At 46.6% G+C, this 70752-nt stretch overlaps 3 protein-coding genes across 7 annotated transcripts; 1 reads left to right on the top strand and 2 right to left on the bottom strand.

Moving 5' to 3' along the window:
- Window positions 1-11606: 11606 nt before the first annotated feature.
- On the top strand, window positions 11607-23597 carry HPCA (hippocalcin; the record flags this gene model as incomplete). Its single annotated transcript, XM_081334954.1, has 3 exons — window positions 11607-11984; window positions 18241-18346; window positions 23500-23597. 3 exons carry the CDS (start codon window positions 11607-11609, stop codon window positions 23595-23597), a joined length of 582 nt encoding a protein of 193 aa, XP_081191080.1.
- Window positions 23598-25978: 2381 nt separating this feature from the next.
- TMEM54 (transmembrane protein 54) lies at window positions 25979-34812 on the bottom strand. Of its 4 annotated transcripts, none has more exons than XM_081334757.1 (6): window positions 34675-34812; window positions 31309-31502; window positions 30633-30692; window positions 28045-28233; window positions 27519-27653; window positions 25979-27040 (listed from the first exon to the last, which is right to left on the bottom strand). In XM_081334757.1, exons 2-6 carry the CDS (start codon window positions 31498-31500, stop codon window positions 26948-26950), a joined length of 669 nt encoding a protein of 222 aa, XP_081190883.1. In that variant the 5' UTR covers window positions 31501-31502; window positions 34675-34812; the 3' UTR covers window positions 25979-26947. The 4 variants fall into 4 exon arrangements, with proteins under 4 accessions (XP_081190883.1, XP_081190881.1, XP_081190882.1 ...); XM_081334755.1 differs by having other exon boundaries at window positions 34270-34803; XM_081334756.1 differs by having other exon boundaries at window positions 34518-34803.
- Window positions 34813-37751: 2939 nt separating this feature from the next.
- On the bottom strand, window positions 37752-67851 carry RNF19B (ring finger protein 19B; the record flags this gene model as incomplete). Of its 2 annotated transcripts, XM_081334810.1 has the most annotated exons (9): window positions 37752-38469; window positions 39612-39743; window positions 40380-40587; window positions 41051-41191; window positions 46548-46662; window positions 47044-47206; window positions 47529-47673; window positions 51233-51438; window positions 67163-67851. In XM_081334810.1, 9 exons carry the CDS (start codon window positions 67849-67851, stop codon window positions 38007-38009), a joined length of 2262 nt encoding a protein of 753 aa, XP_081190936.1. In that variant the 3' UTR covers window positions 37752-38006. The 2 variants fall into 2 exon arrangements, with proteins under 2 accessions (XP_081190936.1, XP_081190937.1); XM_081334811.1 differs by lacking the exon at window positions 39612-39743.
- Between the last annotated feature and the right edge of the window lie 2901 nt (window positions 67852-70752).

The following is a 70752-nucleotide window of genomic DNA, read 5'->3' as shown; positions in this document are numbered from 1 at the left end:
GGGGCATGCGCTTTAGCCCCTGCCTTCAGCTGACATTTCAGGTGAGAGTTCTCCCTGTCTTGTTCTCCTCGCTGCTGTTTTGCGTCCTTGGCCATCAGGGCTCCCATCTGCCGCCTGTGCGAGCGGGGAGCTGCTGCCCTTTGCTAGAGCACGATTTTGCAGTGGGAGACAGTCTGAAGGGAGATGCTGGTGAAATTCTTCCTGAGGAAGAGGCCAGAGAAGCCACTTTTTATTCTGGATAGATTGGCTTGAGCCATCTTTGCTTTGCCTCCAATAAGAAACTTTGCCTGAGCTCCCAACCTCTGAACTTTAATAGAGTTTCCAGAATCGGGGGACCTTTGCCAGCTTCTGCCATTCTCCCTTCTCATCACTTCGTTGGGTTGCCTCCAGGATGATCTGCAAGGTATGATTTTAAAAAAGGGAAAATGGTGGGTATGATACTGCGATGCAGACTAAGCCCTGGGTATTTTTTTAATGTGTGTTGCATATCTTTTTTGCCCATACCTGTGGATGTCCCTCTTCACTGTCCCACGGAGGGATTCTTGCAACAGAAAGAGCAGCAAAGGGCAGCTCCCACAATCCCAAGGAAGGATCCTTTCCCTGCAGGTGCCATATTGGTGCCTGCACATGTTCCATGTCTCCTCTTTGATTCAATGATTCCTTTTGCCCTTTGAATCCAGATCTCTACACAGTCCTTTGAGATATACATCTAAAGGAGAGAGAACGGCAAGGCCCTGACCCCAGGGATTGTGCAAGAGGGAGGGCGAAACGGGTTAATTTCCTTAGAAATCTTTGTGTGGGAGATTCTTTGTAACTCCCTCACAAATGATCTGGGCTGGGAGATGAGCAATACTCTCCGTTACATTGGTCTGAGGATACCAATTATTTGGGGTGATAATAGCAAAAGCAACAACAAAAATGCTGCTTGTCCTTGACTAAGGACCTTAATGGAGCCTGCCCATTTGTAATAGTTATAAAATAGGTCAATCACCTGAATGACCTAATTTTATGTCCTTTTTTGCAATGAATGCCATGGCTGTAAAGCAAGCACCACGGTTGTTAAGAAAACCAATGGGCATGGTTTTCTTGAAAACCCGAAGTCTGGTTTTCAGCAAAACTGTTATAAAATGTGGTTATATGACTGTGGGATGTGGCCAATGGCCCTCAATGCATTGTGTTGCTAAGTGCCCAAAGTTCGGACATGTGGTGGTGAGAGAGCCCCCCCATGGGATCTTTGAACCTAAATGCCCCTTTTCAGGTTAGTCACAACTTCAGTTACTAAGCAGTGAAGATTAGTGTAAACTAGGCAAATAGTTTACAAACTATCCAATGCAGATGATTGTGAGGTTAATTGTCCTCACTGTCAGGAAGTTTCTTCTTAATTCCAGGTTGCTTCTCTCTTTGGTCAGTTTCCAACCGTTGTTTCTCGTCCTTCCCTCTTGTGCTTTGTGAACAACCTGGCCCTCTCTGCCTTGCGGCAGGCCTTCAAATACTGGAATACTGCTATCGTTTCTCCGCTATTTCTTCTTTTCTTCAGACTAGCCAGACCCAAGTCCTGCAGCTGTTCTTCATATGTTTTAGTCTCCAGGCCTTGGGTCATCTTAGTTGGTCTTCTCTGAATTTTTTCCAAACTCTCAACATCTTTTTTGTGACATGGTGACCAAACTTTGAACTTCTAGGTTGGACCTCTCTTTATCAAGCTTCCACCCATTATTTCTTGTCCTGTCCTCACTTCTTGTGACAGTCCCACAAGTACCAAAAGACAGTTATCGTGCCCACCCCCCATCCTTCTCTTTGATAGGCTAAGTGTAATTAGCTCCCTCAATTGTTCATCATGCGACTTAGCCTCCAGCCTTTATCATCTTTGTTGTTCTTTCCTGCAGTCTCTTTAGGGTTGTATCGTGGTGACCAGAATGGTACAGAATATTCAGGTATGGTCTCTTCATTGCAGTGTAAAGCAGTGCTATCGCTTGATTCTATCCCTCTGCTGATGCAGCCCAGGATTGCATTGGCTTTTTTGGCAGCTGCAGCACCCGGCTGGCTCATGAACAGAACAGAACAGAACAGAATAACAGAGTTGGAAGGACCTTGTAGGTTATCTAGTCCAGCCCACACCCTAGCAATGATTGTCTATTAGGACTCTAGATCCTGTGTGTGTGTGTGTGTGTGTGTGTGTGTGTGTGTGTGTGTGTGTGTGTGTGAAAGAGACAGAGAGAGAAGGAAATGGGAACAACCTCACCATTTGCCTGCTGATAAGTAGGTATCTATAATTGACTTGACAGCCATTTTGTGAAAATGTTTACCTGTCTGCTTCAGTTTTCTGCCCCTTTCCAATGATGTTGCCTTTCTTGGCTAAGGTTGTCCAAGGGGTGATAGAAGGTAAAAACTCGAGATCCCTGCTATGAATGTGCAATTGAGGCTCTCCTGCTTTTTATGTATGTTGTATGCACAATACAGAAAAAAGGGGCAGATTGCAGCCTTCATCGTTGATCACCCCTGCTTCCTCCCACCACTGGGCAAAACTGTCCTTCGCTGTTCCAGGATTCAGTCTGGGTGTTCACCCTTACACAGATGTGATCCAAGGACGGAGGGAGGGGCAACTGCATTCGGCCTTGTTCCCATTCTCTTGGAGGGGAAAAGGCATTAAAGGCCAGGCTAGGAGCATCACCGGGGCTACAGGCCAGTCTTTCCCACCCACTTCGCAGGGTTGTTGTGGGGAAAATGGAAGGGGGAAGAGGATTAGATAACTGCCTTGAGTTATTTATAAAGTAATAAAGCTTGAGTAAAAATCTAATAAATAAATGACCAGGAATAAATGTAAATAATGTTAGGTATTTTTGCTGCCTCAAGCTTATCTATAAAGATAATAAAAATGGGATAAAAATGAATAATCTAGTATACGTCTAACATTAATGGTACATCGTAATCACGTTTCTAAATGCTTTGCACTCCATGGTCAGAAAGCCAGAAGCTGGCAGAGGTGCCAAGTGGTACAAAATGTCCCCTGTCTTCTTATCTCCACGGACAGGAGGCTAATTTCTGAAATACCATAAATCCAGAGCAGATTTCCAATCAGTCCATGACCTCCTTTTGGAAAGCTGAGCCACCAGCAGCAAAATGTTCTTTCCAGTCAGTTCTGCTTCCAGCCTCGCTGGAGGCAAGTAGGAGCTGAGCATTGTGGGTCTCCTGTACACATATTTCCCAGAATCCCCCACTCTAGTGACTGCTCTAAAGGGAAGTTCTGGGATGGGAAAGTGAGTGCTGGGCAGTTATCTGTGATTGGCACTGTTGCCCATTTCCCATTTCTGTTCTGGATGGGTAACCCCCCCCCCACACACAAACACCTTACCATAATTAAAGGCATGTTTTGCTTTTAAAAAGCCCTTTGGTTGAGGAGATCAGTGTTTGGGAATTGGCATGTGGAGCTAGCCATGCTGGACTAACACAAGGCAGCTTTTGTGGAATACACTGTGTTATGTATTGAGTTAAGTTGCTTGTAAAACGTTGTGCAATGGTTAACAGCCATTACGGTTAAACTCCAGACAGCTTGTCTCTGGAGTTGTTATTTTGCATCTTAAGGCGGGAAGTTACCGTTTAATCTCATTGGCTGCCAACTTGGGGCAGACTGGATAAATAGAAGCTGAGCAGCGATTGGGGCTGCTTCTGTTGTTACTGAATAAACGTGTTGCTGTTTCACCCTTCTGCCTCGTCAATGTCTCACCGAACCGAGAACTTAACAGTGGCGACGAAGGTGGGATGTGCTGCTTAAGAAGTCACTAGGGGGCGAGACCAGCACCTGAGCCTGGCAGCAACTACATTCCACCCCTTCGGTCTGCCAGCAAGTCACGCTGGAGACCACCACGCCCTGAGGATCCATCCTAGGGTCAGCACAGCAGCACAAGGCATTGTGAGGACAAAGAACAACTTACCATGGCCAAGGTCGGCAAATTGGTGGAATTCGACGTGAGGTTGGCCCTGAGGAAGGCCTGGAATTCTGACGCAGTGAACTGGGCTCCGTTGTCAGATACTATGATGTCCGGAAGCCCATGTGTTGCAAACAGTGGCCGCAACACCTGGATGGTCCTAGCAGTAGTCATATTGGGAATTGGAACCACCTCCAACCATTTAGAGTGGCTATCGTTGTTGTTGTTGTTAGTTGCGAAGTCGTGTCCGACCCATCGCGACCCTATGGACAATGTTCCTCCAGGCTTTCCTGTCCTCTACCATCTTCTGGAGTCCATTTAAACTCACGCCTACTGCTTCAGTGACTCCATCCAGCCACCTCATTCTCTGTCGTCCCCTTCTTCTATTGCCCTCCATCTTTCCCAGCATTAGGCTCTTCTCCAGTGAGTCCTTCCTTCTCATTAGGTGGCCAAAGTATTTGAGTTTTAGCTTTAGGATCTGGCCTTCTAAAGAGCAGTCAGGGTTGATCTCCTCTAGGACTGACCGGTTTGATCGCCTTGCAGTCCAAGGGATTCGCAGGAGCCTTCTCCAGCACCAGAGTTCAAAGGCCTCAATTCTTTTGCGCTCAGCCTTTCTTATGGTCCAACTTTCACTGCCATACATTGCAACTGGGAAGACCATAGCCTTGACTATACGCACTTTTGTTGACAGGGTGATGTCTCTGCTTTTTATTGTGCTGTCTAGATTTGCCATGGCTTTCCTCCCGAGGAGCAAGCGTCTTTTAATTTCTTGACTACAGTCCCCATCTGAAGTGATCTTGGAGCCCAGGAAAATAAAATCTGTCACTACCTCCATTTCTTCCCCATCTATTTGCCAGGAATTGAGAGGGCCGGATGCCATGATCTTGGTTTTCTTAATGTTTAGTTTCAACCCAACTTTTGCACTCTCCTTCTTCACTCGCAACAAGAGACTCTTCAGTTCCTCTTCACTTTCTGCCATTAGAGTGGTATCATCTGCATATCTTAGGTTGTTGATATTTCTTCCAGCAATCTTAATTCCAACTTTTGATTCATCTAGCCCTGCCTTTCTCATGATGTGCTCTGCATATAAGTTAAATAGGCAAGGCGACAGTATACAGCCTTGCCGGACTCCTTTCCCAATTTTGAACCAATCAGTGGTTCCGTGTCCAGTTCTCACTGTTGCTTCTTGGCCCGCATATAGGTTTCTCAAGAGACAAATAAGATGGTCTGGTACTCCCATCTCTTTAAGAACTTGCCACAGTTTGTTATGATCCACACAATCAAAGGCTTTAGCATAGTCAATGAAGCAGAAGTAGATGTTTTTCTGGAACTCTCTAGCTTTCTCCATGATCCAGCGTATGTTGGCAATTTGATCTCTAGTTCCTCTGCCTCTTCGAAATCCTGCCTGCACTTCTGGTAGTTCTCGATCCACATACTGCTGGAGTCTAGCTTGTAGGATTTTAAGCATAACTTTACTAGCATGAGAAATGAGTGCAATGGTGCGATAGTTTGAACATTCTTTGGCACTGCCTTTCTTTGGAATTGGAATGTAAACTGATCTTTTCCAATCCTGTGGCCACTGTTGAGTTTTCCAAATTTGCTGGCAAATTGAGTGTAGCACTTTTACTGCATCGTCTTTTAAAATTTTGAATAGCTCAGCTGGAATACTGTCACCTCCACTAGCTTTGTTGTTGCTCAGCTTTTCTAAGGCCCACTTCACTTCGCATTCTAGGATGTCTGGCTCGAGGTCAGTGACCACCTCATTGTGATTATCAGGGACGTTAAGCTCATTCTTGTATAGTTCTTCTGTGTAATTTTGCCATCTCTTTTTAATCTCTTCTGCCTCTGTTAGGTCCCTGCCATTTTGGTCCTTTATCATGCCCATTTTTGCATTGAACGTTCCCTTCATCTCTCCAATTTTCTTGAAAAGATCTCTGGTCCTCCCTATTCTATTGTTTTCTTCTATTTCTTTGCACTGTTCATTTAAGAAGGCATTCTTATCTCTTCTAGCTATTCTCTGGAATTCTGCATTCAATTGGGCATATCTTTCTTTTTCTCCCTTGCCTTTTGCTTCCCTCCTTTCCTCAGCTATTTGCAAAGCTTCCTCAGACAGCCATTTTGCTTTCTTGCATTTCTTTTTCTTTGGGATGGTTTTGGTTGCTACCTCTTGTACAATGTTGCGAACCTCTGTCCATACTTCTTCAGGCACTCTGTCTATCAGATCTAATTCCTTAAATCTATTTGTCACCTCTACTGTATATTCAACAGGGATATGATTTAATTCATACCTGACTGGCCTAGTGCTTTTCCCTACTTTCTTCAGTTTAAGCCTAAACTTTGCAACAAGAAGCTCATGGTCTGAGCCACAGTCAGCTCCTGGTCTTGTTTTTACTGACTGTATAGAGCTTCTCCATCTTTGGCTGCAGAGCATATAGTCAATCTGATTTCTGTGTTGACCGTCTGGTGATGTCCATGTGTAGAGCCGTCTCTTGGGTTGTTGGAAAAGAGTGTTTGCTATGACCATCGTATTCTCTTGACAAAATTCTATCAGCCTGTGCCCTGCTTCATTTTGTACTCCAAGGCCAAACTTGCCTGTTATTCCGGATATCTTTTGGCTTCCTACTTTAGCATTCCAATCCCCCATGATGATAAGGACATCATTTTTTGGTGTTAGTTCTATAAGGTGCTGTAGGGCTTCATAGAACCGGTCAATTTCATCCTCTTCAGCACCGGTGGTTGGGGCATAGACTTGGACTACTGTGATATTGAATGGTTTGCCTTGGATTCGAACTGAGATCATTCTGTCATTTTGAGGATTGTATCCCAGTATTGCTTTTCCTACTCTTTTATTGACTATGAAGGCTACTCCATTTCTTCTGAGGGATTCTTGCCCGCAGTAGTATACCTGAAGGTCATCTGAATTAAATTCACCCATTCCTGTCCATTTTAGTTCGCTGATACCTAAGATGTCGATGTTCAGTCTTGTCATCTCTTGTTTGACCACGTCCAGCTTGCCTTGATTCATGGATCTTACATTCCAGGTTCCTATGGAGAAAAAATCTTTACAGCATCGGACTTTCCTTTCACCACCAGACATATCCACAGCTGAGCGTCCTTTCAGCTTTGGCCCAGTCGCTTCATTCTTTCTGGCGTTACTAGTACTAGCCCTCTGCTCTTCCCCAGTAGCATATTGGACGCCTTCCGACCTGAGGGGCTCATCTTCCAGCGTCATATCGTTTTGCCTTTTGGTACTGTCCATAGGGTTTTCATGGCAAAGATACTGGAGTGGGTTGCCATTTCCTTCTCCAGTGGATCACGTTTTGTCAGAACTCTCTGCTATGACCTGTCCGTCTTGGGTGGCCCTGCACGGCATAGCTCATAGCTTCATTGAATTACGCAAGCCCCTTCGCCACGACAAGGCAGTAATCCATGAAGGGGAGAGTGGCTATCAACCACTATTAAAAACCGCTGTCCCTGAAAGGGCCCGGCAAAATCTATGTGGATTCTTGACCACAGTGTGTGCGTTTCCTCCCATCAGTGGAGAGGGGCCTGTGGCATCTCTGGTCTGGATTGTTGACATGTGTAACATCTGTGTACTTGGGCCTCAATAGCTTTATCTAGCCCTGGCCACCAGAGGTAACTCCTCGCCAGTGCCTTCATCCAAACGATACCCGGATGGCCTTCATGTAGAGACTGGAGAACCCTGACTGAGCTGGGGACTACAACCCTACTGCCCCAAAGAATACACCCCTTATGAGTTGACACCTCATTTTTCCTAATAAAAAACCCTTGGAACTCAGGCCCCAGGCTATTTTCCAGCCAACCTGTGTGAATCCATGCCAACATGTGACTTAGGGTTTTGTCGGCTGCTGTCTCTGCAGCAATATCTCCTGCATGTAGGAGGAACGCTGGCAAATCCTGTATGGCTAAAATGCATGCAGCCAGAGCCAAATCTGGCTCCACGTGCGGCAAGGGCAATCTGCTAAGGCCGTCTGTGTGGCCCATTTCTTTGCCAGATTTGTGGATCAGCCTGAAACTGTAGGCCAAAAGGAATATGGACCACCTCAACATTCTTGGTGACAGAATTTGAGGTGACTGTTCATTGTGAACAATCCTAGCAAGGGCTTGTGGTCAGTAAAGACCGTGAACTGGCATCCATACAAATAGTCATAGAACTTTTTAACCCTGACCATGATGGCCAAGGACTCTTTGTCAATTTGTGCGTAATTGTGCTCCGTGGAGGACAAGGTCCTCGAGTAATACGTGATGGGGGACTGTTTTCCGTTGGCCGACAAATGGCTCAGCACAGCCCCAACCTGATATGGGGACACATCACAGACGATGTAAACTGGCAGTTTTTCATTAAAGTGTGTGCTGTTATTCGAGGATAACAGTGCTTTGACTGCCTGGAAACTCCTTTCGTGGATCTTCGTCCACTGCCACTGAGTGTTTTTGTCTAAGAGCCAGTGTAACGGCTCTGCCACTGCAGCCTTATTTGGGAGGAATGCATGACAAAAGTTTAGTAGGCCCAAGAAGGCTTGAAGCTCCCCCTTGGACCTAGGGCTTGGTGCCAGCTGAATCGCTTTCAGCTTTGACTCTGCAGGATGGATGCCCTCAGCATCAATTCGAAACCCAAACAATTATGTGGACTGAACCCCAATCTTGCACTTGTCTTTCTTTAAGTCCCGCAGTGTGGAACCACTGAAGGATAGCTCTAAGCCGCTCAGCCAGAACTTCTGTGGACTCCCCGGCGATGAGTACATCATCGAAGTAGGGGCAGACCCCTGGAATACCCTTGAGCGTACGCTCCATGATTCCTTGAAAAATCCCTGTGGCTACACTCACCCTGAATTGAAGATGCTTGACCTTGAAGGCACCCCTGTGTGTAACAATCATTTGGGCGGCTGCTGTGGCCTTGTCCACCGGCAGCTGCTGATAGGCCTGCGCTAAATCTAATTTAGCAAACACGCGGCCTCCTTGCAACGATGCCAGAATATGGCTGACAACTGGGACAGGGTACGCGTGCTGTTGTAGTTCCCGGTTAATGCTGCACTTGTAGTCGGCACATATTTGTACCTCTCCATTGGCTTTGAGTGGTGTTAGAATGGGGGTTTCCCACTCCCCATTGTCTACGGGCTGCAAAACCCCCTGACTCACAAGCTTGTCCAGCTCTGCATCAATGTTATGCTTTAATGCAAATGGCACATGACGAGGCTTAACCCGGATTGGCGCTACCAGGGGATCAAGTTTAAAAGCTATCGGAGGGCCCTTGTACTCTCCCAAACTTGGGCCGAAAACATCTGCAAATTTCTTGCAGATGGAAGACAAGTCTGTCGTTTGTGTCTGGTGAATGCCGGTTATTTGGATGCCCAATGCATCGAACCAATCGAGCCCTATGAGGCTCGTACGTTGGCCATCTACCACAATAACATCTAGTGGGCCTGAAAACCCCTTGAATTTCACTGCAAGTGTGGCTTCACCCTTGACTGTCACTCTGGAGTTCTGGAAGTCGGTGAGTAAAATGTTAAATTGTTGAAGCTTGACCCATCTATTGCTATGGCTGCAAACGTGCCAAAAGGTTCCGATTGAGATGATGGACACAGCTGAGCCTGTGTCCAGTTCCATTTTACATGGAACTCCCTGAAGTTTGACCTGCAGTCGCAACTTCTGCTTAAGAGGTCGGTGGGCACCAATGCGGAACACGCTTCTACGACTGGAGAAGAACCCTATTCAGTGTTGCCCCAGTAGCTCTCCTGAATGGCTCGTCCGGCTGGCAGTCCCTCTGGCGACCTCAACAGATGGCAATGTGGCCTGGTTTCCCACACGCCTGGCACATGGCTGTTCTGAAACGGCAATCCAATTTCACACACCCCCAAGCGGCATTATTACAAAGTCAGCTTAATTGCCCCCAACAATCTGGGTCCTCATTTTACCTACCTCGGAAGGATGGAAGGCTGAGTCAACCTTGAGCCTGGTGGGATGTGAACCTGCACTAATTGCAGGCAGCTGGTGTTACTTAAGGAGGCATTAGCCCACTGCTCCACCAAGGCTCCACCAAGGCTCCTGGTGCCTCTGTATCTTGTCGACTTCTTGGTCGGATTTGGTGTCTTCCAACCATTCGGCGTCCTCGTGGTGGACTGTTTCTGTGTTTGGCATGCTTTTGGAGGGCCGCAGTGTCTTCACGGCTCCTCCATCGACTTCGTCCACCATGACCTCCTTTAAGGCCTCTTGAAGTAAGAGAGTCTCCTTAGCGAAGAGTTTTTGTTGGAGCTCTCTGTTCTTGAGTCCACAGACTAAGCAGTCTCTTACTCTCTCTTCTAAGTCGGTGAAATTGCAGAGTCACGATGCTTGATGAAGTGCTGCAATGAATTCCATCACTGACTAGCCAAGTTGTTGTTCGCGTTGCTCAAAGGTGTGCCTCCATGCTATCACGGATAACTTAGGCTTGAAGTGGTTGAGGAGTTTTTTCTTTAAATCAGCATACATGACGGTCTCCAGTAATGCTGGGGCGACCAAGTTCGAAGGTGGCTGGGCCCCACACGCAGAGGAGAATTGCGGCCTTCAGCCCACCTTCACTGACTTGATTAGCGCGGAGGTAGTTTTCCATGCGGGAAATGTACGATCGTCTCTCCGGGTGCGTCACATCGAACTCTTCGAGCTTTCCAACCTTTGCCATGGTTAGTAGTCTTCATGGCTTGAGTCTCACGTTGCCTTGTGCTGCTGGTTTCTGCGTAGGCCCTAGGATGGATCCTTAGGGCAGGGTGGTCTCCAGCGTGGCTTGCTAGGCTGACCAAGGGGGGGAACATACTGTAGTTCCTGCCAGGTTCTATGCTGGCCTCACCCCATAATGACTTCAGGTTCTTATGATGAAGCAGCACATCCCATCCTCGTCGCCAGTGTCATGTATTTGGTTCTTGCAGGATTGAGCAAGATGGAGGGTTCAAACAGCAACAGGCTTTATTGAGAGTCAGAACATAATAGAAGCAATCTAATAGCTGCTGCGCAGCTATATATATGGTAGGCCTCTAGGCGGCGACCAATAGATTTAAAGCAGCAGTTTCCCGCGCAAAAACCTACTTAACCGGCTGGAGACACCCAGTCTAGTTCGGCCCAGCAAACACATGCAAGTGAATTCAGCCGTTAGCAAACAGTTTAAACATAAGCAAGTAATTACAGCATGTAAGGCCAGTACATTACATGCCCTTTTGGCATCTGTGGGTTAATCCAGTTATGTCCTGTCTTAGAGTTTGGGTGGGCTATGTAGATTTTAGGTGTCTTTGTCTTCCTAGGCTTCTAGCTGGGGGCCTCCAACCTTCCTGAATGGATTACCACATCTGCATTTCTACAGAGCTGGTTTCTGCTTGGTGGAGGGAGACTTGGGGCTATTAAGAAAAAACTGTGCATGCTTTTCTGCCTCTTTAAGATCCTTTGAGGAAATATAATATTCTGCCCTTTTAATATTTCCTTCTTGGGGGTGGGGAGGGCTGACTTCCCACAGAGCTGAATATCCAAATTACATTTTAAAACCCAGAAGCAAGTTTCTAGCACTCAGGGTTGTATGCAGAAGTCCATATAAGCAAGCGTGCAATGGAGAGACAGGCAGGGAAAGGGCCAGGCTTGGGGGCGTAGTCCATGCCAAGCTTCTCTTTGTGCGTGTGTTTCAGCTTGCCTCCCGCTTCAGCCATGGGAAAGCAGAACAGCAAACTGCGTCCAGAGATGCTCCAAGACCTGCGGGAGAACACCCAGTTCTCCGATCTGGAGCTCCAGGAGTGGTACAAGGGCTTCCTGAAGGACTGCCCCACTGGCATCCTCAACGTGGAGGAGTTCAAGAAAATCTATGCCAACTTCTTCCCTTATGGGGACGCCTCCAAGTTCGCCGAGCACGTCTTCCGCACCTTCGACACCAATGGCGACGGCACCATCGACTTCCGAGAGTTCATCATTGCGCTGAGCGTCACCTCCCGGGGGAAGCTGGAGCAGAAGCTGATGTGGGCCTTCAGCATGTACGACCTGGATGGCAATGGCTACATCAGCAGGGAAGAGATGCTGGAGATTGTCCAGGTGAGCCCCCCCCCATTTTCCCCCCCCCAGCAAAGTCCTGACACCTCCCAAGAGAAACCTTTGTTGATCTTTGTGCCACCCACAATAGCTGACTCTTCATGGGTGGCTAGAGCTGAACTCAGGCCCAGCCCCGTGAGCCAGCCAGGGAGGTGTCTTTCAACAGCCTGCCCACTTTAGCCTAAGGGTCACGGCGAGATGGAAGCACCCGCAGCATGCCAGCCCCCAGGGGATTGCTAGCCTGAGATACGGTGGTGTGGGGGTTTTGCTAGTTTTTAAAAGAGGCTTAGTAAAAATTGGCACGTTAGGTGAACTCACCACAGGGCATGAAGGTTCGGTGAACTGGCGGTCATGAAATCATAAACTACATCATAGAGCTCCCTCCCTCCCTCCCTTCCTTCCCCCAAGCTCTGGGCAGCTGCCCCAACAACAGGCTCTTCTGCGGTCAGATGAAATGGGGAAGGATGAATGGTGGGAAGAACTGAGGAATTCACAGCCCTTTTGTGCCTAATTTCCAGCTCTTGTCCTTTTAAAACAGCATCTTCCTGACTTCTGGGAACTCCAATATTCTAAATATATAAATGTCCTTAATCCAACTAAGAAGCCAAAGCAGCTAAAACAGACATCATAAGTGAATGGGCCCTGAAGTTGCCTTTCCTGGCTCTAAAATTGTCCTCCCACCCCCAAAGATCTTCCCCTCCCCAATTAATCAACTAAAGCCATGGGTTAATATGCTGAGTGAAGTGATTAAAACAGGGGACCCTAATTACTGAGTGGGAAAATCCAGTCTGCAAAGGGTAACTAATCTTAAGTGTGCTGTTAATCTAGCAATTAAACTGATTAAAGCTTTTAGCTTTCAGATTGAGCCAGAGCCGGTCAGAACAGGGCTTGAAGGCTGCAGAGGGAGAACAGAGCTTTCCACCAATTTTTCTCTCGTTTTGTTATCCCTGTCAGCTGTTTTGCATCTGGATGCTTTCACTGCAGAGGTCCTAGCACCATCGGCTGGGGGAGAAGTGCCTCTTCTGCCTTTCGTTCCTTCATGACTTCTGGAGAATGAAAGGAAAAGCAGAAGCTGCGTGGGAGAACAGGATGCTCAGTGTGGGAGGCAGCAGAGCCATCTAGAAATTCCCTGGAAAAAAATGTCTTTGGATGCCCCTGATACTTTCTTCATTGGCTCAGCACAAAACCCCCACCCCACCCCTTCGCCTCTGCTGGCTGTAAATGCAGGTTGCATTGGGTGGGGGTGGAGATAGAATTGCATGCAGAGGACAGATTAGAGTAAGGAAATTGTGAGATGGTAAAGGTTGCTTGTGTTCTTGCTTTCCTACAGTTCTCTTCTGCTCCCTCTAAATGTGTTTTTGTAAACCTGAGAGATTCATTTTATGGACATGTAGAATGGATTAGACCTGCAAAATGGTCCAAGGTTATATTTCTGGGCATTGGCAGCTTCCAGAACTGATTCCCAGGTAGGAACAGGGATGATAGACAAATCACATTAAGCCATATTTTTTTTAGGTGTGGTTTATTGAATAAAGCACAGTTAGGCTCACAGTGTACACAGTGCCAAAGCGCAGCTTAATACGTTCTGTGAACAATGTTGCATGAATGAACCTTCACTTGGTGATATTTTCCAGAAGAAAAACATGTTTATTGTTTTCTAAAAACAGCACCTTCTGCGAATATTCCCCCACCTGCCCAGAAGATGAGGAGGAATGCTTTAAAAGTCAAATTCAATTTGTGGATTCCTTTTTATTCCACACTGAGATACAATTTGTTGATTTTGATCACCTCCAAGCTAAGGCAGCTACTTGTAGGTTTCTGGGGAATGCCAGAAAAAAATCCAGATTTCTGCAAGACGGCTGTGAATCTTTTGGACTGTGGGTTGTAACTGAATTTTAATAAGGATGAAGTTTCTGAGGAAGAAAAAAAGAACATTGCTGAGAGAATGCCTTCTTCATGCAGGTAGATGGAAACTGAGGACCCTTCTCTATCAGATTCCTGTTTTAGAGGTCTAAAGCATTTGAACGCCAAGACAGGTGCAGAGACCTCTGGGTCCTCCAGAAACCTAGGACCAGCTTCCAGTTGATAAAATGCCAGCATGTGTTTTGCACAAGATCATGTCAGCCCTGTGAAATAAGCCAGATCAGGAATCGGGAGCAGCAGGGATTCCATGAATCTCCATATTGGTGGTGGTGTTTACAGATTCTTTAAAGCCTGTTGGCATTTCTCTTTGCCCCATCTTATAGCACACAAAATCAAGATGGAGTTGCTTGGGTGTCTTTTTGTGCTTTGTGCTTAATCAAGCCTGATGAAGGGATCTCTCCTTCCAAAATGGTTTGTTGCTCTTTCTTCTTTCCCAAGACCACATCCACACTCTTGCACAGTCCTAATAACAACTATGCAGAGTGTAGAGAAGAGGGATTCAGCCTCTTTCCCATACAGTGCATCTCAGCCTCATCCCAATGAGGACAAAGGCGGGGTCTCAGGAGCAAGGAAAGGAAGATATTTCTCCATGTCTTCTAGCAGAAACAGGGGGAAAGGAGTTAAGGTGCTTGAAAAGTGAAGTGGCAAACCAGTTCACAAAGGAGAAGGCTGATCAGGGCTCTGGACGATCTGCAGGAAAGGAAGGGCTCAGAGAAGCTCGGGACCTGCTCCAAGGCACCTGGAAAACTGCAGGCGAGGGGGGAGAAAGGGCTGATGGGTGTCAGCAGAATATGTTGGAAAAGTCAAGGTGGCAGCCACAACAGTGCGTACAAAGCTCGGCCATTGCCGTATTGACTTTTTTCACCATACCTTACAGGTGCCCCCAGCTGGCGGCTTCCCATTTTTGGGGAGGGGCACCTCTTTACATCCATGTGAAGTTGAAAAGGGGGAGGTTTTTTGTGCGGAGAAGTTTGATGCATTGGTGGGAAACTTGGAAGCCTGTAGTTGGAGGTCCCGTGTCCTTCCCATAATGGCTGCCCAAACTGTTTGTGAAGCATGGCTTTGAGAGGTCTTCCTGACTGCCACCCTCCCTGCTTCCCTTTGCCCTTTATCTGGGCACATGGGCACAGCTCCAGAGAAAAGTAGAGGCAAGGCTAGCCCACCCTTTCCATTTTCTAAGAAAGCCGGTGAGTCTCAGTTGGGCGTTCCTGGACATGGAGGCCTCCTGGAAAAGAGTGTTGTTGTTTTGCAGATGGCTTTCCAATTCGGACAAGTCCCAAGCCTGGATTATGATTTTGGGCCAGCCAAGGACGAACACTGAATGACCAAGAGAATTGTTCAGTGGCTGCGTTAACCTGGGAGTTGAATGAAGTGGTCTGAATTTCCAGAATGCATCAAACAATAAGCAAATCAAACATGCTGGATTCAGACCGCACTGAAGGTATCTCTAGCATGTTGTGTGGCTGCATCTGCTGGATCTCTGCCTGACTAAATACATTTGTGGGTGTGGTTAATAAGTTTGCTCAGTTCATAATCAGGGCATTGAATGTATTGCCACGGAGTAACACAGATGCCCCCTGGCCATTAAAAAGCAGCTGGTAGACAAACTGGCCACTTTCCTTTCAGCATCCAGCAAAGAAGTTCTGGGTTGAGTTCCAGAAGACCAGCCCAAAAGGTCTTCCTCCCCATTTCCTCCTTACCTTCTTACTCCTGCCCTTATATGTAGTGCCCTCTGCTGTCAGTTGATCAACACTGCAAGCCCATTGTTAGTTACAAAGTTGTGTCCGACCCATCGCGACCCCATGGACAATGTTCCTCCAGGCCTTCCTGTCCTCTACCATCTTCTGGAGTCCATTTAAGCTCACACCTACTGCTTCAGTGACTCCATCCAGCCACCTCATTCTCTGTCGTCCCCTTCTTCTATTGCCCTCCATCTTTCCCAGCATTAGGCTCTTCTCCAGTGAGTCCTTCCTTCTCATTAGGTGGCCAAAGTATTTGAGTTTTAGCTTTAGGATCTGGCCTTCTAAAGAGCAGTCAGGGTTGATCTCCTCTAGGACTGACCGGTTTGATCGCCTTGCAGTCCAAGGAACTCGCAGGAGTCTTCTCCAGCACCATAGTTCAAAGGCCTCACTTCTTTTGCGCTCAGCCTTTTTTATGGTCCAACTTTCACAGCCATACATTGCAACTGGGAAGACCATCGCCTTGACTATACGCACTTTTGTTGACAGGGTGATGTCTCTGCTTTTTAGTGTGCTGTCTAGATTTGCCATGGCTTTCCTCCCCAGAAGCAAACGTCTTTTAATTTCTTGGCTGCAGTCCCCATCTGCAGTGATCTTGGAGCCCAGGAAAATAAAATCTGTCACTGCCTGCAAGCCCATAGTGCAGGCTATCCTCTGTTTCGGTTCTCACCAGGGACGATTGCAGGAAACTGTCCAAAAAATAAAATACATTGCATATAAAAATAGGTGCAGCTCCAACCACAGTCACTGTCTTAATATGGCCATTACCCTGTTTCTTTCTTGCTTGTGTCTTTGAAGTGTTCCATTTGGGTTCATTTGAACAAAAGGTTTATTTTTGGCTGCCCAGTCTTGTCCTCGGGTTACTCTGCAGACTGTTGCTTTTCCCAAAGGATCAGCCTGCTTGAGCTGTGTGTTGCCATACTGGCGGACTCCCCTTCTATTGTTAAAAGTCCAGCTATGAAGTTGTGTGTGTGAACTGCCAACATATTCAGTCACAGTCTGCTGGGACATAACAGACCGGCCGAATATTACAGAAAAAATTATTCTGCTCCATCAGATTTGTTCTGAGCTGCCTGGGGGCCCAGAGAGCCAGGCTGGACTATGGTAAACGCACCTTTCCCAGCCCCTGGAGTGGGAAGGGAGAGGGGGAAGCCCTCTCAGGGCAGGTATACTGATGGGAGCTCCTTTCCTCATTTGGTCTCCTGAGCTGGGATGGCCCCATCTTCTCCCCATAGAATTAACAACAACCGTGCTGGCTGGGGATGATGGGAAGTCTTGTCATGTCTTCAAAGGAGTCAGTCCCGGGCAGGCTGGTTTAGAAAAGACTTTGCAAGTAGGCCTTATCATCTTATGACCAGTAGCTTAGCAACCGTTTGAAGTATTGGTGGGCCTGAAGGGTGCTTACGACCTGGATTCGAAGCTCGGACGGTCGGCCTGTGCTCACGTGACTGGACATCGGGTGCTCAGCAACAGCATCGCTTTTACAGACATTTGCAGCATCTCAAAGTCACATGACGTTGTTTTCAGAAGGTTTTGCTGAAAACTGGCAGTTATTTCCAGGTTTTGGCAAAATCCCACCTATGGCAAACCATTGGCTCAGAACGGCCGGGCACTTTGCTTAACAACTACTGCAAAAATGGTCCTAAAATCAGGTCAGTCACGTGACTGACCTGCTTTAGGACCATCATGAGTTATGATTGTGGTGGGCAGGCTCCCATTAAAGTCATAACTCAAGGATTACCCAGACACCGTAGGACTGTAACATTCATGCTCAACATTTTGTTTTCCAAATTGCACATAGGCAATTTAACAGCAACAACTGCAAGAAAAAAATGTATTTCTAACACAGGTGGTCTTCCATTTATCATTTTGTGACTGCTCAGAGTTACAACAGCATTGAAAAAGGGGACTTACGACTGTTTTTCACAGCATCTCCACAGTCACATGATCAAAATTCGGCCACTTGGCAACTGGTTCATATTTATGACGGTCGCTGTGTCCCGGGCTCATGCTTTCACCTTTCCAACCTCCTGACAAGCAAAGTCAATGTGGAAGCCAGATTTGTTCCACAACTGTGTTATTAACTTAATAACTGCAGTGATTCACTTAACAACTGTGGCAAGAAAGGTCATAAAATGGGGCAAAACTCAACTGTCTCGCTTAGTAACATAAATTTTGGGTTGAGTTATGGTTGTAAGTCGAGGACCACCTGCAGTGCTGAAGAACATTGAACTTTTCTCTTGTTTTCAGTTTTCATACCGGGGCAGAGCAGTGGGATAGCTGCAAAGCAATTTGTTGGAAAGGAGAAGCGTGCTGAGTTGTCTTGGTGCGATTAGAGAGGCCTCGATTGCCCAGGTTGAGATGGGCAGAGGCAGACGTTGTAGAGCCAAAGGGGGGCTGCCAGCTGCCGAGCAGATCACCCTAGTAGGCCAGGTTGACCCACAGGCATGCGGCAGGGATGCCCCCTTCAGCCCATCTGTGCCAGCCTAATTCTGTTCCACACCAGAAGAGTTTTGGGGTCCTTGGCAGAATCCAAAGCCCAGATTTAAGAATGAACCTCTACAGCATCTGATTCTGCTCCTGTTCCTTTTCTCCAGGCTATCTACAAAATGGTCTCATCAGTGATGAAGATGCCAGATGATGAATCAACCCCTGAGAAACGGACGGAAAAAATCTTCCGACAGATGGATACCAATAATGATGGTAAATGAGGAGTCAGAGAGATTAAGACCGAAGCTCATCAGTAAATCCAGAGCTTTTAAGCAAGAAGGCAGGAAAGCTGATTAAATACAGTGACAAGGGACTGTGGGGGGGAGGGAGGATGCCCCACCACTCTGCCAGGCCGGACAAGAGGGAGGCACTGCTGGGTAGTAATTTCTAGCTTTTTGCCTTAATATTTCCTTCCTTCCTTCCTTCCTTCCTTCCTTCCCTCCCTCCCTCCCTCCCTCCCTCCCTCCCTATTAAACACAAGCATATTACATTTGATAAAGAATAACAAAAATGAGGTGGCCAGATGCTGTCCTTAAAAAAAAGATCTTGAAGGTCATTTTTGCATCACTGCACAGCATATGTTCAGCTTCTTTCAGGAAAACCCCCCTGTGCTCAGAGCAATGAACCGCGCTGCCCATTAGAGACAGCACAAACCCAGTCAGGGATCCGGGCCTGTGCTGCTGAGCGTGCACTAAAAGTGTAAATTTTCACCTTCTGCAGAAACAGGAAAAGCTAGCAGGGCCTCGGAGCCTATTTTTCCATCCTATCTTCCAGGCTCAGGGACAGGCTCTGCCATCACGCTTCGGAAGTCAACATGTCTGCACCTATTATAGGTAGTCCTCGACTTACATCCATTCATTTAGTGACAATTCAGGGTTACAATGGTGCTGGAAAAAATGACATATAAAATCAATCCTCACACGACTGCCACAGTATGTCCATGGTCTCATGATCACCGGGAGCTTGACAACCAGCATATATTATTGCCATTTGCAAGCTTTCAACAGACGAGCCAGTGGGAAAGCTACGGGGAGGGTTACAAGTTGCTGTCCCGTCATGCTTCACTTAAATATCCCTGCAAAAATGGTCATAAAATAAGATGATGTGGTCACGTGATGCCTTGCTTAACAACTGCAACACTTAGTGATAAATTTTATGTCCTTTTTTGTGGTTGTAAGTCAAGGATACCTCTCTCATTCTGTATAGCAATCAAAAGGCAACCATGGGCAACAAGTTGTGCCCGCTTAAAAGCAGCAGTGGCATTCCAGGATTAGGAACTCAGCACCCATTCCAGTAATGGGGCTTCTCCAGCCTGGGGGCTGCAGTTGTCCTTCGCACCTCCCTGGCAGCTGTGGGGCTGGGCTGAAAGGTTTTTCCCTCAGATTTCCGAATGTTGGAAGGGGCTAAGGGTTGCAGTTGGGACCTGAGGTTTGCACTGACAAAGCACTCGTTTTGTCTAGGAGACAGGAGAACCTACAAGCGTAGTGTCACAAAAGTCAAGATGGTGGCCCAAACCATGCGATCCAAGCCCCGCCCATTTTTGTGTGCATAGCAAGAGGGGGGAATATCAGAGGTTGGGGGTTTTTAAGGAGTGCCAAAGATGCTTTAGGGCAGGGGTCCCCAACCTGTTCGAAACTGGGCCGCAGGAGAGGAAGGCAGGCGCACACAAGTGAAGCTGTACTTGCGCGAGTGGTGGCACTGGAGTGGAGGGCGCTTGTGCTTGCTCTTGATGCTCCACTCGCAGGAGCTATTTCCACTGAAGCGCCCTCTGCTCGCGCAAGTGCCTCCCTCCTGCTGGGGTAAGTGGGGCTTTGTGCGCGAGCACCGCTTGCGCACGAAGCTCCAATCACATGAATGGAGGGCACGCACACCTGCTGCTCGCACAAATGGAGCTGTGCGCTTCTGCCACTTACACACATCCCCCACCCCCGTGCCAGGCCAAGCCGCCAAGCTGGAAACACTGGGGCCACTGCTTTAGGGCACGGCAAATCCTCCAGCTAAGTTTAAGCTCTTGACCAGCATTTCTCAGCCTTGGAGACTTCAAGAGGTCTGGATTTCAACTCCTGGGATTCCATAGCTTGTTGGAAGTCACACCTCGTACAGTTGCCAAGCTTGAGAAAGGCTGTTTTACTTGTTTCATTGACAAGTAAGCCCGTCTCTTTCTTGGCAAGTAATATGCAAGTGGATTTTCTCCATCTGTTTTTCAGCCTATAGATGGGGCAGGGTGAGGTTCTTGGTAGCCTTCCCCAGATACAAAGCTGCCCCACCCCTCCTGAACCCCCTGGCCCTGCAAGGAAATTCATGGGGGAGAAGGGTCAAAAAACTCAATCTGCTGCTGCAAAGGGGACTGGGCTGCCATTGTTAGCCATCTCGACTTTTTTGACACATCCCCCTCCCTCACTGTGGACGGCCTTCCTCGACTAGGACTAGCAGGCCTCCAGGACTCCATTTTGCCTCTACAGCTACTCAAGAAAAATAGATGAACATTTCAGCCAGCTGAATCTTTTTTGTGGGGAGAAGACTATTCCCCCCCCACATTAAAGAGAGACCTAAATGATGTGTCTGACATCTTCCATATGTCCAAAGAATGGCCTCCAAGCAGAAACAGGCCTAAAATAACTGGGTAGGGTAGTTACAGTGGTAAAAAAAGGGATGCCCTGTTTGTATTGTAGCTTCTGGTATTTTAATCCACAACATATTGCATATTCCTTGCAGCCAATTTCTTTATATAGTAGCACTTTACCCAAAGAAAACTAGAATTGTCTGCTATTAAATGTCGGAAAGCCCAGCAGTTTTGTGCATGTTCCCATCTTTTTTTCTGCAAGAAGCTTTCCCAAAGCTGTGAGTGGCAACCTTGAAAGCAACCTCTTTCAAGACCCTTGTTAAGAGCAGCCGCTACGCCACATTCTTGCCACCTCTTTGGGCACAACTGGTCTGATGTGTGTCCCTGAACTTAGGGTACCAAACCCGGAAACTGACTTCTCTTTTTACATGCCTTGGATCGTGGCCTGGCTGCTATTGGTCCAGAAAGAAACTTGCCTCCAGCAATGTTGTGCTAAGAGGCTGCTCTCCTGAACTGGCCAGCTCAGGCCACTAGAATGGAGAGAAGGGAAGGGGGAAGGGGATTTTTGCAGCAGAGACGAAAAGCAGGGGGCTGCTTCTTACCCTAATTCAAAAACGAGGGCTGCCCCAAGTCAAAGGAGTGATATGCAGTCAGAATCCTTATTTATTCCTGTGTAATGTTTGCCATACGCCTTCACTGGTTATGCAGGGATGCCATAAGCTTCCTATTGTGAGAGCTTCCCACAGTTTGGTTCAAGAGGGGAGGCTGTATAAGTTTTAAATAAACCAAGATTGCCATGGCTGGACTCAGAAGCCTTTGTTTTCTTAAAAGTAACCAGAATATTACAGTTAATGATAGCTGTAACTAAAATCTATTATTTGTACTTTGGTAGCTAGTATTCACAATAGATTTCTACTGCATGTGGAAATTCATTCTATTTTAGCCTGCATTTCCAGTTTTTCTGCCTTTTAAGAAAGCATTTGATACCACAGGTAGTGGCCATTCAAAGTTACAGTGGCACTGGAAAAAAGTGACTTACAACTGGTCCTCCCACTTATGACTGTCTCCGCATCCCCATGGCCCTATGATTATAATTCTGACGCATGGCAACTGGCATGGATTTGTGAGAGCTGCCGTGTCCCAGGGTCATGTGAATGCCATTCACAGCCTTCCCAGCAGCTTCCGACAAGCAAGGTCAGTGGGAGAAGCCAGCTTCACTTAACGACCACTTGATTCACTTAACAGCGAAGAAAGGTTGTAAACCCAGGCACAACACACTTGATAGCTGCGTTGCTTAGCAGTGGAAATTCTGATCCCAGTTGTGATCGTAAGGCAAGGACCAGCAGTGCTTCTCAACCTTGGCAGCTTGCAGATGTGTGGACTTCAGCTCCCAGAATTCCCCAGCCAGCAACACAACATCTCTGAATTCCACTGATGGCTGCTACATATATTGCAGCAGCCCCCAACCTTCCCAGCTTGGCCGCCTGGCCCATGGGCTGGGGGAGGGGGGGGGCGTGTGAGTGGCAGGTGCACACACGCGCACACTGTTCCCTCTGGGTGAGCAGCGGGTGTGCATGCCCTCCACTTGCACAAATGGAGCTTCACATGCACACACTTGCCCGTCTCTCCTGCAGCCCGGTTTCGAACAGGCCGCAGCCCGGGAGTTGGTGACCCCTGTGTTGGAGTCATTCCCCCCAAACACCCCATTGGTTGAAATTAAGGGACAACTTTTCTGGGGTGCTCCAGGCTGGGCAAATCTGCTTCACTCTCTGCCACTGAAGTTTGTGCAACTTAATCAACACTTTCCCACTTTTGCATATTTATTCAAAGCGTTGATCCTCCTTCAAAGTGATTCATCTTCACTTCTGGGCTTAGCTAAGAGCAGATTTCATCCAATGAAACTCATTCCTTTTCCCAAATAGGTCACCCCAGATGAAATGTTGGCAGCTTCCCAAGGCCACACCAGCTGCCACCAGCCCAGGATGCCCACCCACCCTTGGCCACCTCATTTCAGAAAGTCACGCAGTTATGGGCCACACGTATGGCAAGAGTCACAGTGGTGGAATTGTGGAACTGAGTCATTGAAGTCACTCATTTTCAAGCTGCCTTGGTTGAGAAACACTAATGGCCAATTACTTAACAACCTTTCAAAGTTGCATCAGACGGTACTTATGACCTGGTTCCAAGTTCTGACGGTCAGCCCCCCCCCCCAAGGTCACTTGACAGTTTGATTGTGGAACTGCAGTCCTATCTCGGCTTCCCCTGGGACAACCCTCTGCGTCTGGATGCTCCCTAAGTATCCCTGTTCGCTAGAAGCTTAAGCTGATCTCAGACACAGAATCTTGGTTTATGTCAAGAAGAGCCAAGGCCAGGCTTAAAGCATTAGATGGGTAACTCTGAAAACCAAGACATCAGTATAGTTAGTTTGACATGAAAACCTAACTTGAAGGGGAAAAATGAAATCCTTTGGGTATCCATGTCAGATCTGCTCAACTTTTTCTAAAATCGTGACACACCTTTGCTTTGCAGGAATCCTTTATCAAATAACAAGGTGGGGCACAGGTAGCTGAACTTGGCACGAAGGTGCCGGTCCAGCCTGGGAACCTCAGATGAGCATGGAGGGCCTGCAGACACACGAGCTGCCTGATCCAGGACGGGGCAGTCGAAAGCTCTCAGGGAAGCAGGAGGCAACCGGGGCTTCTCAGGGGTCCCTTTGGGGAGTTTTGCCACTCTGCCCCATCTGGGGCTGGGCCTCCCCTCTTCCTCTGCTGTGCTTGACACCCCCCCCCCTTTTCCTTTCTAGGCAAACTGTCCCTGGAGGAGTTCATCAAAGGCGCCAAGAGCGACCCCTCCATCGTGAGGCTGCTGCAGTGCGATCCCAGCAGTGCCTCCCAGTTCTGAGCACCTGCCCGCTGCCCAGGAGGCTCTGGATGAGTCCACCTTCCCAAACAGCACCCAACTTCACCAGGCACCTCCGAGGAAGTCACTAGCCTCCTCCCGTTCCGGCTTGGACCTTGAAGCAAGGAGCACCTGCCAGTCTACTGAATTTTTTCTGACTCACAGATATTTTTCCTTTACCCCCTCCCTGAACACTGTAGTTTGGTGTGAATGTGACACAATGTGGGGTGCAGCTGAGGGTGGTGGTGGCGGCAGCAGCAAAGCCTGATTCTGAGGACCAGCCGGCCTTCTGTCAGCCCTCCACGTTGGGGTTGGCCAAAGGGGCTCCTCGCCCACTGCAGGGCTCCGAGCGAAAGTGAGGTCTGTAGCCCGAGGCTCCAGCTCCAAATGCCAACAAAGCCAAAAGGTCATTGAGATGGACCCTGCTTTACACCTGGATAGCTCCCAGTTAGGCAGCATATAAATTTAATAGATTAGCATAATAAATTATTAAAATGACATTAGGCCATCCTTAGCGGCTGGTAGATCAGTTATATAAGCCAAGTACAAGTCCCTGCTTTGCGTTGTTTAGGATGCTCTCCATGGAATAGCCCTGGTGTTTCCAACCAGGATCTCTGTAATCCCGAGGATCATTTGGATAAGCGCCCTCAGGGCTGTGCACCTGTCAGAAGTGCTTTGGGGGCCCTGTGCTGCTTCTGCTCTTCTCTGCTCTCCGCTAAAGCAGCCCTCCTTCCTTTCTTCCGAGGAGCAGAGAAGCACCGGGGGTCCAAAGCACTTCGTTCCTGCCCAGCTTTGATCTACATTCAGTGCCATTGAATGCAAACTATCTGAGCTGATATGCAGCAGCCCAAAGCAGACCCCCTTGAGAGGAGTCATAGCTCCAGACCTCCTGCCCTGCCCTCATCGGACCCCCTTGCTAGGCCTTTTGATTCTGGTTTGCAGCACAAGGGGAGGGTGCAGTTGATAGTCCAGCCCCCCCCACCTCCAGGCAACACGGCACCCCAAAACCGAGAGCTTTGGGAGCCAAGGGGCGGTGCCTGAGCACAGAGGAGAGCAGCCTGCAGAAGCTGCCAACCGGAGCTTCGTGTGAAAAATGTATGTGTAGAATTATTTGTTGATCGTTTTACCTGCTTTTCATTATAAAACAATCCCAATGCAGCCGTGAAAGAGTAAAAGCCTGCAGATTTCTTTTGTGCTCAGATGTCCACTCAAAGCTACTTCCTTGACCAGTGTTCCCCTTTCCCAAATTAGAGCCAAATTCTCATTTATTGCAGCTCATTTTGGGAGTGACCAAAGAAGCCAGGATGTCGCTGAGTGGTAACTCCTGCTCCCCCCCCATGGTTAAATGGTTTTGCCCTCCTCTCACCTACTTACGGCTGGTTGTGCAAAGGTGAGCTTCCTGGGCTGGATGTAAACATTCACACAGCCAGCCAGAGCTCTCAATCTGCATCGTCTCTTGGTTCTTGCTTGCAACCTCCCTGCAGGGTGGGCCAAGATTTGAATCAAGGCTGAGGGCTAACAGTTCCAAGAGGTACATCCGTGACCGGGGCTTGGGAGCAAGGGGCCTCATTCATGCTCCAGCCATACGGACAGCCTTCCTGCTGAGGCTGCCCGTGAGGCAGGGAGGTCAAAAAGCTAAGATGGCGGCTGCAGCCATGCAGTCAAAGCCTCACCTCTTTTCACATGCCCCACCCACAAGAATAAAAACCTGCTTGTGTGTCCAGGCAGGCCCAGGGACAGGTGAGAAAATCTTGCTCCTGATGAAAAAAGGGCCACAGTCTTCCCATAGCACTTTCTAGTCGCAGGAAGCCCAAGAACCAGGCGGACTTTTCTGGCTGGGGGTGGGGATGGTGCAAAGATGGCAGCGTGCCAGTGGCCCTGTTCAGTTTCCCCCCAGCAGCACCGCCCTGCCCTCCGCTTTGGGCCCCTGAAGCCAAGGCTGGGCAGACAGGGGACCCAGGACCAAAGTTCAGGCCTCCCATCAGGCAGAAGGGAGGGGGAGGCTGGCCAGCTCTCTTGCTCAGAAAGGCCCTCCGCAGCCACGCATTACCCACCCAGCCCGAGCTCTGGACCACCAGTGTCATGCTACAGCTGTGATGATGGGATTTGTAACACGGAGGGCCACGGTTTGGAGAGAAGCAGATTGCAGCATTTATGGAGCAGTCTAGAGGCGATGTAGCCGTTGATGAGAAAAGCGAGAAAAGGCGCCTGCAGAAGAATAAAGCAGCTTCTCCAGGATACTAGAATTCTAGGAGCTGCAATGCCAGAGGCAGCTTTGAATCTGGGCTAAAACGAGGGGATGTCTGCAAGCTGCAAAAGTGGGAAGCTGAGAAGGAACTCGTAAGCCAGCAGAGAAGGAAGGGCCATATCTCAGCCAATTGTTTTAATTAATTTGTTAGATTTTTATTCCATCTTTGGTCCAGGAGTTTAAGGCAGAAAACAGTACTCCATCCTCCTGGCTCTCCCCACAACAACCCTGTGAGGTAGGTTGGCTGAGTGTATAGAACTGGACCAACATCCCCCCTGCCCCCTCCCAGGAGCTTCTGGGGCTGAAATGGGGTGGCATCTCCCTGCTCACGTCCCCCACCTTCACCAGGATGCCACACAAGGTCTCCCCAATCTGCCTCTTTTGCAGCTGATTGATCCCTTGCCTCCCAATCCATTATTTCCCTAGATTTGCATATTTACAGATATAACCAAAGTAAGGGTAAGTTTGCAGTTGTGTCAACAAACCAATTGTCTAAAGCTCATTTTCCATAGTTTTATTTCAGTCCCTGCTTAAGCTGTGATAACAGAATACAAACTTCCTGAAAGCAACTTGTCAGAGAAAGCCCCAGTTGACCCCTGGTGGTCCTTTCTCTCCTCTGAGTAGTCCAGCTAGAGCCTCCCCCCACCCCCGCCTCCCCGGCCATCAGGCTCCCATCACTCTAGGTGGCTTTGCTCCTGAGAATGACCCAGAGCTTTACTGCCCCGAAGAGCACACCCGGGCTCTGCCTAGATGTTCCCGCTGCCACCTCCGGCCTGCCCATCCTAGGAGCATCACACGCCGAGGGGGAGGGGGGACACGTGCATGTGTGTATCAGAATAAAAAAGGCTTGTCTCTGAGGGTTAGAGTTAGCTCACAGCCTCTTTTGAGACGTCAAAGCTAGAAAGATCGTCCAGAGGAGCAGAAGAAATGCACAAACACAATGGCTGTTCATTGCTTGGAAGAAGAAGCAGCAGAGCTCAGCCATTTCTCCTGGCAGGCTCCAGCCCTCCCAGCAGTCAGTGAAGTCAGATGGTGAAACTGACCAGGGACAGAAGAGCCTGTGAGGGTTTGGCCTGCCAGCTCGCCTGAGCGAGAAGTTTGGCCTCTACAGCTGCACAGCGCCCAAGCGCTCCATCCTCAGCAGATCCCGTCCCTCGCAGGAGTCTCTGCTCTCCGCGGAGATGAACTTCAGCGAGACCTTTAAAGCAAACCAAAAGGGATACCAGGTATTTTTGGTAAGACCAGATTTAATGAGATGCAAATGGATGAGTGAGCTGCAAACGACTAATTATTTAAATCTGGGCTGATTACTAAGACATCATTCAAAAGCCTCAAAGGCTCAAATCTAAACCAGAATGTTTGATAAATGCATAATCAGATCCTGCAGATTCACAGTCTAGGATGTGCCACAGAGAAATCCAGCATTAGACCTTCCTTTCTTCTGAGGAACTGCTCTGGGTCACAACATGAAGGAGCCATAAAGAGAATGTGGTAATTTGGAAGCAGAACAACGGTGTATTGTGGAGGGGAACGAGGGGGTGGAGGCGTATAGTAGGCCTTTCTCCAAAGCACAGAGAAGGACCTGGGGTAGATCCAGCGCCCTAGGTAGACCTCCCTTCTATTTCCCCAATGTCCTCCTCCAGATCTGCGGGGAACAGGGGAAGAGGAAAACTTACCTTTTTCTTGCGCTTCCCCCAGCGACAAAGCGTCAAGTTCAGGACCGTGAGAGTGATCAGAAAGCAGCGGATGCTGAAGATGATCTCCACAGAGTCCAAGAGAAAGGAGAGCCCCCAGAGGACCAGGGCAGAACTCTGAGGAGAGGAAAGGGAAGGTCAAAAATAGGTTCACCAACCGCAGCTCCTCAACTGAGGAAGCCACCCGCCCATACTATCTTCCAGCCACCAAGGATGAGCCGTCCTATCCAGGCTGCTGAACAACCCAATACTTCAGGATGAGTCGATTTGCTGGAGATATCTGAGCCCAATATTCTGTACCCTCAAAACCTGGAAGCCACTTCAGGAAGATGGAACCCCAGGTTCTAGAGCAGGGGTAGGCAACCTCGGCTCTTTTCAGGAATTCTGGGAGTTGAAGTCCATGAGTCATAAAAGAGCCGAGGTTGCCTACCCCTGTCCTAGAGGAACCCCTTCCCCATCACAGCCCCCTTCTGACAGCAGCAGCTCCCGGTACTTTGGGCAGACTTACGTAGATCCGAGTGGGGTCGAAGGGGCACTCGTGGGCAATCTGAATGACCTCCATGTCAGCAAAGGTGCACAGGGAGAGAAGGGCCTGGCCCTTGTTGGCGAAGGTCAGGCCGATGGCCACCGCCAGCCCCACCAGGCAGAAGAGTGAGAGGAGGGTGCTGCTGATGCTGAGGGAGAAAACAGCCCATCCCTGAAAAGACAGAGAAGCAGGAAGCTCTTAGCCAATCCCCATTGGGCCAGCAAGGCCATTCCACACACTAAGCGTCACATTGATCTATTATTTATGTTATTCTTTACATTGATTTTATATGTTTCCCCATCTCCCAGATGGAACTCTGGGAAGTCATCAGCACATTAAAACAATAGGAAAATTTATCAACAGAATAATCAACAGTTGCCAAGGACAAACCCATAGACACTCCACAGTAACCTCCACAGCATCTAACCTACCAACCTTCATACTCTGGAGAACAAGAGGGGGGGACGGCATTCCAGAGGGCGGGGGCTGTCACAAAAGATATAGGGAGCAGGAGGATTCAGAGAAGAAGATAAACCACAGACCATAGTTTACAAAGGACAATGGATGGGTTCACTCATCATACAAAAAACTGAGTGTCTCTGGTTCAGTGTTACAAGCCTTGTGCCAATTAGCTTAGCCACTTCACAAAATTAATGCAACTTTCTAAATTCATACCACACACAATATACCATGTTAAATATGGTTTATTTATTTGGGTATCAGTTTTGAGGTAAACATAGAGCAATAGGTGAACCCAGCAAAATGGCTTTCTATTACCAGACTAGAATCAAACAACATTATGAATGCCATTTGAAAATTTCAAAAGATGTTACACGTGATACCACCCAAATGTCTTGGATTCAGATTCCAACAATCCTAGGACTGTAAACTGTAGGAACTGGAGTCCAACACAAATGGAGGGAAGGAGATCTGGGAATTGACATCCAAATCACGTCCTAAAGCAAGGTTTTTTTCAACCTTAGCCACTTTGAGATATGTGGACTTCAACTCCCAGGATCCCCCATGTTGGCTGAGAAACATCTAATGGACTTCATGTTCACAGAATGGAGAAATTCTTCCCCAACAAACTAAAGTTTTGGAGCAGGGAGCTATAATAAATGTAATTAATTAATCAAGCAATCATCCTGCCAGAAATGGCACTTAAGTTCTTCCAGTGTGGAGGATGGCAAACTGAATGATTCTTAAGGGATGGAAGGAAGCCATTCAGGATTATTTTTATGTTTGCTGGATATTGAACTGCATTTTGGATAGTCTAATTCAGGGCTTTTCAACCAGTGGTATGGATTCCACCTGTGGTACACGACCATCCTAGAAAAGTGGTAGGGGGGGAGGGGAATGGCAGCACCACACAAGCTTAAGCGAGAGACGGCTGGAGCTGCAGGGCTGTCGGGGCTCAGCTGGAGCTCAGTGCTGATCCTGGCGCTTCTGCTGAGCCCAGAAGAAGCGCCAATCAGCTGGAATGTTGCAGCATCTCCAGGGTCTTGTGATTTACATTCAGATGCTTGGCAACAGATTCATATTTATGACGGTCACAGTGTCCCAGGGTCATGTGAAGTGACCAAAACCTGCTGCAACCACCCAGCAGAGGGGGGGAATAAAAACCCACCCCCGCTGCCAATCCACAACAGAAATGCTCACAACAATGAAAACCTCGGACAGGAGGAAGAGCGCCGCCGGGCGGGCAGGCAGGCGTCTTGCTCGGCTGTGGCTTGGGGGGCACTTTTTTCAGTGCCATTGTAACTTTGAACAGTCACTAAGCGAACTGTTGTAAGTTGAGGACTACCTGTACTTCATCACTTTTTTCCTCTTTTTTTTTGGTCATCAAGTTTTTGACACCTTGCTAGGCGACTGGTGGTACTCGGATGTTACAATGGGTGAAAAGGTTGAAAAGCCCTGGTCTAATTAATGCATTTTTATATGTGACAAGATTTTGTGCAAAATTTCCTAATACAGCAGCCATTAGAATTTGCATGTTAGGGAAATAATCTGCATAGATAATTGCACATCTTCCATATGGCTTCTCCATATTTTAGTTCATTGTTTTTCTTATTCTATTTGTAGATGCATTTATATTAACAGTTTTGTAGTCTGCCTAAAACACTCCCATTACTGGGCAATTCAAAATATAGTAAATAAACCAAGCAGAGCTGCATGCAAAGGGCCACTTATAGCTCCTTCCCAATAAAACTTTATAAGGGAACTGCAAAAATGCTCTCTGTAGCTGGGGAAGCTGTTTACTGTTTGCCCTGTGTGGCTTAAAGCATCATTTTATGGCGTTATTGCATGCTCTCCACCTTATCTTCCCGGTGAGACAGGGAGCGAAGATCCTGATGGCCCTGAAGATAAACAGATGGTGGGAGTGGTGAGGGTGTGGGGAAAAGAAAAAATGAGGAGGCTCAAGGTCAATCCACTCTTTCCTAACGGACTTAGCAAGAGTTTCTGCAAACAGTTGGGTGTAGCCTATTAAGGAATTCTTGTCCTGAAACCTGACTCATTTTCTGGCTGGAGGTATTTCTGCTCCAAACTGCCGCATGGACAAGACTGCTTACCAGTGATTTTTGGGACAGGTATCTGGAAAGCACAATGGCTGCTATTCCACAGGATATTGTCTGTAAAGGGAAAACCAGGAAATTACCCCATGCAAACAGCACCAGCAGCACCAGCAGATTACAGTACCGTGATGCAATCCCCCCCTCCAGATGTTGTCTTCAAGATAAAATTCCAGCAAATAGAGAACAGCTGGGGGCTTTGCAGGAATTAGTTTTGATGATTCCAAGATCTAAAGTGGTTGTTTTATTATTTGAAGGAATTTGAAATCTTTGGCAAGGTAATGGCTTTAGAATTATGCTTGCCTTTTGTTACTACAGAATCATTCCAACTTCAGTCACAACACATTAATACCACATTTGGCACCATTCCCAACTCTATCATTAACAGATCAAACAGCACTTATTTTGTGGGTGCCCATCAGAACCAGCCACTGATTTTTGCTCTGTTTCTGACTCTAAAATACTGTGTGGCAGTTAAAGTGAGAATTGTTTGCATTTGACTTTTTTGATTGGGGGCAACTTATCCAGGGGACCCTCACCATCTGGGAGAAAGAGGGGCTGGCCTTTGGTGTGTTCTGCCGCCACCACGTCTGCTTCTGTAAGGCAGCCGAGCAGGGACGTGGCCTGCTCGGTCCTTCCACCAACCCCTCCATATCCCAGAAAGCAGGCAGCCTACCAAGATGGCCGAGATGGCCAAGACGATGTTGGAGATGGCATACTGCAGCGAAATACTATCTTGAGGGTTGGCAATGTGGCGCAAGACCGTCCCGTTGACCAAGGCTCCCGCAATGAAGTTCAGGTGACCAATGACAATCAGGATGAGTCCTGTTTTCATCAAGAGTTTCTGGGAGCTGCTGGTGTCAAGCATATCTGAGAAAGAAATGCATTTGTTCCACTACACAGTTTTACATCGGAGGAAAGGAGGAGAAAATGGAGAAAACTAGACATGCTACAGAATATGAAGTTTTATGTAGCAAACGTTGCCTCTTGGGCAAGAGCAAGGCCTGCTCAGGCACCTCTGATCCTAATGCAGGGGCCAGCCTTATCCCTCTGGGAATGACCTCCCCCTGGTGCCCTTCAGCACGCAGGTCTCAAAGCTTTGCTGACCCCCCCTTTCTCCCCCCCTCCTTTAACTCTTTTCTGAAGCAACCTCAGCTACAAGGCAGATTTCACTTTGAGATGGTCATCATAAGGGTTAGAAACATGAATATATTTTGGAGGCAAGTCACATCTCACAGGCATTTTACAGATCTTGGGGAGCAAATCTACCAACAGAGATCATCTGATCAACACAGTTTACTTGGGCTTCGGGACCCTCCCCAACGGCTCCTGTACAAATTAAGCCAGTCTGGGTTAAGCTAGGAGGTCTTCCGAGAGGTCAATAAAGGTGCAGAGAACAGTAATAACGGGCGCTTCTTATAATGGAGTCTCTCCAGATGTTTTTTTTCCTAACAATTTATACTAGGACTGCTCTTCTCAGCTTATTTATAGATGATTTGGCCAAATTTCAGGGAACATCAAATGTTTTAGACCAGAGGTCTTCAAACTTGGCACGCTGGCTGAGGAGTTCTGGGAGTTGAAGTCCACAAGTCATAAAAGGGCCAAGTCTAGATTGATTAAAGCAAAAAAAAAGTCTGCAAATGCAATTTAGGGTAAGCTTTAAAAAGCACGCTATTGCAAATGCTCTCATGCAGCTAGATGTGCAGAGCAGAGGAGCTGTTCCCTGACAGAAATATGCAAGAAGCGTCATCTAGGCAAAGAAACAATAAAGAATTAAAGAAGTCCTGGAAAGCAAGATAATAGTCAAAAGGCAAAGGCCTTCCTGATTTACTAGAGGGGAGAAGAAGACTTGCAAAATTCTGTTATTATGATTTATATTATCTTGATCTAGCTTTCCTGTGGAGATGACTTTCTGGTCTGGTCTCCCCAGGGGTCTGACACTGGAAAGCTGGAATCTTCCTCTAAGCTGCTTCAAACATCCTGACGGAAAAACACCTGCAAGCCCAACGAAGACCAGCACCTCAAGATGGTGGCTTTAGGAAAACTGTTGCTCAGGTAGGTAAGGTCTGACCGCTATAAAGGCAGCTGAACTGCAGTTCCCATCACCCCAGTCTGTTGGCAAACAGGTAGGAATGGAGGGAGATGAAGTTCAGAACATCTAAAGGCAACAGGTTCTCCACTCCTACACCAGATCAACCCTTCTGTTGAGTCCTTTCCCTATCTCTTTATCTTGGTTTATAGTTTTTAATTAATTTTTGTGAGTTTTCACCTGGCTGCTCTTGTCTGGAGAAGAAAGAAGCACCATCTTCTTCCTTCTCCAGAAGGAACACAGAACTTGGGGGGGGGGGGGGGGGTCCTGTGGTGCAAGGCCCAAGAAGCGGGGGTGGGGCAGGGCTTGGGAACAGTCACTGGAGACTTTGGCGTAGGTAGCAGAAGCAGCAGGAGCTCCTCGAAATGCCACCCTGGCTGTGCCACAGGCTTATTCCACTGCCATGCAGGATCTCTTCCACGGCAACACTGGGGAAGTGGTGCCAGGGCCACAGCAGGGATGGGCAGTTGCTCCCCAGCCAACTTATCTCTGGCAGGTTGAGGCAGAGGCCATAAGGAAGTCTATAACATAGTATTTCCTTTGGAGAAGAACCAGGGGCTTCCTTTAAAGATTAACCATTGCTTAAATAGCAGAGTGAATCAGGCCAGAACATCCCATAAAACTACACAACCTTCAAGGTGTGAAGTGGGGGGTGGGGAGTGGGGGTGGGGCTGCTTGGAGGCTTCTCTAAAATCTGGTTGGGCAGCTGAATTCCCATCCGTTTTGATCACTTGAGTTTAAATTCCTTGGGGGCAAATAACTGTGTGTGCCAGGGGGAGGGGAGAGGGAGAGAGAGGAAGAAAGAGAGAGAGAGAATGGAAAGAGATTCAGGACTTCAGACCACCAGAACAATCTCCTTGCAGAGCTTGGTTTTAGTTTTTGCATAACAGCCTCATTAATGCATGTTTTGTACAACATTTTGTACAAGATTTTAAATTTCATCAGCCTTTAAAATTTTCTAATTAGGAAAAGATCATTTTTAGATCATTTTTAGAAAATGCACATGACTTTTCCATATTTTAGTTCAATTAATGTTCTTCCTATTTATTCAGAGATGCATTTACATTTATGGTTTTGCAGTCTGGCCACAGAACTCTCATTATTGGATTGAAAAGAATTATGCTAAATAAATCAAGCATAGAGCTGCCTGCAAATTCCTTTAAGGGAGATGCTGTTTCTAGCAGAATTGCCCCCAGGAAGTGTTAAACAAAATAACTACAACAAAAATAATCATATTTGGAAAAGATTGTTTGAATTTTTTGGTGATAGTCATAACAGTAAATAAAGATAATTTTGTTTTGAAAGAGCAAAAATTTCCATTTAATGTTAGCTAGCCACTTTCTCCCAACACTTTGCTGGGATTTAATGCATAAGAAAACTATTTTTCATATTAATTGCAGTGCTTACATTTGTCCCCACGCTCTGCATGATCTCCCAATTAAAAATTTAAAACCAGCTAAATGTATAGCGGAAACATTCAAATTCCTAATGTGGTAAAAGGCAGACACGCTCTGCAGGTCGATGTACCTTGTTGTTGCGTGAATAAACCTAAATCTGACTTCTAATCTCAGCACACCCGACTTCCGATCCCCTTGCAGTTGAACGCTTGGCGCGACGCCCCGACTCGCAGCCTCCGAGGCTCTGCCGCCGGGGGACGGGGGCACGGAGGAGAAAGGGGGGTCCGCCCAGGCCCCAGGCCCCTTCCTCCTCGGCCGCGGTCCCGGCAGCCCACCACGCCGCGGGGCCGGGAGCCGGCTGGCGGAAGGACGGCGGGGCGCCGCGGGGCCTCCGCTCACCCAGGCGGCGGCACAGGGCGCCGTGCGGGGCTCAGCGCATCCCCGCCCGGCCGTCGCCGACTCAAGTGCCGCCTGGCCGCGGCGTCGCAGCTGCAGGAGCGCCGAGAGCGGCGCGCCTCTACCGGCTACCTGCTGCGGCCCCGCAGCGCTCCGGGACCTGGTCGGCTCCCCCGCTCCGGCCCTTCGTCCCGACGCCGGGAGGTCGGCCCTTCCTCTGTGGCCGAAGGCCCCGAACAAAAGGCCCGGCTCCACCTTCGGCCTCCGCCAGCGGGAGACGTGACTCACCTGCCGGCCCCACCCGCTCCCTGCCGCCGCCGCCGCCGCCGCCGCGCTGGGCGGGCCCCGGGGGAAGCGGAGCGGCCCTGCCGGTTGGCCTGGGAGCGGCTTTGGGGTTCAGGCGGGGAAGGCAGCTTCGCGCGTAGGACCCGGGACAGCTGGGTTCAAACCAGCCCTCTGGCGGGTTTTGGCCTTTTTTTGGCTTAATGGGCTGTGTGAAAGCAGTCAGCGTAAGCCAGCATTTCTCAACCCTGGCAACTTTAAGCTATGCAGATTTCAACCTTGCTAGCTGGGGAATTCTGGGATTTGAAGGCCCCACATCTTAAAAGTTGCCAAAACTGAGCAACGTGGGTATAAGGTGGTACCACAGGGTTAGGTAGGAAGCCTGAAAAAGGCTACTTTCCTTTTTGCTGATTCTCCACTGCAGCTTTTGGGCCAGTAGTGCATCTTTCTAGAATCTGGCTCCTGGTCCTGGAGTCACCTGGTGGTGTCCCATCCAAATTCTTTCAAGGTCTCACCGTGCATAGCTTTCAGAAGTTAGCCATGCTTTGTTGGTGCCATCTAGTTTAAGAGTAGGAGCCAAAGACTGGAGAAATCCAGACAGAGGTACGGGCGCCCAGGTAGGCAGACAGCCACGGCATCCAGCTGCAGAGGAAGGCCCACTTTGAACTCTAAACGTCCCATTAAGATTGTTGAGAACATCTGTTGGTATTTTATACTGTAGTTATTTCTACTTTATTGCTGTTCCTGATTTTTGTTTGCTATGCCATTCTGCAGGCCTTTTTTATAGTGCTTTATGTCTTGTTTAATAATAATAATAATAATATAAAGTTGGAAGGGACCTTGGAGGTCATCTAGTCCAACCCCCTGCTCAGGCAGGAAACCCTATACCATTTCAGGCAAATAAAAAAAATAAAAATAAAGGAGAGAGACAGACAGAGAGAGGAGAGAGAGAGAGAGAGAGAGAGTTTGATCTGCCTATAAAACATCCACGGGTACTTTTCTTTTAAAGGAAGATCTCCCTTGAGCTTCAGGGTCATCCCCATGTAATTTTCATGTCAATACGCAAATGTTTGTCTTCTTCCAATTTTTTCTTAAATTCCCAGCCTATTTTGCCGTGCTGGGTTTTCCCAGTGGTGTCTTGTCCAGAAGCAACTGGTTTTATTTTTGAGCCAGAAGGCAAGGGCAGATCTTTGCCCTGAAAAGAGAATGGGGGAAGAAATTTAATTATCCCAGCATGGCTTGGGAGACAAACTTATAGTTTCTCTCCCTGAACACTTTCTCCTTCAGAGCCAGGAGGAAGGCACAGGATATTAATCAGTGGGATGACATTGGAGGGCTCAGTTTTAAGGGACTATAAAGCCAAGGGCAATCAAATATTCCTCTTGGGGTTCAAGAATGTGGAACAGTAATGATTTCGTGGCAGGAGAAGCTAGCAAAAGGGATCTGGTCTCTTCATTCCGGAACGGAACCACAGAGTAATGAATTTTAAGTTAGCAGAAAGAGATTCTGAAGGAAAAGCTCCCTAAAGCAGCCTAGCAGAGAGAATGATGGTCACGGTTAGCTCCCCTTTCCTGGAGGAGTCCAAATGCTGGATTCTTGCTGTGAGCAGGGGTCCGCAGCCTTGGGGCCTTTGGGCTCAGAGCCAATGATTTGGTGCCACTTTGGGGTGTGATGGGAGTGAGGTCCTTGGTGCTCTCTGAGCTTCATCAGCATTGATGATGTTATCTAATGAGACTTCTGCAAGGAAGCTGTCAAATTCAGAGAGTATCAAGAACCTCACAGTTCAAACCTGAGCTATTAATCTCCTTTATTGAGATGGGAATATTAAGGTTTTGAAATCTCCCTGCAGTTAGATGCTAGCATGCAACTGGCAAAGGTTTTCAACATTCAAACTTGTAATATATGCAAAGCCTGCTAAAGTATTACACCCTCTCTCCATTCTTTGCTCTTCCTAACAAACATTTACTTTATGCTATTTAACAGTACCCAGGGGTTAAAAAGCAAAGGACCTATTCCTTGTTCCATATTCCTACCCTTTTTGGATGGACCAAAAAGTATTTAAAAAGAAGCGGAAACTCAAAAGCACCGTCATTATATGACAGCTCCGTAATATAAATCTTTTCCCTTCTTGCATTTAAGTATTCTTTCTTTCTACAGCTGAAAACCAGAAACATGTATTTTAAATATTTGAATTCATACAGCTTACCAGGTTAGGGTAAAATGAGGTTAAAATATTTGCAGTTATTACTGATTTGGGCGAACACAACAACTATATGGATCAAAAACAGTAACTGGGAGAGGACAAACACTTAAAATCAGCCAGTAGTTGCAGCAGCAGCCCCAAAAGTTAATACAATCCTGGGTTGTATAAACAAGAGGCATAGAATCAAAATCATGTGAAGTATTAGTACTTCCAAACTCGAGAGACCCCAGGATGCCTGCTCCAACCCAGCGTCGGGGGTTGGATACCTGCCCAAAGAAGGCAACAGACTAGCAGGCATGTCAAACACAAGGCCCGGGGGCCACATGCGGCCTGCGAAGTGGTTTCATGTGGCCCGCAAAGCCATCCTGGAAACAGTGAGGGAACGGCCCCCCCTGCCTTGGCCCTGGCCCAGAGACCCTCAGACCTGTCCCACTCCTGCCCAGGCCCCCACCCTTGATGCGAACGATGTAGAGCTGGCCCCCGCCCACCCAGTAGGCCATACACACTCTAGCCACGCCCACCCAGTAGGCTACGCCCACCCTGGCCATACCCACCCGGCCCCCTGAGGGCAACCGCAATGCTGATGCGGCCCTCAATGAAATTGAGTTTGACACCCCTGGACTAAAGGGAGCAAAGTCCTCTAGGGGGCAGCAAATATACATGTTTTGATGGGGGGGGGAAGAGCTTCAGGAGCAAAGAAATGTCTAACAGAAAATCCAGACAAATTCACTGGGCAAACAGGATCCAATGAGAATGGAACAGGAATATTTATTAAAGGCATTCTTTAGGTGTGTGTTTGGCAAACATACAATGTACACGCACACATTTATGTACACTCTTACACAACTCACTGAGCATCACCAAGCGCTTAAATCAATAAATAAAAAAAGAAAACCGAGATTTTATCCTCATGTAAGAAAAGCCATGTCCCAGAGTCCAGATCAGGGCAGTCGCCCAGGGAACCAGGAGCAAAAGCCGGGGGGGGGAGGGAGGGGGGGAGAGGGGCTTCACCCTCGGGCCTCAAGGCACTCCAGCGTTCTCTCCTCCGGCCGATGTCCATCTGCTTGGGCACAGTGGCCGATGCGGGCACTTGGGCTCCCAGCCCCTCTGGCACTGGGGGGGTGGAGGCAGGCAGCAGTCTGGAGAAAGGGGGGGTCGCAGTCATCCAGGGGGATGTCAGGCACATCATCTGATTGGCTGTCCGAGCTCTCCAGGTCGCTGCGGATGCTTTCGGGCTGTGCCAGAGTGATGTCCCAGGTTTTGCTGGCCACACAGTCCTTCTGTTCACAGCTTTGGTGGTTGCATAATTGCTCCTCCTCCTCTTCCTCTTCCTCCTCCTCCTCCTCCTCCTCGTTTTCTGCCATTTGGGTTGGGACATGGAGGGAATCCTCGGTGCTGCTTCCACTAACAAGCTGATAATGGCTGGGCTTAGTCTCTATGTCCACCTGGATTTCCATGTTGTTGCACTCTCTGTGGGAAAAGTGCACCACGTGAAGCTCCATGTTACAAACAAGGTTAATAAATTGTAAGATTGACTTGTCTGTACACAGATACTAATCTGAGGACAGGCAGGAAGTAGGCAGGAATGAGTGTAGCCCCCCCAAAAAAATGTGTTATGGGAGCAGTGCACATTGGCTGCCTCCCTCTATCAAAGCCTCCCGAGGCATGGAAAGCTAATTTAGTAGGAACACGCACGGTGGGTTCCCCTTTCCTCTGGCACTGTAGCTTTCAAAGCGAGGGCAGCTCTTTCCATATTCTGTTTGGGGAGCAAAGAGGTCATGACCAACCTGCCATTTCCATTATACATATACATGCACATTTTTCAAGGAAAATAATTAGAGATACAAAAGAACTGCCAAAACACCCTTTTATCTGCTATCCACCAACACTAGCTGAGGCATCAAACCAAATCCCTCCCTCCCTCCTTACTAGGCTGGAGTTATTGGCTGCTCTGCATATTCCACACTTTCAGGCATGGCCACCACCCAATGGGAAGGGAGAACAACCCACCTATAGAGTTCACTTCCCCTCTATGCACAGCCCTTCCTACTACAGGAAGTCTTGCAGCTGAATGGCTCATTCAAATTAAGCTATTTTTTATAAGATTTTGCACAAAGGACAGAATAATAAAATATACACCAGCGTGTGAACCATCACATAGTTTTAGGAAGCTTTCCCCAATTTTAATTGACTTGCAGAATTTAGGAATCTTGAAAACACGAACCTTAGTTTAATGCAACAAATGTGAGATTATCATCGTCTGGCACAGAACCTGATGCTACTGAGGCAAAACATACAATATGCACACATTTTGCATTGATACCAGAAATGTTTCTGTGCCTTGCTGATCTGCATCCACTTTCAGTCTTCATCACACAGGGAAATAAATCCACGCAATTCTACTTGCATGGTCCAGAAGCGGCCCACTTGACACCATGAACAATGGAAGCCATCTAGGTTCTGATTCAGCTGTTCTACAGAATCTGCATTTGTTTTCTAGCCACACATAGCAAAAACAAGAATGTCTTTTTTGACAAAGCTAAGTTGTATAAAAGCTCTCTCTGAAGAAGAGAGATTTTTATCTCCCTGCACTATTAGCTAGACTGGCTCACCTGTCTTGGGGATTGTAGGAACTGATGATGGAGCCTGCCATGGCTCGCGTGCTCGCATTGTCACTGATGGCTCCGAGGCTGACGGAATCCTTTGGAAAGATCTCTTTCTGCACATCAGCCTGCACTTCCAGCCTGACCAAGAGAAAGGAATTGGCGTAAGGATGTTTCCCCAGACCCACCCAACTGAAGCCCAGTGCGGTTCAAGTGGAGACTTCCACAAGAACTGAATGTCACATAGTTCGGTTTTAGGATTCTTCTGTTCCCATTATCCATTTGGATGAACTCTGGCTTTACTTCTTTCATCCTAAGAAGCAACGTCCTACCTGGGCCTGCCACTCTCTCTCTCCCCCCACGCAGCTCACTTTGCTCAACACTCTACAGACAATTTCTCCAGTGCTCACACTTTTCAGGAGAGTCTGCATTTCACTTGGGAGCAGAGAAAAAAATGGTCATGAACATTTGGTTCAAGTCCAGTTCTCTCGCCCCTGAAACAAACTGCAAAAGCCTTCTAGGTCTCAGAAAAGTAGCCAATTCATTGCTATTTATGGCCATTATATCATGGTCTAGTTAAGTTGGGCGCTGTACAACAGAATCAGTCGTATTTTCCACCTGTATGTGGTCCCAGATTCCTACAACACATACATACATTCTCTCTCTCTCTCTCTCTCTCTTTCTCTCTCTGTGTGTGTGTGTGTGTGTGTGTGTGTGTCTGTCTGTCTGTCTGTCTGACTCTCTCTCTCTCTCTTTCCAGCAAGCGTGAATATTTACCGGCTGTATTTTCCTTTCCCTCCTAACAGGACTCCACCACTTAGAGTGCCTCCTGAGAGCGCAGCAAAGCTGGCTGTTTCGCTGTAGTTGCCCTGCATGACGCTCAGCCCATCGGTGGGGCTTCCACTGGTGCTCAAAACACTTGTCAGCCCTTCAATGCTGCTCTCACCAATGCTGGGGTTCTTGAGTGCCCTCCAAGCATCTGCCACTAAGAAGGAGAAGAATGTGAAGCAGCACAAAACTGAAGGCGATTAGCCAGAAGCCCCCTTATCATAACAGAGGAACCAGGTGGAATTGCCCCCCCCCAAGAAGTAAATACTGGCTTTGTGCTTGAAGCTGGGGCCCTGGGGGGGGAGGGCCTTAGAGCCTGTTTCCTGGCTCTATGGACGATGGATTAGACTGGACCCATGTTGTTTTCTTTGTTTTATTGTAAAGCAGTCTAGAGCCACATAAAAGTTAGATGGGTGATTACATAAATCAAGTAGATAAATAAATATTGAAGAGCATTTGCACAATTTAGAAATATTTTGGTGGGGGAATGATAAACAAACTTGTCTTTACAAATTTATTGTGTAAGAATGCCCTCACCCCTCCAGACTGTCCAGTACTGCCCTCCTTATTCCCGAGTACCCTCCCCCCAAGACTATGACCACAGTGGGCTACTTCTTTACCTGTAATTGGCCCATCATCTTCATCGAACTCAATTTTAACCCCTTTTCCATTGGCTGTGCTGACACCACAACCTCCTCCTCGGCACAAAGAAATGGGAACTACTCCATACACGTAGGCCAACATGATAGGGACACCAATACCTAGGAAGAAAGGATGCCTGTCAGTAAACAGCCAGACTCCTACAGGAAAGAAAAGGCTTTTCCATCCAAAGTCGTGCAGCTCAGCAATTGATACCAATTCTTCACAGAAGGCATTCCATCTCTGAACCTGGACCAATGGGACTGAGGACTGCAGACTGCAATCCAATTCTGTAATGTTGCAAATGCATTGCCCTATCTTAACCCCTGGTGGTGCAAGTACTATCGTATACACTATCTTACTATCTTAAAATGGGAGAGAGGCTTTTTTGCTGGTAAATGTGTGTTTGTCTCTGCTTTCCCACACAGAGCATTGCCAGCCTGTCCTAAAGGCTTAAGGCCCCTGAGCTTTCTTGCCAGTTGGGATGTGTCCATAACTAGATTATAGACACTAATGGTGGGAAAGGGTGGGGTGGAATACCTGCACTGGGGGCTACTTGACAAACAGCGGTAATGTTCAGTCACCTGTTCCTGTCTAAATATGGTACTCCAACTGGCTTGAACTTGAACAAGAGGCTTTTTGCAGCACTAAACCCTTAGAACAAGGGTCTCTAACATGTGGGCTGGGGCCTATTTGTAATCGGGCCACATGCGTGACAGGCTGGTATGGGAGCATGCGCAGCCCCTGCCCCGACACAAACCATCCCCTCTTCCTTGGGCGCCAAACCAGAAAGGTTGGGAAACGCTGCCTTAGGAGACCAAGAGAGCCTCAAATAGGAGATTCCTCAGTATTTACATATGGAGGTGGATTGCTTTGGTAGTAAAAAGCATGATGTCACTATCCTTGAAAAAAAATCATTGGCTGTTTGCAGACAGAATGTAAAGTCTCAATTTATAAAAAACTGAATTTCAGGAAACACCCTCAGTTATGTGATAATGATAGGAAATTAAGGAGAATGTTGGAAACAACCTTAAAGTATAACTTTGTTTATAATAGGCTAGTCTTGAATAACAACAGCAAAAAAGTATGTTAAGTGGTATCACAGATCTTGGCTGTCTAGAGCACATGAAAAGAATGATTTGGATCAATTTCAGAGCCTAAAGACCAACACTTCATGTGTCTAAAAACTCCACGGTCTCAATGCACTGGAATGAGAAAAGAATCAGAGCCTACAGATAAACGCAGTGTTTCAAACACTGGATCAAAACCGGATCCCTTTTGCAACATAAGACCTCCATATTTGCTCTATACTCAAAAAAAACCCTATCAGTTATAACAGGTTTATTTATGGAGTGTCCTGCATTTGGACAGCAAGCTAACCACTCAACCCACAAATGACAGCTATGTGCTAGGCATGTAGACGGGACAGAGCCAGGCGGCTCCACACCACCATTCGCTCAGTTACACAAGAAGTGTGCGTTGGTCCCACCTGCCTTCCTTAAACCACACAGCTCATTTGACTGTTGAACAGTTTTGCATTTTTCTATTTGTTGCCCTTTTTTCTGCTAATAGATTTTATTTATTCATTAAAACCTCTGGACTGGGAATGATTCCAGTAACATTGAAACTTAGATCCGAGAATAATTATGCCCTGCTAGTATCATTTATGCATGGCAGAATAAAGGGAAAAAGGTTGTGAGAATGAGAAAAAAATACACGTAAGGTAAGAACCACTGCACAAACCAAGGATGAAAAAAAAACATTGGGAAAAAAAGAACACCTTCAAAAGGCAACATATGAAGTGGTGCATGGAAACAAGGGTGGTTTGTAAGGAAATAAAGGCATAGTGTATTTTGTTGGGGCAAATTAATTTTAAGAATTGGTTTTTAACTTCTCTATTCAATTTTTCTAATTATAATTATTTTCTAGTACTTTTTACTTTTTATTATATTGTAAGCCACCCAAGAGCCACTGTATGTGAAATGGGCAGGATAAAAATAAAATAAAATAAAATAAAATAATAATAAAATAAAATAATAAAATAAAATAAAATAAAATAAATAAAATAAAATAATAAAATAATAATAAAATAAAATAAAATAAAATAAAATAAAATAATAAAATAAATAAAACTGTATTTCATTTTCTTTGCTTATCTCACCTTTAATTTCTTTGGTTTACTTACTCCTTTTTCGCATGCTGCAAAATTGCTAATAATGCAGTTAAGTTTATATGTTATAGTTATTTAAATAAGTATATGTTAATATACTCAATATAATCTGTTATATTGTTTCCAAAAAACAGGAATCTTTAAGAATCATCCATGTGCAAATACCATGACTTCATAAATTATATTTATTCATAACAAAAGTACTACTAGAAGAAATCTAGTTACAATTTTAAGGTAGGCAGAATTTGCCACTTTTTAAAACAAATACTGACTTTTAATTATGAAACTATTAATGCTATCATTATTACCCACTGTTTAGAAAGAATATTTAAGTCAAGTAACTTTTATTCCCATATTATTTTTAAATAAACACAAAGCCAACTGAAAATAACCAAAATGAAAATTAAAACAAAATTTACTTCAAAAATGAGATGTTCCAACTAACCAGAACCTTGGCTACTTCACCAGTGCCTCCGCTGACTCCGCACGAAGAATGCCTGCGGACGGCCAGGTGTTTCTGGAAAGAGGCTCCCTAATCTGGAAGGGGTTGTGGGGAAGCCTCACGCTCCCAGCCACAAAAACAGCTGTGGGTTAGTCCTCACAGGTCGGCAGATCTGCCTGGTTTGGGGTGGGGGGAGAGGGTTACATGGCAAAAGTAAAAAGGCTCTGCTGGTCATCTGCCTTCCAAGCAGCGATGACTCTGCTGCTTCCTGTTAGCTGTTTATCGCTGGTACCAATTTCAGACTTTTGATGTTTTGTTCTGGCAACTAGACTTTCTCTTTTGATCATAGCCATGCCAAGTTTTTTTTTTAACTTTGGCGTGTTTTTAGATTGAATGAACTGGGTTCAAAAGCTGCTACTCTTCCAGTTCCTGTAATTCCAGGGTCTTCAAACTGGGCCCTTTTATGACTTGTGGACTTCAACTCCCAGAATTCCTCAGCCAGCATGGCTGGAGTTGAAGTCCACAAGTCATAAAAGGGCCAAGTTTGAAGACCCCTGCTGTAATTCCTTCCTTTTTTTAATCAGCACATTAAGCCAGAGAGGCTGGTTTAATTCTGTCCACTCCCATGTTCACAGAAAATATGACATGCTATCAAATTGAAAGAGAAACTGAACTTTAATATATAATTTAATCTATAGCTTATGACAATATAAAATAGTTATAAACTGCCTCTTTCTAAACTACTTTGGTCAAACAGAAAACAATTTATTAAATCAAGACAAAACAATATATAAAAATCCAATAATACCAGTCATAGTTTAATAAACTTTTAAATTGTGAATTTGATCATATCCTTTAATTATTTATATTAGTTTTCAACTTCAGAAAAAGAGATTTTGTGCAAGCATGATTTCGCAGCATGCAGAACGTGGAATACTTTAAATTCTGAGCTGCTGCTGCATTTTAGGATCTTAGACTTTCTGTGGGAAAAAGAAATTAAGTGTTTTGGAGAAGTAAACACTAGACTAGTGTCTCCCAATGACAGAAAGGTTTTGTCTATTTTAGCACTTTTTTAGGGCTCTCCTTTTAAGATGGCAGCATTTTTCATAAAGGAGAAAAAGAAAAGAAGGATGGAGCAAATAGTTAAAAGTGGAAGGCGAGAAGTTTGTCCTTTCAGACTTACAGTACAAGATTCTATTAATGTAGCCTTACAGTAAAGCAGGATTAGTCCATCTTATCCAAGAAGGCTGACAAAGATAAAGGTGCAGCTTGCTTACATGGAACAACAAGCAGCTAAAGAAAATCTGCAATGAGTTTTGAGTGGGAGGTTGACTGAGGCAAAGGCCAAACATGGCAAAATTCCTCCTTGGAACTTTCCTTGTCACATTTCTCAAGGTTGCTCTTCAGGTTTGCCTAGATCAGGGCTTTTCAACCAGTGGTACGGGTTACCACCTGTGGTATATTGGCACCTGGCAGGTGGTACGTGACCATCCTAGAAAACTGGTAGCGGGGGAGGGGAATATGCTGAACCGGTGGCGGGACCGCACAAGCCTGAGCGAGAGACGGCTGGAGCTGCAGGGCTGTCAGGGCTCAACGGAAGCTCCAGGATCAGCGCCAGGCTCCAGCTGGAGCTTGGCACTAATCCTAGCACTTCTGAGCCCAGAAGGCAGTTGTCTTGCTCGGCTGTAGCTTGGGGGCCACTTTTTTCAATGCCATTGTAACTTCAAACAGTCACTAAGCGAACTGTTGTAAGTCAAGGACTACCTGTACTTCATCACTTTTTTCCCCCTTTTTTTTTTGGTCATCAAGTTTTTGACACCTTGCTAGGCGACTGGTGGTCCTCGGATGTTGCCATATCTTAAAAGTGGTACAGTAGGTGAAAAGGCTGAAAAGCCCTGGCCTAGATAAGGAGTCGCCAGCGCCAGGCCATGAAGCGCACACAGTTCCAGAACCTCCTTTTGTTGTTTGAGAAACACACACTTGTCCATTTCTTGGCAGTTCTTTCAAATAATCTAGGCCTCTTTTTAGGCTTAATACACATCCCCCAGCCATTAATTTACAATACCAAGTTCTGCCCACTCAGAGAGGTGACTGCTTTGTCCACTGTGGCTCTCCCTAATATGGAGAGGGGTATGCTCAGGTACGGCACACCAGAGCAGTGATGCGCTTTTGACACCTGGCCCCGAAGGGCAGGCACAAAAAACAGCAGCAGAAGCAGCAAAAATTCTCAGCAGGCCCAAAGAAATTGTCACAAAAGGGTGAAGCAGAATCTGGAGATGGTGCAGTTGGAGGGAAGAGGCCAAAGGGGTCCTGGCTGAATCCCTACTGAAATCTTACCAAAGAGAAGGCGAGTGTTCTCCAAAACAAGGAGTGTGATTTACCAAAATAACTGACAATAGGGGAACTTCACAGCTCCTTTTCTCAAGCAAATACAGTAGCAATTGCACTCATCCTGCACAAAACTCTGTAGCACTTTAAACATATTCCCTACCAACCAGTGTAATCCCACTATAATTACTTCTGATTAAACTGAACAAAAGTTATCTGAATTATCAAAAAATGGGGAAAACTCAACAGGAATGCTCCTCTGACTTGGCTAATGAAATTCTCAGGGATGGCCCCTTAAAGAGTCAGATGCCCTGACTAGGAATGTATGCACAAATAGGGTAATTCTTCTACCAGAAAAACATGAAAACCCCTTTTAAGTTGTATGAAGTCCTGCAATTGCAGAATTGCATCTGAATTTTAAATAGGCTTGTCTTGTAATTCAGATCCAAAACTTCTCTGCTGGCACAGGGATCACAGTCAGAGCAAAGTAATAGCCCAAGCACACTAGCACATATTTGAGAAGAAAAATCTATCTTACCAACACTGACCGCAGCAATGACAGGGGATGCAATCACAGACAAGGTTACTCCACCTGTGATAGCTAAATTCCTCTTGTGTTTGGAGGTCTTCTTTCCCTCGTATCTGCTGTGAATCTGGTGCATAAACAATCAAGAATAAGTAAGAATTAAACCTGGAAAAGATTATCAGTATAGAGATGCCGTTTATATAATACTCCTGATGAACTGAAGACACATGCGCTATCTCTAGAAAAAGAAAAAAGGCTGAAGTACTCAGAAGAGATCAAAATGTCACTGTATCCAAAGCAGCAAACAATAGTATCACAAAAATTTGCAGCAATGTTCCTTTTTAATCATTAAGGAAATGTATATGGAATTAAGAGTTAATTCCTGCCCCAGATGTTGTGTTTTCATATGGCACCTTTTCTTTGAACATGAAACATTCTCTAAAAGCTGAGCACCGTACTCCTTTTCCTAAGATACAATCTGTAAGACTTATAGAATGCCTCCGCTTACCTTCCTCCCAACGTAAACAGGGATTCCAATGACCATGGCTGGAATCGCAATGCCAGCAATCAGGGAAATCCCCACGGGGGCACCAATCAGTGTTCCTAGTTGCCACAGGATCTTCTTCTTACGGCTCCATGGCTTTTTGCCCCAGAAGGTACAACCAGAAGGACTGCAAGAGATTTCGCAGAGAATTTAGGTATTTAGAGTCACACATATGCTACGAGTGTTCTATCAAATCTATTTCCCCAAAGGACTGAAAGAATGTTCAGAGGAACCAAGTAGCTCCTCAGTCGGAATTGCTCCCTGTCCCAGCATTGTTGTCTCCCAAAGTTTTAATTTCTGGATGAAAGAATGCAACCTTTGGGATCACTTTGCTGTACTCAGAACAATGCCAATGGTGTGATTTCACAGCTACAGGTTTTGGGGAGACAAAAAGGCAAAAGCAAGTATCAGCTAGCAAAACAAAACAACACGCTCTCCAACCAAATTACCTGAGGTAATGCAAATCGGAAATTTCCTTCATGCACAGCCAACAGAACTCGCAGCCACACACAGCGCAGGTCATGTGATTGCAGCTGCCGTCGTTCATTTTGATGATGTAGGCACTGCAGCGTGGACATGGCTTGATGTCATCGGCTGCAACGTGAAAGGAAAACTAGTCAGCTTCTTAACTCTGCGTGTTAAAGAGATTCCAGTAAGGAACCAAAAAATAATCTGCTGTTTTGTTTTAAGAAAGATGAATCCTTGGGCCTTTACTTTTTCTAGCCCACCCCGTTCTGAACAGACAAGTCAAGCTTGCATCGTCTGAAAGCCCCAAACTCTGAGTCTGACTGAGCATCAAGCCTTAGTCATTAAAAGACAGTCCTGATGCTTCTGATATACTTGACAAGACTGTAGAAGACAACGGCTCACCGGCGATCCACTTGTGCTCATTAAGAAAGATCAGAAACGTCGAGCTCTGGGCAAAAGTGGCCACAAGGAAAACAGAGCCTTTGGCACTGGGATAGATCTAGCCTGCTATAAGGCGGCTTCTGCACTTTAAACACTATGAGAACACAAAGCTGTTCTTGACATATGGGTTCAATATATTATGTCTTATTGGAAATTGCCATCTTTTTAAAGAATAGTTGGAAATACAGTCCTCAACTTACAACAGTTCATTTAATGACCGTTCAAAGTTGCAATGGCACTGAAAAAAGTGACTTATGACCGTTTTTCACACTTACAAGCGCAGCATCCCCACGGTCACGTGATCAAAACTCGCATGCTTGGTAGTATTTATGACGGTTGGGGTGTCCCAGGGTCATGTGATCGCCTTTTGCAAGCAAAGTCAATGGGGAAGCCGGATTCACTTAACAACCGGGTTTCTAACTTAATTGCAGTGATTCACTTAATAACTGTGGCAAGAAAGGTCACAAAATGGGGCAAAATTCACTTATCAAATGTTTCACTTAGCAGCAGGAAATTTTGGCTCAATTGTGGTCGTAAGTCGAGGACTACCTGTAATAGACTATTGTGGATTTCCCCTCCTTTGTAGTTTCATCCAATGAATCGAACATATTATGGAGAAGTACATACAATACAGTCGTGGCCAAAATTGTTGGCACCCCAGAAATTTTTCCAGAAAATCAAGTATTTCTCACAGAAAAGTATTGCAGGAACACATGTTTTGCTATACACAGGTTTATTCCCTTTGTGTGTATTGAAACACAACAAAAAAGGGAGGAAAAAAAGCAAATTGGACATAATGTCAAACAAAACTCCAAAAATGGGCTGGACAAAATTATTGGCACCCTTAACTTAATATTTGGTTGCACACCCTTTGGAAAAAATAACTGAAATCAGTCGCTTCCTATAACCATCAATAAGCTTCTTACACCTCTCACCTGGAATTTTGGACCACTCTTCCTTTGCAAACTGCTCCAGGTCTCTCTTATTGGAAGGGCGCCTTTTTCCAACAGCAATTTTAAGATCTCTCCACAGGTGTTCAATGGGATTCAGATCTGGACTCATTGCTGGCCTCTTCAGAACTCTCCAGCGCTTTCTTGCCATCCATTTCTGGGTGCATTTTGACGTATGTTTGGGGTCATTGTCCTGCTGGAAGACCCAAGATCTCGGACGCAAACCCAGCTTTCTGACACTGGGCTCTACAGTGCGACCCAAAATCCTTTGGTAATCCTCAGATTTCATGATGCCTTGCACACATTCAAGGCACCCAGTGCCAGAGGCAGCAAAACAACCCCAAAACATCATTGAACCTCCACCATATTTCACTGTAGGTACTGTGTTCTTTTCTTTGTAGGCCTCATTTCATTTTCGGTAAACAGTAGAATGATGTGCTTTACCAAAAAGCTCTGTCTTGGTCTCATCTGTCCACAAGACGTTTTCCCAGAAGGATTTTGGCTTACTCAAGTACATTTTGGCAAACTGTAATCTTGCTTTTTTATGTCTCTGTGTCAGCAGTGGGGTCCTCCTGGGTCTCCTGCCATAGCGTTTCATTTCATTTAAATGTCGACGGATAGTTTGCGCTGACACCGATGCTCCCTGAGCCTGCAGGACAGCTTGCATTCCTTTGGAACTTGCTTGGGGCTGCTTATCCACCATCCGGACTATCCTGCGTTGCAACCTTTCATCAATTTTTCTCTTCCGTCCACGACCAGGGAGATTCGCTACAGTGCCATGGGTTGCAAACTTCTTGATAATGTTCCGCACTGTGGACAAATGCAAATCTAGATCTCTGGAGATGGACCTGTAACCTTGAGATTTGTTGATATTTGTCCACAATTTTGGTTCTCAAGTCCTCAGACAGTTCTCTTCTCCTCTTTCTGTTGTCCATGCTTAGTGTGGCACACACAGACACACAATGCAAAGACTAAGTGAACTTCTCTCCTTTTTATCTGCTTTCAGGTGTGATTTTTATATTGCCCACACCTGTTACTTGCCCCAGGTGAGTTTAAAGGAGCATCATATGCTTGAAACAATCTTGTTTATCCACAATTTTGAAAGGGTGCCAATAATTTTGTCCAGCCCATTTTTGGAGTTTTGTTTGACATTATGTCCAATTTGCTTTTTTTCCTCCCTTTTTTTGTTGTGTTCCAATACACACAAAGGGAATAAACCTGTGTATAGCAAAACATGTGTTCCTGCAATACTTTTCTGTGAGAAATACTTGATTTTCTGGAAAAATTTCTGGGGTGTCAACAATTTCGGCCATGACTGTATATTATGGAGGAAATCTCCACCTACCCATACAATTCTATTGCTGCTATTATACTGAGCCCAGGACCATAAAGGTTGAAAACATGCAGAAGAGCCCTTCTTCCTGCAATGGACGGACAATGGTGAAAATGATGATGAATGATGATATGGCCACCCATCTCACCAATATGATCCTGAGATCTTAATAGAAATTAAAATACAATGTAAATTTACCTACTCCCAGCTAACTAAACCAAAGTGGCTCTGAAACGTCACTTTCCACTAGTGTGCACCGGATGATTCTCCTGGGGCCCAGGCCTGTGAAAAGCGCCAGGTCTTCAGAGCTTTCCCAAAGGGGAGCAGAGATGGGGCCCATCCGTCCTTGGGCAAGACAGTTTTCCAGAGGGCAGGCACAGCAGAAAGGGCCACCTTCCTGAGTCCCACCTCACAGATGCATCAAGAGCAGACCTCTCCTGTCCAATTTAATGGAGCAGGTGGAAACTAAAAGATCTGGATTTTTAGAACACCCTTGTTGTCCAGATTAATCCTAATGTGCTCCTCAAAAGCACTGGTAAGTAGGCAGAGACACTTTAGAACAATAACAAACTGAGAAGTAAAAAGTGTGGTTCAATTTAGTATTTATTTAAATGTAATAAATACTTTCTTCCATGGAATTGAAGATAGCACGTTTGATGCCATTCATCAAGAAAAATTATATGCATTAATGAGTAACTTTTTCACAAAAGGTTTTGTTTCCTCTCTGATTATATAATGGGAATCCCCTTCAGAAATCTGACTCCGCCCCTGCCGGTAACTGCCAACCAGGAGAACAAGAATGTGCCAAGGAAAGCTCAGGAACAGCCAGCACACAGAAGATTATACAGCACATAAACATCCTGCCGACTAGGGTTGCTGGACATGTCTGACTACGTCAGACTCTCGGGATCACCTGAGGATCTTCACAGTAGCAAAGACCCAGGAGCTCTCAAATACGTACCTGGACCAGACTCTTGTCCGTAACTGAGGCCTGAGGTGTGCTTTGTCCTTACCCGCAGACTCTGCGCTCTCTGCTGGCGGGCCATGTCGCAGGTTTGGTTGGGGTGCCATATCTGCTTGCAATGATAGCAAAACTCAGTCTGGCAGCCTTCTCTCTCACAAGTCAGTTTAGGGCAGCTGGCACATCCATAGGCAATAACAGCGTAACTAGGAAGCAAGAAGAGGGCAGCTCAATTAACTAGCCAAAGGCTCATGGAAAGAGCAGAATCTCGTGGAGAAGTTATACCACAATATAGGACAAAATATGTACCATACAACCCATTTCTCAATTCAACGGTAAGATAGTCTAGCCTGGTTCACCCCATGTTCTATTTAAGCAAAAGTGACGTACATTTCATTTCCTTAATGCTTTGTTTATTTATTTATTAAAATTTTATGCTGTCCCTCTCCCCTATAAAGTGACTCTGGGCAGTTTACAAGTTATAAAATAAGTAGGAAAATAATTAAAATATTAAAACTACACAGATTAAGATTTTAAAAACTGTGCTGAAGCCAGATTTAAGAGAGGGACGGGACAGAGATGAGGTCTTCTTACCCTATCAAACCCCTCCAGTGGCGAGGGCTCCACTCAGGGCCCCGGGGCAACTGGCAAAGCCCAGTTTTAATACCCTCCTGGAAGGCCAAAAGGTTGGCAGCATTTCTCATCTCGGGTGGCAGAGCGATACCCAGGGATGGGGCCACAGCAGAAATGGTTTCTCTCCTTGAACCTGCCTGCTAGAACTCCTTAGCTGCAGACAGGCTTCTTCCACTGGTGCCAGTGGGGTGGGCTAGTCCCATTGGGGAAAGACAGCTCCTCTGATACTCAGAATTTCATGCCTCACTTATAATATTGGAATCATATCTCAGAGACCCTAATGTAGGGCTGTCAAACTGCCAGCCTGTGGGCCAGAGGCATCATAGCAAAACCGTGCAATGGCAAAAAAAAAGTCATGATACATCATGTGATGTTGCGAATTTGACACCCCCGCCCCAATGGCTTTGCACATGAAACTGTCTGCTGTTATCGTTAGTTTCCCACACCTTTGCTGGTTTTGACTTGGATTTTGGAGATATTATTTAACTTAAAGGAAGGTGACCCAGAATCTAAGGTACTCTCCCACAACAAAAAAAGGTCATTTCTGAATTCAACATAGAAATTGGAGCATCTGTGTGTAATTAAACATGAGAAAAATGAACAACTTAGTCTGTAGCAGGACAGCAATCCCCAAACACCTAAGAATGTGCAGTGAGCACAATGAATACAATTCTGCTAACCTTCCCACTTTATAGGAAAAAAGCCCTGGTTCCTGAGTCTTACTGCAAGTTCAAATATAAAGCTTTACCAGAAGTATGCAAATCTTTTGAAAGAGGTGCTTTGGGACCTGCAGGAGAACAGGAGGAATCGCTTCCCTGTGAAATCCTGAGGGGCTGCAGTTGCCAGGCACCCACTAGGAGAGCTAGGGAAGAAAATAACTGAGAACAGGCTTAAAAGCAGTTCTATCTACATGCTTAGAACTAAAAGTGGCTCCTTTAATAATGTGAAAAAAGATGTTTCACGGATGCTTCTACATGCTCTAAGATACCTCTTTCAAGGGGGCCTATGTAGCTTGATTTTAATTTAGGTAAGGAACCCTATTTCAGATCTTAAAAGTATCTAGGTGACATCACTGCTCATCTGTGGCTGATTTTGCCAGCTGGTCATTTGTAAGTTTCCCATAGCATCTTTTCAGCAAATTAAAAAGTAATCCAATACAGAACTGATGAATACTTAAGTCCCATTTTTTTCTATCAGCTTGTTAAAACTCAAGAACTATAAAAAGAATAACATTAGTAAGTAAGGCATTTGACAAGGTAGACCACAACCTACTCCTGGATAAACTAAGAAAAGGTGGGACAGATAACATCACCACCAGATGGATCTGCAGCTGGCTGATAAACTGTAAACAAGTCGTCCTCAATGGCACTACATCCACATGGAGAGAAGCAAGCAGGGGGGTACCACAAGGTTCTGTCTTAGGCCCAGTACTCTTCAATATCTTCATCAATGACTTAGATGAGGGAATAGAAGGGGAACTCATCAAATTTGCAGATGACACCAAACTGACAGGAGTAGCCAACACCCCAGAAGACAAACTCAGGATCCAAAAAGATCTTGACAAACTGGAACAATGGGCCCTATCCAACAAAATGAATTTTAATGTGGAGAAAAGCAAAGAACGGCTACAGGATTTGGATCTGGCTAGTCTAAAGAAAAGAAGAAACGGGGGACATGATAGCAGTGTTCCAGTATCTGAGGGGCTGCCACAAGGCAGAGGGGGCCAGGTTGTTCACCAAAGCACCAGAGGGAAGGACGAGAAACAACGGTTGGAAACTGACCAAAGAGAGAAGCAACCTGGAACTAAGGAGAAACTTCCTGACAGTGAGGACAATCAACCAGTGGAACAGCTTGCCACCAGAAATCGTGGGCACTCCATCACTGGAGATTTTTCTGTACATCCACCTGACTGAGATGATATAGGTTCTCCTGCTCGAGCAGGGGGCTGGACTAGAAGACCTCCAAGGTCCCTTCCAGCTCTGCTCTGCTCTATTCTATTCTAAAAAGCTTATCCCTTACAATTTCCTAAATTGAGAAAAAGCTCTGATAAAATCTTATTTGATATTTGTTACCTTTCTGTATTATGTTCACCTACACCAATAAATAAAATAAAAAGATCAGTTTGATAATATATATTTAAATACAAAATATGTAATTATTTTAAATACAAAAAGCCAACAGTATATCAAAATGTTCCCTGAGCAATAAAACAATACTGGTAGCAACATGAATGAAGCTATAGAATTGCACAAGAAAAATAAATGCCAAGGCCTGCTTGGTGTGTGTGTGTGTGTGTGTGTGTGTGTGTGTGTGTGTGTACGCACACATAACCATATTCCCTGGAGAAAGTAAGGAAGACAAGAAAGGCCACTACAGAGATGGCTTTTCCCTCGATAGTCAATCTGATTTTGAAATTTAGACAATATGAAATTAAGAAGCGGGTGGCTTATCATTAGGTCGAATACTAGGAACCTCGGCTTGAGGTCGGCAATGGTGAATACAATGCCCATCTGCAATAAGAGTCCAGTGACCAACCACTGCATTTAAGACGTTGGGTATGGACATCTGGCCCGTAGCGGTTGCTCAGAGGTTGGGGTACCGATGTCAAGGGGCGGGGCAATGTCAGAGTGGGGAGGCTAAGGTGATCTCAGCCCCAACCCACTGAACTGCATACATGAGGCCTTGGGTTTATTTGAGAGCAGCTGTTTAGACAGCTGACTGTGGAGGGCCTGACTTCTGCCCAAACACCTCCCAGTCTGAATGAAATTGCCTGCCCCCCCACACCACCACCTCCAACCTTCCCTGGGCAAACTGTTCCATTCCTAGGGCCCCAGATGCCTTATGCCTTTTCATGGATTCTAGTGGGTGCTCGGCCGTTTTTCTGATGATCTGGTTGGCACTGTCGGATTAACTGTTGAAAAGAAGCCCACCAAACCCTCCACTAAAGCCCCGTTGTCTACCTTGATGAACCAGGAGGTAAGGCAGCAGAAGCAGTGCCTAGAGCACCAGCAGCTGTGAGCTTGCATTCACAGGTACACAGTGTAAGGGAGGCAACGCGTGGCTGTGGGCTGGCTGCCTTGCTTTGAATGGCAAGTTCCCTTCTGAGTAGGGAAATGTCAGGAGAGCAACTTACGATCATTTTTTAGGGTATTTTGTTGATAAAGTTGCTCAGATTTGTTAAGCTACTTTTGGCATGAGCTGGATAGACTGGAGTGAAGGGAAAGGGACACTTGTACAGATAATCCTCAACTTACAACTGTCCATTTAGTGATTGTTTGAAGTTACAGCAGCACTGAAAAGTAACTTGTGACCATTTTCCACATTTATGACCATTTATTTATTTATTTATTTATTTTAATTCCATTTATATTCCACCCTTCTCCGAAGACTCAGGGCGGCTTACAAGCTTAGTAGTAGCCTTCATTCTATGTATATGCCTGCTTATTAGGGCTTTCGGGGGCCCCAAAGCGGCATTATTACAAAGTCAGCTTAATTGCCCCCAACAATCTGGGTCCTCATTTCAGCATAATGTGATCAAAATTCACACTTGGCAACTGGGGCAAAATTAACAACCATCTCACTCAACCACAGAAATTTTGGGCTCAATTATGGTTGTGAGTCAAGGGCTATCCGTACGTCCTTGACATTTGGGGGTTAAACCCATGCCCCTCCTTGTTCTTCCAGAGGCTGGGCGATGGCTGTATCTAGGAGGTAATCTATGCAAGAATGAATATTTTGTGAAGCTTTGAAAAGGCCTCTGGTATGAGTCCCCCTGTTCTTTCGTGGCCTCTCATAGTTCCCTCCCCAGTGACGTTCAGCCCTTGCACAGGTCATCTAGTGGCTCAGGGCAAGGTATCACAAGGGACGCCCAACAGTACATCACCATTATGTCCTGTGCTCTATGCTGTCCCTGAGAAACTAAGCCATGACTTGGGTGTCTTCCTGGATTCACAGCTTCTGTGGAGGGGAAGGTGGAAGCCCAGCTTTAGTTAGTACACCAGAGGAAGACTTACCTGGACCAAGAGGACCTTGCAACAGTAATTCACCTTTTCATCCCCAGACCACTGCAAGGCACCCAACATCAGGCTGCCTTTAAAGACCCTGCAGTTGATAGAGCAGTGCTTCATAGGTTTGCTTGGTCTAACGATTAAGGCTAGAAAGCAGTTTTTCCTAGGTGTTTAACAGCCCACAGGCCACACCTGCCCCGTAGCGGTTGCACCAGGGGGTGGGGTACCACTGTCAAGGGGCAGGGCAATGTCAGAGTGGGAGCGGGGCGTAGCACACCTCTTTCCATGGCTCTTTGCAGCACTCGTAGCTTTTGTATCGATTGTGAGGTTAGTGTCCATGTTTCACCGGCATATGTTAGAGCAGGTAGCACACACTGATCGAAAACTTTTCTCTTCAGGCATAGGAGAAGGTTGGTCTTGAAAATTATGCTTAACTAGCCAAATGCCTGCCAACCACATTTAACACACCGTTCAATTTCCTTTACTGTATCACCTTCCGTTGAGAACTGTTGGCCAAGGTATATGAGGCAGTTTACTACGTCTAATTCTTCTCCAAATATATATTTTTTCTTTCTTTGGCAAATTTATTAAACATGACCTGGCTCTTTTTCAGGTTTATTTTTAAGCCAAATGGTTCTTCTGCTTTGTATAGCTCTTGTATGTGTCTTCGTAGGTTTTCTTGTGAGAACAACATCATCTGCAAATCTTAAGCAATCACCTGCAATAGGCGCCATTGATTTTTATTCCATCTTTTTTTTTTAATCCCATTTATATCCCGCCCTTCTCCGAAGACTCAGGGTGGCTTACAATCTAAGCACAAATCAATGTGCTTAGCAATAGCCTTCATTCTATGTATATGCCTGCTTATTAGGGCTTTCACACACACCCCAAGCGGCATTATTACAAAGTCAGCTTAATTGCCCCCAACAATCTGGGTCCTCATTTTACCTACCTCGGAAGGATGGAAGGCTGAGTCAACCTTGAGCCTGGTGGGACTCGAACCTGCACTAATTTCAGGCAGCTGGTGTTACTTAAGGAGGCATTAGCCCACTGCTCCACCAAGGCTCAGTCTAGTTTGCAAAATAGTTCTTCAAGGCAGGCTGAGAAAATGATAGGACATGGGTAATATTGTATCGCTTGGTTGTACACCTCATTCTATGTTGATTTCCACTTTAAGATCATTAAGGCAAATTGTCGCCATTGTATATTATATATAAAATATACAAATAGTTAATGTATATAAATAATAAACTTCCTTTTAAACATATATTTTATTTAAAATATTTAAATATTTTATTATGTGGGACCGCATTACTAGCTGCTCAGGACTGCATGTAGCCCAAGGGCCAAGGATTGGACATACCTGGTCTAGTAGTTAAGGCACTAGGCTAGAAAGTGGGAGACTGTGAGTTCTAGTCCTGCTTTAGCCATGAAAGCCAGCTGGGTGAACTTGAGCCAGTCACTCTCTCTCAACCCAACTCATCCCAGAAGGTTGATATTATGCAGAAAATAGGAAGAAGAAGGTTCACCACCTTGAGTTATTTTGTAAAATTAATAAAGGCGGGATACAAGTAAACAAATAGGTTAATTGGCATTAGACACCAGAAGGATGCTGGGTTATACCTGGCGCAGTGGCTAGAATGCAGTATTGTGGGCTAATTCTGTTGACTGCCGATTGCCAGCAGCTTGGCAGTTCAAATCTCACTGGCTCAAGGTTGACTCAGCCTTCCATCCTTCCCAGTTCAGTAAAATGAGGACTCAGATTGTTGGGGGCAATAGGGCTGGCTCTGTAAACTGCTTAGGGAGGGCTGTAAAGCACTATGGAGCAGTATAGAAGCCTAAGTGCCCATGCTGGTTACCAATACATTTTATTCCATTTAAAATAGTGCTGGTTTTAACCTATAAAGTTTTATATGACTTGACATCAAGGTACATTCAGGAGTACCTACAATAATTCAACTAGAATCAATAAGAGCATCTTTCACAAAATTATTTGTAGTTTCCCATTACCAAAAAAATTGAGGCTAGATTATTTTCAGTAATTGCTTCTATAATATGGAACAATAATGGCCTTCTCTAAGAAACTAGATTAGCTCTATTGTCTATTTAGAAGCAAATTAAGCAGAGCCCTTCTCAGCTTTTAAAATTTAATTTATTGAAGGAATGCCATATAACTTTGTCTTTAATTCAACCGCATCATATTACTCCATTCATCGAAACACACATACAGGTTTCCTGAAATTTATTTATTTATTTTATTTATTTATTAATGGGACTTATATCCCGCCCTATCTCCCGAAGGACTCAGGGCGGCTAACAATAATAACATATAATAAATACAGAAATTAAGATAAAATTAAAATTAAAGGCCTCTGTACAATAAATTAAAATGAAAAATTAAAATAAATTAAAATTAGAGTTAAAAATTGTAAACATAATTAAAATCCCTGTCAGTCCAGGTCAGCCAGGTGGAAAAGGAGTGTTTTGAGGCCGCGGTGAAAGGACTGGAGATCTTGGGCCATCCGAAGCTCAGGGGGGAGCTGATTCCATAGGACTGGCGCTCCCACAGAGAAGGCCCTTCCCCTGGGGGTTGCCAGCCGACATTGTCTAGCCGACGGTACCCTGATGAAGCCTTCTCTGTGTGAGCGTACTGGGCGATGGGAATTCGTTCCCGGCAGCAGATGGTCCTGCAAGTATCCCGGGCCTAAGCCATGTAGGGCTTTAAAGGTAAGTACCAGCACCTTAAATCTCACCCGGAGGGCAACCGGTAACCAATGCAGCTCACGCAGGAGGGGTGTAATATGGGAGTATCGGGGTGCTCCCATCACTACCCGTGCGGCCGCACTCTGCACCAGCTGAAGCCTCCGGGTGGTCTTCAAGGGCAGCCCCATGTAGAGAGCATTGCAGTAGTCTATACAGGAGGTAACGAGTGCGTGGGTGACTGTACGTAGGGCATCTCGGTCCAGAAAGGGGCACAACTGGCGTACCAGGCGAATCTGGGCAAATGCCCCCCTAGCCACGACTCCAATATGATCTTCAAAACTGAGTCGTGAATCTAGGAGGAAATATCAATTTAGCACATTTTTGTGCTAAAGTATGTATATTATGGCTTGACTTCATTATTTACATTTCTTAAAATATTTATATGTTGGATGCATTTGTGCACGTATTGCGTTTCCAAGTGAGGAATCTATAAAAGCTGATACATTGATAAAGTGGTTAGTTTTAGAAGCTGCTATGAGACTACAGTACTGTGGAGTTTATTCCCAATAAGATGCACTATGGAATTATAAAAACTAGTGAAACCAAATGAGACAGAAAAAGTATCTTAGGGCAGGGGTCTTCAAACTCGGCCCTTTTATGACTCATGGACTTCAACTCCCATAATTCCTCAGCCAGCGTGCCTGGCTGAGGAATTCTGGGAGTTGAAGTCCATGAGTCATAAAAGGGCCAAGTTTGAAGACCCCTGTCTTAGGGAAAGGAAACACAGCCATTTCAAGAAGCAAGGAATGTATCCTAATTAAACATTGCTACTTCTTCAATGTATCTTTCAATAGTGAACACTTGTATTCTGACAGCAGTAGCAACATGAATTCTACCTACCTACACATTCGAAAGAAAAAATACTGTATCCATCCTGACTACAACAGAGAAAATGTGAAATGCCAGGAAAACCTACCGACACTTCTGAACTTTGGTCTTGGAGGAGACTCCTCAGAATACCACGGACAGCCAAGAAAACAAGCAGACGGATCTTCAAACAAATAAGCTAGAGTTCTCACTCAAGACACAAATGACCAAGCTGATCTTACTTTGGACACACTTGCAAAGACCCAGCTCACTGATGAAGGCTCTAATGCTGGGAAAGTGGAAGGGAAGAGAACAACCAGCAACAAGGGGAATTATTACTCAATGTAGCAATAGTGCACCACTGGAAGACCTGAAGGACCAAATCTACTTATGTGTTTGTTAAGAACTAAAACTGACTTGATTGCACATAAACTATCCGTCTTCTAGCGCAGGGGTGCCCAACCCCTGGGCTGCAGACCAGTACCAGTCCGTGGTCTGTTTGGAACGGGGTCATGCAAGTGGAGGGTGAGTGGGTGAAGCTTCATCTGTGTGTGCGCAGGATCCAGTTGCATATGAAAGCATCCCCTCCCCCAGTCCATGGAAAAATGGTCCCTGGTGCCAGAAAGGTTGGGGACCGCTGTTCTAGAGGCATCAACCTTCAACTGACACCCTTAAATGAGCTGGGACTGCTTGTCACAGGGGGGAAAAAAGAGCTAAGACCATCCTTTATCAGTTTAAGGTGCTCAGCTATCTAGAGCAGGGCTTTTCAAGTGGTGGTACGTGTACCACTAGAGGAACGCGAGCACCTGGCTGGTGGTACGCGGCATCGCCTTCCTCCCCCCTGCGCTCCACTCCTTCCCAGCCCACTTGCTGCCAGAAAACACGCTGCTTGGCAGCAGCCTGCAAAAGCCCTACCGAGGGCGCGCGAAGAGCACAGGTGCAGAGCGAGGCCCCGCCCTCCCCAGGGATTCATTAGGAAGCAACCGGATTGACTTCTTCTTGTGCGGGATCCATGTCACCCTTCCCCCTCCCCCCCCCACACACACCTTCTTACTTCAGAAGCAAGCGTGAGCATGAAGGGGACAGAGCCATCCACTCCCTCGGCATGTAGGTGTTTGAGACCGTTCGTGTCGTGGCCCTGAGCGCCAACCTCACAACCGCCCCCTCCTTCTTTCCCCCCTTCTCTCTCTCTCTCTGTTGCGGCCTTCCATCTTCTTTTCCTCCCCCCCCAACGAGCTTGGGATACCCCTCACGGCACCTCCCGGGACTTTTCCCCCTTTCCTCTTCCCCTCAGCCATGTGCGCCGGGCCGCAGAGCTGCCTCCACAGGTGCCGCTCTAGCATGGAGAGGGGGAGGACGGTCCCCGTTTGGCCCGCCAGCCCCGTGAGAGCCCCACGCAAGCACCTCGCTGGCCACCAAACCCTGCCTTTCGAGCAGGAGCGGCCTTGCCCTGCTTGCCCTTGGCTGGCACCGGGAGCAGCTTCCGCCGCCCGCCCCACTTTTTGCAAGCCCCGCTATGCTGCCGCCATCTGCCGCAAGCTTCCAGCAGCGGGAGGCTCCAGGACGAGGGCCTGGCGGGGGTGGAGTTGGGGCTGCTCCAGCAGGCCGCTTCTGTGGCAGTGGGGAATGCTGGTGCCCTGCGCTACGCTCCATTTGCGGGGGCCGCCCTGGGAAAGGTGGAGGCGCAGCTGTGGTCCAGAACGGTCAACCACTCCGAGCTGTGTCTGGCCGGCTTTGTGCCCCCGTCCCGCAAGAGCAGCTGGTTGTGAGTTGCTGCCATGCGCTTCCCCGAGTGCGCCTCAGCCCCGGATCTCCCCCCACCCGGGACTCCGCCCGCGCCTGCAGAAGGCGAGCGGGGCGAAGGGTGCTTTGACGCATCTTCCATCCCTCCCGTGTGAAGGGCACCTTCCTGCCCCACGGTCCACAGCAGCATTGTTGGCGCGTGTGGATCGACTCTGAGTGAATGCAAGGTGTTTCTGTTGCTGGAATAAAGCTTATTAAATGAGCTGGCAACCTCCGAGTATCATTGATAAATCTTCCCCAACTTTCCTCCGTTGCTTCATGAAGAGTTAAGCGGGCATCAGGTTTTTGGTAAAAATGGAGAAGGAAGGAAGGAAGGAAGGAAGGAAGGAAGGAAGGAAGGAAGGAAGGAAGGAAGGAAGGAAGGAAGGAAGGAAGGAAGGAAGGCACAATGAGAGGGAGGGGGGAGAGAGAGAGAAGGAGAAAGAGAGGGAGGGAGGGAGAAAAAGAGAAAGAGAGAAAGAGGGAGGGGGAGAGGGAGAAAGAGAGAGAGGGAGAGAAAGGGAGAGAGGAAGAAAGGGAGGGAGAGAGAAAGAGGAGAGAGAAAAAGAAAGAGGGACGGAAAGAGAGAGAGGGAGACAGAGAAGGAGAGAAAAAGAAAGGGAGGGAGAGAGAAATAGAGAGAGGGAGAGGGAGAGAAAAAGAGGGAGAGAAAAATAGAGAGAGGGAAAGAGGGAGGGAGAAAAAGAGAGGAAAAGCAGGAGAGAGAAAGAGGGAGAGGGAGAGAGAGAAGGAAAGAGAAAGAGGGAGAGAGAAAGAGAGAGGGAGGGAGGAAGAAAAAGGGAGGGAGAAATAGAGGGAGAGGGAGGGAGAGAGATAAAGAGGGAGAGAGAGAAGGAGAGAGAAAGAAAGAGGAAGGGAAAGATATAGAGAGGGAGAGAGAAATAGAGGGAGAGAGGGAGGAAGAGGGAGAGAGGAGAGAAAGAAAGAGGGAGGGAAAGAGAGAGATTAAATTAGTAACATGGTTGTTAAGTGAATCTGGTTTCCCCACTAACTTTGCTTGTCAGAAGGTTGCAAAAGGCGATCACATGACCCTGGAACAATGTGAACATCATAAATATGAATCGGTTGCCAAGCATCCAAATGTAAATCATTTGACCCTGGGGATGCTGCAATGGTCATAAGTGTGAAAAATGGTCATAAGTCACTTTTTTCAGTGTCACTGTAACTTTGAACAGTCACTAAACAAACTGTTGTAAGTCAACGACTACCTGTGCTTTATCACTTTTTCCCATTTTGGGGGGGGGGGGTCATCAAGTTTTTGACACCTTGCTAGGCGACTGGTGGTACTCAGACGTTGCCATATTCCAAAAGTGGACAATGGGTGAAAAGGTGGAAAAGCCCTGAAATAGAGAAAACATGTTGTCCTGAGCCTCCCCACATATCCCAGCTGAACAATTTCTCCATATCACCCCTGAAAAGTAATCAGAAACCTAAACCCATGCAATATACAGCCCCTTGCTCAGTTCCGGACACCCACTACACAGACTTAGTAAAACTCCACTGGTTATTAATATGCTTCTGAATCTAAATCAAGGTGCTGATTAAAGGTTAAAATGCTTTGAGCCTCATCTGAACAACTGCTAACACATGTATAATGGTGCCCAGGCGAGGACACCAAGACTTCACAGGGAAGCGACACCTTCTTCATTCTTCTGGTTGTTAACATTCATGTAAGTCAGGTCATACTATGGTTTCTCAAGCAAAAGAATACAAACATTTCAAGAGTTTCTATGACTCATATCCTGTAGGAGTTCAAGCAACTGAAACCAGTCTGTAGAATCATTAAAGATAAGCACCACGTATTGACTTGTCAGGATGCATAGCGGAAAGGCAGAAATAAAGTGCGGCTTTGAATTTCTCATGTGGAAGGAAGCTTAGCACTAGTGAAGCATGAGGGCAAAAAGGAAGTTATTAAATGGAACTAAGATTTCAAGAAACAAGCCCAATTCATGTCTAGATATGGCATCCAAGGAGTTCACAGCCTAGATAAGCCATTAGAGGAGATTTAAAAAAATATAAAAGTATTTCAGAAAAACACATTCTGTCCTGGAAAAGGCCCTCCCAATTGCATAAGCAGTACTGGCTGCCAATGATACTACCTGGTCTTCGCCATAAAATAAAACGCCTTTCTCCTACCTGAGTCAAAAGGGAAATCTTTGAAACTGCACTAGGAATACAGGGCATTAATTGGCAGTCTGTCTTTTGCATACCTTGTTCAAATTCAGAAATTCTAATTTTTTAACATACGTATCCCATTCCTTAATAAAATAACATGTTGGTTTTTTTAAAAAAAACCTGTATTGTGTAAGCTGTTGTTTGGAATCCAAACTGGCTACTGTACTGCCTTTTCACCAGTATGATTAATCTCCCAACAGATACAAACAGACATTTTGATTATCCAGCAGTACAAATACCCCAAAATCTTATCACCAGAATCCCTGTTACAGAATTAATCCCCTTCTAGTCATCTCAGATCATTAAGGTATGAAGGACAACGGCTACCGCACAAGTCTTGCATTTCAGACCCAGAGTTCAACCAGAGAATTATACAAATGGCATACTTTCTGGGTTTTAAGGAATAAATAAGGAATCCTTTAACAACTCATACCTTGCCTGTGATCAGACTACCCATATTACCATAAGATTTCAACAGCTAAACACATACGTAGCCCAAATTATACATTTCAGCTGTGCCGTTACCACATCAGTTTCAGATCCATACTGCAGACCTCAATATGATTTTTTTATAAACTCCACATTTTAGAACAGAATGCACAATTGGGACACAAAATACAGTAGTACAGAACAGTTTTGTTTCAGAATAGCTAAATAATGAATAAGAAGAACAGAGTATGAATAAGGTGAGGAGGCACAGATTATTCAGCTCTTAGTAGCACTGAAAGACAACCAGTTTGCTGGCTTAAAGCAATATAAGAGCAATTCTGTATGTTAACAGGGAACTCTTTTTCTAACCAATGTGCAATCAAAATCACATTTGCTCATATTAGAGAGAAATCAGAAGGCGTAATAGAATTTCAAACTTTGCAAAGAAACACATATTCAAAGACCCCACCCCACCCATATGTACATTCCATTCTCCCATCTAATTTTCTATTCTCTCTCTCTCTCACACACACACACACACCCAGCACCTAGCATTTCAGATTTATAAAGCAAATTCACATTCACATTTTGCTATTCTGGATCCCTGCACATACTGGGAGTGGAGGTTGTTTTCTGAATGTGGGTTCCTACACAAAGTCTTAGGTTCTTTCAAGCTTTCTGAATAATCTATGCCTCACCACATTTTGCTCATTTAACTGCAATAATGCAGGTGTTATTTTGATGCCCTGAACGTAGTCCATATTTCTGGCAGGGAAAACCCAACAAATAATAGGCTGTAACACAAGCTGACCACAAAGAAAAATGTATTTCCAGATTTGTATGCAGATCTAACTGTGCAGCAGAAGAAGAGCATTGCCATGGAAACACACTCTTCTTGCATTAGGTCTGCAATTTACCTTCCTAGCAGAATAGCTAAGTCTGCCAATTTATAGAAGATGCTTACAGCAAGGACGGAATGCAGAAGCCATCGGTTCACCCCATATTATATTTCTTGGGATATTTTTACACAGTAATTCAAAGAAACTTGGGGACAAAGATTTTGTATAAAATATATAAGCAGAGAAGAAAAACAGATGTATTTTCTGGAACCCAGCAAGAACAGAAACTGATCTTAAGACTTCAGAGAGCAGAGATTTTGACAATGTATTGTTGTTACCTTCACACATATTCTTCAAATTATACACATATATGCAGCAGGCTAACCCAGCATATATTGTTCATGAAACTGGCATGCTATTTATTATATTAGGAATGCTGCTGTACATTATTCCAAAACTATGACTTAAATATGAAAAGTAATACCTTCATGTATTTTGTACTGCATAAGTACAGGTATACGTTGGACCTGGCATTCTCTCTCAGCCCCAACCATTTCCCAAGGTGGTGATTGTGGGGAAAAGAGGAGATAGGGAACTTACCTATGTACACTACCTTGAGCTGACCAAAAATAAAGGCAAGATAAACATCTGAATGAAGGTACATGTGCCATTTCTTTAGAGTACATCTCTGCAACTATGAGAAATATTTTTTTACAATAGTACAGCATGATACCTATTACCACTATTAAGTAAAGTATAAATTTAGTAAAACCCCTTAAATTTGCTATAGAGGAAAGTGTGTTTGGGGATATTTCAACATCAATTTCAGGAACATCCGGGATACAGTGATTACGGAATTCCACAAAATTTAGCAGAGAAAAACATCAATACTTTATTATTTAGATATCAAAACTTTTCCAAAAGCAATGTAAATTTTGGCCATTGAACCATAATGCTCAGAAACATTAAATTTGACAGAAACCTACAGAATCTGAGTTAATTATTTACATTTAGCAATGTAATTTATTGCATTTATTACAATAATAACTCTTCATCTTTTGTATTAATTTGCATAGTTCAAAGGAATCCCGAAGAAACCTCAGCTCAAAGAACTTCCTCAATTCTGCATCAGAGAAACTCTAAGGAGGCTGATTTAAAAGAAAACAGAAGTGAAAGCAAGTTTCCTTGTTGATTTCATTCTGACAATCTGCCAAGAGTAGGCCATTTCTCAATTCTCCCACTGTGTGACTGACCCAACGAACCACAGTGATTCACATTCTGGTCTGTTAGCAGTTTCACAGCATTTGTTCTTGGTGGGAATAACAGAATAACAAAGCTGGAAGAGACCTTGGAGGTCTTCTAGTCCAACTCCCTGCCCAAGCAGGAGACCATGGCTGCCTCTTTCATCTCTCTTGAGGATAAAAGAAAATGTGGGGCAATTTTGGGAAAGACTCCGAATTCTTCGATACTTTAGAAACGTAACTTGTGGAAGAAACTGAATCATAGCCTGACTGGCAAGAGTTTTACTTTTGTAAAGAACTGCTGACATGGTTTTACGCACTCTATATTTAATTCTTTTCTTCTTTTCTTTTTTGGTGCCTTAGTCACGTCTTGACCACTAGCAATGACCTACAAGTCCGTGCAGTTTAGTCAGCAACATTTTCAGAGTGGGTTACCCTTGCCTTCTTCCTTGGACTGAGAGAATGGGACTGGCATAAAGTCATCCAGCTGGCTTCATGCCCAAAGTGAGAGCAGAACGCATCTCATATATCTAATGATAAAACTTTCAAATAAACAGAACCCTTTGAAAATTGTAACTATTTTAAATAGGTGGTATTAAGGAGCCTAGAGAAAATTTCTGTCCTTAGTGACAGATACTGGGGGAAAACCACCGAGAACAGATACATGACATGTCAGCGCTTGGACGCCCTGACTGTATACAGGACACACCTCAACAATAATTCTGTCAGACAAAAGAACTAGTAGCATTATAATCCCCCCCTGCCCCACCCCGCCCCGCCCGAGCCTTCAAAGGGCCAGAAGGAAAAGCCTGCGGCAGGGGTAGGCAACCTGAGATCTTTTATGACTCGTGGACTTCGACTCCCAGAATTCTTGAGCCAGCACGGCTGGCTCAGGAATTCTGGGAGTTGAAGTCCACGAGTCATAAAAGAGCCCAGGTTGCCTACCCGTGGCCTGGGGTGTAAGGAGCTCCGGTACTTCCGTCCTCCTACGGGACACAGAAACAGGAACTCTTGTGTATCTCTTCAGTGATACAGAGTAGCTACCCCTCTTTTGCAGGGAGAGAAAACAGTCACAGTAACGAAACTTCTCAGAAATCCCTGCTGTGCCGCCCCAGAGCCTGCAAAAGGCACAGAGCAATCTGAGCGCGACCCCGCAGCTCACGAGGGACGGGCTAAGCCACGCCAGCGCCCCCCGCCCGCCCCCCCCCCCGGCCCGGAGGGCGGCAGCCTCACCCGCAGTCCGGGGCCGGGCACCAGCGGCAGTCCGGGTCGGCGGCCAGGCAGCGCCGGAGCATGAACTCCTCATACTTGGCCACCAGCTGGGGCGAGTCGCGCAGCAGCAGGCGGATGTCGGCCGGGTTGAGCCGCTCGCTGCACTCGGGGCAGCTGATGTTGACGCGCGACTCGGTGATCTCGATGCGCAGGTACTGCCGGAGGCAGGCGCGGCACGAGCGGTGCGGGCAGGAGAGCAGGCGCGGCGCGTTCCCCGCCGGCTGCCGCACCAGGCACAGGGGGCACTCCAGCTCCGCCGCCGCCCCCGGCTCGCCCTCGCTCTCCGCCGGGCAGGAGGGGAGGGCGGCGGCCGCCGCGGGGCCGGGCGAGGCGGGCGGCGGCGGCGGCGGAGGGAGGAGGCCTTCCTCGGTGGCCGCCGCCTCGCGCTCCTCCAGCCCCGGCTCGGGCGGCGGCGGCTCCGGCTTGGCTTTGGCGCGGCGGCGGCGGCGGGCTCCCGCGCCGGAGGCCGAGGCGGCCGAGGCGGCGGCCGAGAACACGCTCTGGAAGCTCAGGAGGCGGCGGCGGCGGCGGCCCCGGCTGCCTCCGCCCCCGGGCCCCGGGCCCCCGCCTGCCTTCGGGCACTGGGCCGGCGGCGCGGCGGCGCGGAGGGAGGCCGGGCGCGGAGACTCCGAGTCCTTCTCCGAGCCCATCGCGGCGGCTCTCCTGCCCGAGCGGCGCCGCCTCCCGGAGAAAAGGCGAGCCGGGGCAGGGCGGCCACGGCGCCTGCGCGGAGCGGCCCCGCGGAGCGTCAGAGGTGCCCAACGGCCGCTGCGGACTGCGCCTGCGCCAACCGCGCGACGCCGCTCCCCACGGAACAGCCGCCCTTTCCGCAAGGCGCTCTCGCTGGAGGGGGCCGCGGAAGAAGGACCCCCCCCCGGGCGGTTTGCGCATGCGTGTGACGTTAGCCAGCGCGGAGAAGCGTCCGTGTCTGTCAAGGCGTCTCCATCTGGGCGGCTTGTGCAGCCGGGAAGTGAAAGGGGGCGTGGCTGAGTGAAGGAAAGAGGGCGTGTCCAGCGCTTCACTATTTATTTTGGAGTCCGAGCTGCAGGTCGAAGCGTTTGCGGGGAGCCTGGCTTGCCTGCGGGGGACGGAGGGCGCTGCGGGCCCTTAAGAGGAGAGCGGACGGCCGTTGGTCCCCGCAATGGTCTCGGCTTTCCTGCCTGGGCGGGAGGTTGGACTGGAAGACCTGCAGGGTCCCTTCCAGCACTGGTGTTCTGGAATTCCTTTACTCAGAATGGCTCGTTGAACTGAATTGCGCTCGGCTGCGCTTCCCTCGTGTACGGGGATCGCCCCGGACTTTAGATTTGAAGGCTGGTTTGTGGTTGCAAGAGGCACAACGAGGCACGGGGTGCTTATGCGTAACGGCTGAAAGTCGTTAGATTGCGGTGAGAAATACAAAATTAAAATAGATGCTCCGTCCTGATAGCTCCTCAGCAATATTTGCCTATCTTCCCCCTACAACGTTTTCCATTTTTTATTTTTTTGGCTTTGTACGTGCTCAACAATCCCTGGAATTCCTCTGCTTAGTTTCCACTTTTAGGTTCTCCCCAGATAAAAAGGTAAAGGTAAAGGTTCCCCCGCACATGCGTGCTAGTCGTTTCCGACTCTAGGGGCCGGTGCTCATCTCCGTTTCAAAGCCGAAGAGCCAGCGCTTGTCCGAGGACATCTCCGTGGTCATGTGGCCGGCATGACTAGACGCCAAAGGCGCACGGAACGCTGTTACCTTCCCACCGTAGTGGTCCCTATTTTTCTACTTGCATTTTTACGTGCTTTCGAACTGCTAGGTTGGCAGAAGCTGGGACGAGTAACAGGCGCTCACTCTGTTACGCGGCACTCGGGATTCGACCCGCCAAACTGCCGACCTTCCGATCGACAAGCTCAGCGTCCTAACCCACTGAGCCACTGCGTCCTTAACCCACTGAGCCACTGCGTCTCCCCAGATAAAGCACCCCTAATGTGCACAACTCTGCTTCCCTTTGGACTGTACTCGCCGGACACTGTGAACAACTATTTAGCTTTCAGTGTAGGATGTTGGATCCCTGGTGGAACTCTGCTTCCCTTTGGACTGTACCCATCCCCCTTTGGATCTTGGTATATTGGGGTCATGCCTAGGTCCCCTGTTCTCTTTGGAAAAGAAGGGAGACCCGCTTCCAGCAGGGCGCTGGGCCTGGCGAAGCAGGAGTTTTCTCTGTGTGCTGCTAGGAAACCTCTCTCCCTCTTACGCCGTAGGGAGAGGGCGGCTTCCGGGTCAAAGGTAAGGAGAGAGAATGGGGCACTGCCTGCTGTGATAGAGTCTGCCAGACCCCCAGCTGTAAAAGGCACCCAACCCTTAAGGCCCTTTGCTCTATGTCGGGGCTCCCTTCCCTCCAGCCAAAAGCCTAAACCCTCCTTTGTTTCTTTATATCCCACCTTTTTTATATAAATATGGGTAGACCTCGACTAATGACCACAACTGAGTCCAAAATTTCCATTGCTATGCAAGGCAGTTGTGTGAGTTTTGCTTCATTTTATAATGTTTTTGCCACAGTGTGTAAAAGGAATCGTGGTCATTAAGTGTCTTTGGCTTCCCCTGTTGACTTTGCTTGTTAGAAGCTATCTGGGATGGTCACAGATGGTGACCATGTGACCCTCAGAACACTGCAGCCATCATAAACACAGGCCAGCTGCCAAGCCTCCGAATATTGATCATGCCGCAATGGTCGAGTGTGAAAAACAGTCATAATTCACTTTTCCCAGTGCCGTTGTAACTACCTGTAACTCAGACCAGTGAACATGCTAATCCTTCTCCTATTTTCCCCACACACACCACCCTGTGAGTCTGTTGGGCTCAAAGAGCAGCTGTGGGGCCAAGGTGTTTGCCCACAGTGACTCTCACAAGCTCTTTCAACAATTGAATTCTCAACCTTGACAGTTAAGTCTCTTCTCACAAGTCTTGGGACCAAAGTCACACACACTTTATGTCAAGATCTCGGTGAAAGCTCCTCTCCCTTTACCATATCAAGTATGAAGCTTCCAGTTGGGAAAGTATCCATCATGGATTCAAGAATCCAGGAATGTCTGTGAAAAAAAGTAATTGTATTTTTTCCCATGAGGCACATCCTAAGGTTTGTGTAATGTGGTCTTGTCAGGACCGCTGGATAGACTGGGTGATAGCACCGGGCAGACCGGAAGGATGTTGCTCTTCATTCATGAGGTTGGAAATTCTGTTTGCCTGCCTGAACCTGGGGTTATTCAGGTTTGCTTCACATAATTGGGCAGAAGGGGCTTTGAGGGTGCTGTTGACAGGAAGAAAAGATGTGACTGAATTACTATTAGACCACCTCTGTTGGAGCAGTGATGCTTCATCCTTGGGCCATGCACAGAAGAATTTTTAAAACAAAACATTGTAAAATAATTTAAACCATTTGTTTGGCTTAGGGCTCTCTGGTACTGCACATGAGGAAACATATGCATCTGTTGTTGGTAGACAATTGCATAGCTGGTGCATACATATGTCTGAAAATTTTTATGTTCTGGCGGGGGGGGGGCACTCGAACAGCAAAGCACAGAAT

This window comes from Vipera berus (assembly GCF_964194415.1).
Source record: "Vipera berus genome assembly, chromosome: 9".
Taxonomy (NCBI): Eukaryota; Metazoa; Chordata; class Lepidosauria; order Squamata; family Viperidae; genus Vipera; species Vipera berus.
Note: the sequence above shows the minus strand (reverse complement) of the source record. Positions and strands in the feature narration are given on the sequence as shown.

Coding starts and splice junctions, on each gene's coding strand:
- TMEM54 (XM_081334757.1), bottom strand. CDS start 31,500: ATGCTTGACACCAGCAGCTCCCAGAAACTCTTGATGAAAACAGGACTC. Junction 30,693..31,308: donor TGGCCATCTCGGCCATCTTG/GTAGGCTGCCTG, acceptor TTCCCTTTACAG/ACAATATCCTGTGGAATAGC. Junction 27,654..28,044: donor TCGACCCCACTCGGATCTAC/GTAAGTCTGCCC, acceptor TCCTCTCCTCAG/AGTTCTGCCCTGGTCCTCTG.